This window comes from Oreochromis niloticus, linkage group LG1 (genome assembly GCF_001858045.2).
Source record: "Oreochromis niloticus isolate F11D_XX linkage group LG1, O_niloticus_UMD_NMBU, whole genome shotgun sequence".
NCBI lineage: Eukaryota > Metazoa > Chordata > Actinopteri > Cichliformes > Cichlidae > Oreochromis > Oreochromis niloticus.
In genome coordinates this window covers 565,012-637,100 of record NC_031965.2, presented here as the reverse complement: position 1 = coordinate 637,100, position 72,089 = coordinate 565,012, and the positions used below count along the sequence as shown (strand labels likewise).

The 72,089-nt window shown below is 40.8% G+C and overlaps 2 long non-coding RNA genes across 2 annotated transcripts; both read left to right on the top strand.

The window, feature by feature from the left end:
- The first annotated feature begins 47,023 nt into the window (after positions 1-47,023).
- LOC112846059 (uncharacterized) lies at positions 47,024-47,755 on the top strand. Its single transcript, XR_003218854.1, has 2 exons — positions 47,024-47,133; positions 47,668-47,755. It is a non-coding gene; the product is annotated as an uncharacterized LOC112846059 (long non-coding RNA).
- Positions 47,756-58,380: 10,625 nt separating this feature from the next.
- On the top strand, positions 58,381-59,112 carry LOC112846047 (uncharacterized). The gene is made up of 2 exons (XR_003218839.1): positions 58,381-58,490; positions 59,025-59,112. It is a non-coding gene; the product is annotated as an uncharacterized LOC112846047 (long non-coding RNA).
- The last annotated feature ends 12,977 nt before the right edge of the window (positions 59,113-72,089 follow it).

Genomic DNA, 72,089 nt, shown 5'->3' with positions numbered 1-72,089 from the left:
TTCACTCCTTGCATGTCTTTATTCCATCCATCCTCACTTACCTTGAATTCGACTTTGCATTTATGAGTTTCTTTATGGTTGCTAACTGATGAGGTCACTTTCTGATGCCGCCATGAGTTAGGGGGAAATTCAGTCCCAGGAAAGACTTATTGCAGCTGGCAATTCCACCACAATCTTTACTGTTGTTGCTGTGGTTATGATTCAAATGCAGCTTGTCAACCCAGATATTTATGTAAGGTTGTTACCTGAGGACAAGGCAATATCTTCCTTGCAGAAAGCACATGTCACTAAATCCACATTGCTGTGACATTGTGCTGTATGTGCATTCTAAAAACAAGCAACTTAAGCAAAATAAGTATAAGGCTAATTTTAACGGTACAATACTTAAAAATCCATTTTATATGATACAATTATTGCTGCACTTTTCAGTTTGACATTTCTTAATTGTGAGCTGGTGTCTGTGGACAGAGTATCATTTCTGTGCATATTCTCGGCTTCAGTGTAGAAATAATATTCTGGCTACTAGATAATTATAGTGATTGTACAATCATACCCTGCTGAAGCAAACAAATAACACAACTTTATTTTTATCTTTCCTGCTCCCCTTTCTTCTTCTTCTTTTCCACAAAACAAAAACATTTCTTTGCTCTTGTACTAATCCTACTCTGCCCTTCGCTGGTGTTTCATTCTTTTGTCCTCTGCTATGTACAGCTCCATAATTGCACCTCATGCCAATAAGTGTTACAGTTATTACAGCTAAATGCAAACTGCCTCTGATTGCTTTGCTTTCACCGATAATCAGGCCATTTTTTACAGTATGTACTGATAATTGTGCTAGTGTTCGGTCTCATTCTCTAGAACTTATATTCCTGGAAGGTAGAAACATTATGACAGAACATTAGCAGTGTAACATCAAAATCGACATTGTCTCTATTCAGAAGAAGACACAATGATGGCACATGACTCAAATGACTTTTGAGTCCGTGTGGAACCATCGTTTAGAGAGTTTCATTATGCAGTTGACATTTGGGCAAAATTTATACGCAAAATTGGTTAGGTATCATCGTCTCCACTGCCATCTTCTTTCCTCTCTATTGCTAGCTGGTGTACGTTGAAGGTCTGCTGAGGGGCATGCCCGTTTCCTGCTGCCATATAGACCTGGCTAACACACCTGCTAATAACATGCAGTAGACAAGGACATAAGGCTCATCTACCCAGTCTCTGCTAGACCATTACTGCAGCAGCAGCTATAGCATGCTCAGGCTCCCTTGTCTTTACATCGCAGCCATCTTTGTGCTACTTCTCTCTCAATTTGGAGCACAGCTCTTCACTTCTGGAAAGTAACTGATATGTCAGACTACCTCCGTTTGCTCTGTCTTTAAGAATCCACTCCTTGGGTAACCTACATGGCTGCCAGCTCACTCTCTGTTTTGTTAATAAAACCACTGAACAGTGTTGCTGCTGTTTTGCGGTTGTTCATGTTATTACGTTCAGGAAAGGCTTCAATTTAAAATACACTTTTTCAAAACCTTCCATTCAGTTCAATGTTATTTATATACTGCCAAATCACAACAGCAGTCGCCTCAAGGCTTTTTAATTTTACCATCATATTGAGTAACTAAGGAAAGATAGTAAACAATTAGTGAATATGTTCATTTGAAGCATTTTTATTACCAGGCGCGCTGGAACGAAGGGCAGGGATTCTGGAGGGATCCCGTCCCTGCAAACAGATGTGTGGTTAACACACACACACACACACACACACACACACACACACACTGGGCAAACATGAGAGTCAAACAGAAGAAAACCTGCTACAAAGGTGAGTGGGACCAGAGGACTATACTATGATGCAGGATTTTGGTTTATGTGGGTAACTTTGGGGTTTACAGTTACTATGGCAACTTATCGTAACCATGGCAATTTATCATTTCTTTTGGACAATTTTAAAACAACTGTATTGTTCTATAAGCATTAATAGCTGATCCTCAAACAGAACACCTACACTGTGCTTGATGACCTTATATTAAATTTGTACGTAGACCGAGCTTGAATTCAGTTTTTATATCTAATGTCAGACCCTAACAGTACTGCTGAGAGAATAAAAACTAAAACTGTGTGGAGCTCTGTGCTCTGAGCGTAAGCTCCTCATTTTCACTGAATCAGCTTCTGATGCCGATGCAGCAGCATGTCTTCTTGTTGAATGTCTTTGAATTTGTTGGTTTTTTTACTACTTTTAATAGATTTTAGTGCCTTTTTCCAACAAGGTTTTTAGGGTTATTTAAATTATTCTGTAAATTTTTGGAAAGTGGGCTATGCTACTAGCAGAAGTTGTCTGCACCACATGAAGGCCTGCGCTGCTAGCAGAAGCTCATCTGCATCACACCAGGGCCTGAGCTGCTGGTTGGAGCCTGACTTGCTATTCTAGCTTTGCGCAGCTTCCTGACATATTCTTAATTCAGCATCAACAATTGTTGTGTATTTTGGATAATGGCTTTTTTTGTAACTTTATTTTTCTTGTCTGTTGTGGGGACTTTGAGGCAGTCAATTTTTCCAGGGCTAGCACATCTAACAGTCTCATTTAACACTCAGTCTGCGAGACATGGTCCCCAGGTCCACATGTATTATTGCTCCTGTACATCCTGTTCGATCTCCAGTTCATTTGGAACAGGACATGAATTTATTATCTGATTTACCCAAAGATGAAATATTCTGCTTAGTTTTAACATTTCAATAGTCAAATTCAACAAGTAATGTTACAAAGCAAAGACTGCTGATTGTCTTACTGCTCTTATCTGGCAATGTGCAACCTAGGCACCTGAGCTGCATCGTACTCAGACACCATCTGAATTTAAATCCTCACTTGGGCTGAAGAGTGTTTATCTTAATGTGCGCAGTTTGTTACCCAAGATGGATTTGGTCAGGATTTGGGTTCAATCAACGGATATGGATATTGTTCTAATTTCTGAAACTTGGTTGTCTAAATATATCTGATGATGGCTGGATACAATATCTATTGTACTGTTAGACTTAGGACAGGTGGTGGTGTTGCTGCTTACGTTAAGTCGAAATGTGATGTCACAATAGTTCTATCAGGATCCATTTGCAACAGCTGTTTGTTGCTATCGACCTCCTTCTGCCTCTACAGAGGCTCTGCGTTCTTTAAAGCTTTTCCTGTCCAGACTATAGTGAGCTTGTTTTAGCTGGTGACTTGAACTGGGATTGGCTCAAAACTGTTTCAGATTATTTTCAAATCAAACTTTCAGATTATTTGATCATATCAAGAATATTTGATTTGATATTGTATCAATCTTACCCAGCTGGTCAGTTTACCTACTTATCAGAATCAAGTCAATCAAAGGGACTTTTGAGATTTGGCCAAATGTTGCTCATAAATTTTCATCCTCGGGTGTCTTTTGTAATGACCGCTGTGTTGTTGCTGTTATTAGAAACACTAAGGTGCCCGAGTCACAATGTCGTATATTTTTTAAAAGGACTCTTAAACATTTTAATGAACAATCATTTTATCAGGATTTGTCAAACTATGATTGGAAGAAAATAGGATTGATCCCTAATGCAGAATTAGCGTGGACAGTTTTTATGGATGGTTTTATACAAAATGTGAATAAACATGACAAATTAAAGGAGATTTAGGATATAAGGTCATGAAAATCCCAGGTTTTCCCCAAGAGCTGGCAGATATCATTCATGAGCGTAACCTGGCTTCGGCCAAAGCCCACTGATTGGCTTCTTTTCAGACGACTAAGAAACAAATGTACTTCCTTTATTAAGAAAGCTAAATCAGATTATTATTTGTCTGTCATCACCGAGAACATAAATAATCCACAGAAGTTCTGGAAAATCATTCAGTCTCTTTCAGTGAGTAAAAGCTCCCATGGCCTACCCGCCTATGTTTTTAAGGTTTCTGTTCCTGTTTATGACAGGAATGAGATGATGAAGTGCTTCAACAAACACTTTATATCTTTCAGCTCTTTGTTTGACTCTCTGAATCCAGTCTCCATAAAAACCTTCCAGGGTACACTGGTCAGCCATTTAACTGTGTTCCTTTCTCTGTGGAGGAAGTCTGTAAGGCTCTTAAAGTGTTAGATCATAGAAGATCTTCTGGACCTGACTTACTAGATCCTTACTTTTTGAAACTGGCAGCTGATTTTGTGGCAGAGCCTCTGACAGATCTTTTCAACCTCACTCTGGATATGAATGAAATTCCCTCAGTGTGGAAATCAGCTTTTGTTTGTTGTCTTTGTTTGTTATATGTATCAGTGCTAGCCAAAATCCTGGAAGCTCTTGTGTGTGAGCAACTAAAGGAAACGCAAACTTGCATTTCTATGCTGATGACACAGTCATAGTTAAAACTGAGATTTTATTTTCAAAATAAGTTTTTCTTTTAAAACAAAGAAGCGGTTTGTTGCTGCAACATTTTTCCCTGTGCTGGATTATGGAGATATTTTATATATGAACGCTTCTGCTCAACGTCTTCGAACGGTCGATACTGTGTGTCGTGCTTCTCTCAGCACTAACCGTAAATCTCAGACTCACCACTGTGAGTTATACTCTCAGGTAGGACGGCCTGCTTTGGCCAGTCGGACGAACTCTCATTTATACAGTTTTACATATAAGGCAATAGTCGGATTGCTGCCTTCTTATATATGTTCCCTGCTTGCAATGAAACATGCTGGTTGTTATTCTCTTCGTCTGCATGGTTACTTGTTGCTTTCTGTTTCATTTGCCTGAACTGAATTTGGCAAAAGAGCTTTTTTGTGTGTGTGTCATTGTTGCCTGTGTTTAATTGTGTAATTTTTGTAACTGTTAGATACCTGCTGCGGCCTATCTTGGTCAGCTCTGCCTTGAAAAAAAGGTTTTTAATCTCAGTGGGATCTTCCTGTTAAATAAAAAATTAAACCATGTTCTAAGTGTATTATAAATTCTCTCCTGGGAGAATGTTTTACATGTGCAGCTGGTCAAGCCACACATTACTAAAACCAGTGAAGCTCAAACTGCGCGTCGCATTGTCACAGGAATGTCCAAGTATTAATTTGGTGATTTAGAAAATGTACAAAATGTTTTTATACGTCATTCTAATCTGCTGCTAAGTCTCTTTTACTCTGGTGATATTTGCACCACTAGAACACAGAACACACACATCAAGAACACCTGTTCAATCACTCAAATGAATTTCACTTTGATTTGCGTCAAACTGAAGTGATCTCCACGTGTCCTGTATCAGGCTTTGGGGCGGTAAGCTTTAATGTTCAGATGGACCCAGTTAAAGTTTCAGGGCTGTAATGTGCAGTTGCCACCTAAGAACTCCTCAGTAACACAGAGAGCACACTCAGTGATTATAAAACCAGAATTAATGGATGTAAGATGTTTATTTTACCGCTCTGTGCACTAAATTACCAGATTAAGCATTAACGGTCATCTCTTGTACTTTTTGCAACTCTTTGCATTTTTAAGCACCATTTCATAACGCTTGTGGTTTAGGTGTCATTTAGATCATTTTCTGAGGAAGAAGAGTCATTTGATTCACGAAAAGCCCGTTTTTAGATCGGTGCGATGCTGCCAACACCATCACTTTCATCTGAATATGTAGGGGGTGCTTCAGCTTACTTTAACAAGTTGATTTTTTGTTGAGATCGCTAATGTTTGGGTAAGTGAATCCAAATAAAAGAACGATAACCTGGGTATGTTGAACAAGTTTCTTAGGCCACGTCCACACTAATACGTTTTCGTTTCAAAACGCATCTTTTTCTCTCCGTTTTGGCCTCCCGTCCACACTGAGACGGCGTTTCCGTCAAGGAAAACGCAGCGTTTTGAAAACGCTCTCCAAAGCGGCCTCTTCGAACACATTTTAGTCATGTGATGCAGTCATGTGAGCAATTAAACTAAGATAGCGGAGGGCATTACACAGCAGTTGTTTTGTTTGCTCTCAGGTTTGACAGCCTATTAAAGATTAATATCAGTCTGTACAGGCTCCAGATGGCTTTTCTTCAAATTCTTTAATTCTCACTCGCTTTTGCAACTTTGTACTTTTGTGTTACTCGCAGCAACAACTCCACCTCACTGTTAGTCCATTAAAAAAGGATTTTGAACAACATTTTGCCACGACGTTTCAAAGAGCTGGAAAGTAAATAAACGGCAGACAGAAATGAGGCAGGTTGAATCTTCTTGCGTTTCACGCATGCGCAGGACTGGAACGTAAGCGTTTTCAGCCGTTTCAATGTGGACGCACAACTCTGTGAAAACGACTGAAAACGACAGTGTGGACGCGGAGCGTTTTCAGATGAAAACGCAGTTTTCACATTTATCCGGGCTAGTGTGGACGTAACCTTAGAATAGGACCCAGGAGGACTGGAGGACCATGACAGTGAAAGACTTACGAATGCAAACTTGACATGGAGAAAAAAGATTAACACAGAGACAAGACTGAAGGAACAGAATGAGAACACGAAACGGGGCTGAGGGTCTCGGGAACAGAAGCTCAGAACTAAAGGCATGAAAATCAAGACCAAAGTAACACCAGGCATACGGAAGTGACAAACAAGACGTGTATACACCGAGAAACAGCAAGAAAATTTTAAACAATACAGAATTATCATCTAAAAACACAACGCTATAGAACCAAAACCCCCAAAACTTAAAAGCCTGGGTCCAAGAACCAGAGACCATGATGGTCACAACAAAAGATAAAAATGAGTTATGCCAGCCTGATGGTCTCATAGCAGGTTATCTTAATATAAAGACTGCAGGCTTTGGTATCTTTGGACAGAAGTTTTTACTTAATCTCAAAATACACACACACACACACAGCAAATGTAAAGAGAGAGGCAAACCCAGGCCTGTGGGCTGTAATATGAGAGCTTATAGAGCCTCTGCTTTATTTCTGTTTTCTGGATTGTAATTGGGACTGCAGTTTTACTAAACACACCATGTTGCATTAATATGACTTTAAACTAGTGATGAAGACAAGAATGTAACCAAGAAAGAGTGTCTATAGATACTATAAGCATTTCATTGACATCTGTACAGAGTTCCAAATGTTGGAGGCTTAAACACTGTCTTGTGATTTTTATATTTTGCTATTCGTACAGTATTATGTTTGTTATTTTAAAGCATTTAGAAAAAAAAGCTGATTACTTAAGGATGTCTGTCAACTACCAGAATCCTGCTGTAATTTTCTTATTCCATTAAAGTTGAAATGGGTCATTAGAGGGGGAAAAAAACAATTCAAACCATGCACACCACTCTATTCAAATTCCTTCAAGTACTTCAAAGCTAGAGGCTCAGTGAAGTTTTCATACATGTTCTCTACAGCAGCAGATTACAACTGCCAGGCTGCTGATAATCCCTCTCCCAACTCTTCCTTCAGGCAACAGAAAACTGGGGCTCTGTACCAATGGGAGGATTGATGGCTGCCTGGGGATGTGAGGTCTGGTGTAAGATGACCAGTGCTCAAAACTTCCCCTCTTGGCCTCTTTCACATCCAGAATAATCTATGTTAGCTGGGAACCCTGCAGTCATCCGCAAAAATATTCAGCTATACATGTATAATGGGCTTCTGGTTTCAACTCCAAATACTAGAAGCTATGTTTATATTCAAATAATCTGCTTTCTTATCAATGTTTATGACCAGTGTGGTAATATATTTAATGTAGGAATTAAAACACTTACAGTACAAACTGCATAATAATCCTGATAATAAACCACTTAAAGACTGGTTAACAAAAGCACTCCAGGCTAAAGGAAGATACAAGTTTTAGTGAAATCAGATTCATTTTTTTGTGCTTCATGTTGCATTGAAATAAACTCACATCAGCTTTTTCCCAGAAGTAAATGTTGTGAGCGCCAAAACAGAACCAGACAAAATGGTTTCAAAAATGTTCTCACAAAAATCACTATACATTGATTGATTGATTGATTATACTTTATTCATCCAGAGGGAAATTGGGTTAAGGCTAACCCAATACATCTATAGCTATAAGAAAGCTTTTACCAAAATACAACTAAAAAGACCTTTCAGATACTAAAACTTGATTTGTCCAGCCACCTATCCCATATTGGTGATCAGAGTTGGTTATAGTCAGGGGTGCACATAAGTGGTCCGCAGGTGCGCATTCACTGTCAAAATAAAAGACGCGCAGCAGATAAGAAATTGCAACGTGCGTTTGCGTACATAAGATTTTCTGGAGGAGGACAGACATTTGTTTAGAACTCTTAAAGACGAAGAAGAAGCTCCTTTAAGCAATTACTTTGGTGTTCCTCCACCTCCACAGAAATGTCAGAAGGAGTCTGAACCACAAAAGAAGCGCGTATTCTCAGAAAAGTGGTTGCAGGAGGTGAGCTGGCTTCAAACAAATGATGAACACACAGAGATGTGGAGCAGAATGTGCCGTGGAAATCGACTCTAGCGGACAAAAACAGCGCCTTTTATATGTATGCAAACGCGTGCTGCAACTTTTTATCTGGTGCGCGTCTTTTATTTTGACAGCAAATGCACACCTGCGGACCACTTATGTGCACCCCTCGTTATAGAAACAAGTCTGATCAAAAAACAACAAATTTATTAAGTCTGAAGTAAGCGTGTGATATTCTGCCAGTTTGCTCCCGATCAAAGTCAGCAATGCTAAAGAAGCTAAAAAGGCAGTCTAGGAAAGGGCTGAGGCTCAGGAGAAATCCTAGCCATAAGCGTGATCTAGTATCCCATGTTGTGTTAAGATGCAGACCACTGCACTGCATGTTGCCACTGAGAATTTCAATTCCATTTTATTTAGCACTAAATCACAGCAACAGTAGCCTAAATATTATTAGAGACCCTGCAATTACACAGAGAAACCCCAACAATCATATGACCCCCTATGAACAAGCACTTTGGCGACAGTGGGAAGGAAAAACTCCCTTTTAACGGGAAGAAACCTCCGGCAGAACCAGGCTCAGGGAGGGGCGGGGCCATCTGCTGCGACCGGTTGAAGTTGAGGCGAGTATGTGTGAAAATGAGTGAAACTGCCTCAAACTTTGAGTTTGGCCCTTCATGCATTGCATCAAGTACTCAATATAAGCTCTTCAGTCGACAGAAAAATAGGTTAGTTCTCATTTAGCAACAAACTTCTGGGTATTTCAAATAGTTCAAAACTTTAAGTATCGGATTTCAACAAGAACTATTTACCAGATTGGATCAGAAAGGGAACTACAGTATTATTGCATTTGCACTGTGTAAAATGTAAAAAGAACAAACAGAAAACAGAATGCAATGATTTGTACTTGTCTTAACCAGTGTTTTATTCACAATAAAGCTTTGAAAACATATCAAATGTTCAAACCGTATCATTTTATTTTAAATTTGAGAAATGTTGGGACAAGTCATCAAAAGACACATACAGTTAACCGATAGAGGTTCAGTAACATGACTCACCAATCTACACAAAACTGTGTCTACAACTCAATTCCTCACTTGCTGGAGGTTCAGTTCAATTCAATTCATCATTTTTAAAATTAATATATTAAAATTGTTTTTAAAATAGTGTATGTTCTCACTTTAAACAAATGAAGTTTTCTGTTTTCTATTGTGGATAAAATATGGATTTATGTGATTTGCACATCATTGCATTCTCTTTTTATTTAGATATTACACAACATCCCAATCAGGAATTGTGGTGGAAAAGATCATTTACATGAATTTGTTGGAAAGGTGCTTTGGTTCTGTAGTCAAAATGCAAAGGAACCGGGCCAGGACCATGAAATGCAAGGGCAATTCCTTTCATTTACCCGACAATTAATAAGGAAGTCCCTTATATGGGACTTGGAGATGGATGGGCAGGTAGTCCTGTGATATGGTAAGAAATGCTCCACAGTTGATGACTTTGGTCTTGAAGTACCCGCATGATGCTGCAAAAATTTCAGCTCTTCCTTTTACACAAATACATTAAGAATGTGAAAATGTAAGTAAAAATATAAAAAAAACCCTCCCTGGAATTAGAGATGGCTCATGCCTTCTGATCATCAGGCCCAGTATGTTGTTTTTCCATCATGTTTCATTAAATAGCCACAACAGATTAGCACAAGCTTTTCAAATGACAGCTAATGGCTCTATTTCTCTGACCAACGTCTTTCTGTTCAATACAAGTTTCAATTGCACTTGGATTTTTTTTCCTTGAACTTAGGCGCTAATTAACGTGCACACTATGATTTTACCGTTCCAGTTAACAGTTTGCAAATTTATTTCAACTACTTAATAATATTGTGCTATGCTAAACTAAAGCTGGTGACACTCTTAAGCAGAAAAGCTAAAAATGCTGTCTTTGCATAATAATCAGGATCATTTTTGTAGAAAGTTAGTGAATTGTACAGTAGAATTACATTAATGTTGAAGTGATATGAAATCATTGTGTACCTTGTGAGAAAGAACAATTTTTTATTCACACTATGTCAGAGATGTTGTGATATTTTTTTTTTTGGTCCTTTTTTCCCCCTCAGTGTCTCATCATCCTTTCGTCATCGCAACACTTTTACCACCACTGGTTTTGTCCATGGTGCAAGAGCAGAAAGGTCATGGCCGCGATATCCCACTGAAACTCTGTGTGTGGGAGCTGTGCTCGGCCATATTTTCACTCTGTTGGCCTCTTTTCACACAATAGCAATGCAGCGCAACCCTCACGGCCATAGAAATGTCAGAGCACCTTCTCCACATGTGTGGGTGAACTGAGGAAGAGCATGTGTGAAAAGATGTGTGAAGAAGAGATGCTGAGAGATGGAGTGTTCACTTCCAAAGAAGACAGCAGCAAAGAGGAGGATGCAAAGTGTGAGACACACTAGTACCAGGCAGTTAATGTTATTTCTCCAACATTAATTATTATTTAAACTCCTTAATTACTTAGTCAATGAACTCACCTGAGGACTTTTAAATGTCATTAGTTTGCAAATTAAGTAATAAAAATGCAGCCTTTTGGTGAACCCGCACTTTCTCTCATGTTGCGTCATTATTTCGATCGTTGGACAACACAATGTGGCTCAGTTTCTCCAGGACTCCTTTTTTAGATGCAACCCAGCAGTTAGGTGTATACCCTTCCTCTTGTGTTAGCTTTCTGTTATCATCTCTTATGTTAACGGGTCGGTTTTGACCCGTGAATTAAATCAGCTATAAAATAGACTAAAAACAATAAGTTATCATCCAATTTGTTTCTCCTCTCTTGGTTACCTTGTTAGGCTTCCTTATCCATGAAAATGTTGGTTTTAATACCTTTGGTGTGGGCCTCTGGGTCTTTTTTTGTCACAATACCCCTCGATTTCAATTAAAAAAAATAGTAAAATTAACCTCAAGTGAATCATATTAATAAATAAAAGGTTTTTGTGTTACCTGACTATTACTGAGGGGTATAGGACACATCTCTTAAATAAATCTGTTTTATAGATTTTTTCATTTTAAGATTAATAACTAAAATGACATCTATGGTGTTACGGGTCAATTTCGACCCATAGATATTTACTTAGAGAAAAGACAAAAAATGGGTTTTTTTTCAGCAGTAGACCTTTAACATAAACTGAAAAAAAGAAAAAGTCATCTCCTCCTTTGTTTTGGTTATAGTCGTGGGTAATTGTGGCCTTTTTATCACTTCCTGATGATACAGCTGTGTCTTTGTGAAGTTTCCTTTGTGAAGTTCTTGTCCGAGGTCATATCTGGTAAAAAAAAATTAAAAAAAATAAAATATCACAACTGATATTGTGATCCTGCAGTCCAGTGGTCATATTGAAGACCACACATTTTCACTGGTTCTTCTCAGGGATGCCACTCACAGCTTTGACTGCGAAAATCTGTACATTCCAGGCATAGTTGGTTTTTGCGTCACAGGCTGCCCAGATTTTTCTGCCGTATTTCCCTGGCTTACTGGGTCTGTATTGCCGGAAGGGGCATTTTCCTCGAAAAGTGGACAAGACGTTCATCCACTGTCACCTCTGGCCCTGGGTTGAACATCAGCGGAAGAAGCTGCACCCATCTCTCCCAGACATCCCTGATGGGAGCAAGCTTGTCAGACCTCAGTCTGGTCTCTCTGTTGTCAAACCTGAGGTCTCTTGAATCAAAATGATATCAAATGTGTGAAGTGACATCGTTGCCCAGAAAATATTTCTGCCTGTCGATGCGTCCCATAGGCTATCAGTGGCCTCATTGCAGTATCTGTACACTCCAGCAAGAAGAAGAACACATCCAGGTATTCCTCATCAATATCTTTCCACATGTCGCCATGGACTTTTTTCCTTCAAAGGTTCATCATAGTAATGATGATTCTTTTTAGTGACAATGGCATAAATTGCTCAAAACATCTCTTGATGTCACTGACTTTGGTCAGAGCAAACCTTGTGATTCCAGGGGTCATTTTGATGACATTTGCAGCAGCTGCCCTGCTCATGAGGTACTGAGCTCTAAAAGATCTTACCATTTTTGGACTTGAATCTTTCAGCAGGAGCAGCTTCAGCACCAGCGACCTCCACCTCTGATCAGATGTGTCTGTGTCTTCTGGATGATCGTCCACATTGTCTTCCTCCTTAGAAACCTGCCCATCTGAATCGCTGTGCTGCTCTGTGTCCTCTCCTTCATTTTCACCAACAATATGATCCAGAACTTGGCTCACTGTGAATCTTCTTCTCATTTTTGTATGCTGGAAATTGTAAATGTGCACTCTGGAAGTCAAATGGCCACTCAAATGAGTGAATTCACCTCACATGTCTTGACATGCCGTCTTTATTTTGTTTTGTTTTTGTGCAGGTATACTGGAAAAACACGCAAAATAAGAATCCCCTAAAGCTCATATGATTAGGAGAGGAGCTTGGTGTCAGTGTTTTAGCTGACATTTCACTCATGATTTCAGTTTTGGCTTTAATTATTGTTTTATACTCATAATATTATACCTGGGTTGAAACTGACCCTAACAACACAAAGGTCATAATTTCAACTAGGGCATTTTATAATTTAGTGAAAAGATTTTTTTTTTGTTTTATTTTGTAGAAATAGAGGTTCCTGACAAAGTCAAAAAGCCTTGATACAATAAACAAATGTATGTGATTTTTTTATGCATTTGAAATTTAAAATGGGTCGGTGCCGACCCTAACACAAGAGGAGGGATACGGTAATGTTTTCAAATCTGTTTATTTATTAAATCACAGAGAATAACGAACTGTTTCAATACTCCTCTCAGTGCATTTCTTAACCATTTCAAATGGGTTTGTGATCTTTCAGAATATGTTTCTAGTGAAAACTTTCATATAATTTGTCTTTTCCAGTGTGTAACAGCATATACCTGTACTGATTAATTCTCAGAGCAATGGGAAAGTCCAAGGAACTCAGAGAAGATCTAAGGAGAACTGCAAATTTACCTTACAAGTTGGTAAGGTTTCATGGAGCTTTTTATAAACAACTTCAGATTCCAAGATCATACAAGTACAAGTTATTCATATGTGTCACCACCGTGCTGAGATCTGGAAGCAGACCCAAACAGGGTTAGGATATTCAGGAACAAACCAAGAACCACTGAGGCTAAAGGCATATTCTATAAGTGTATAAGTGTAATAATTGTGATGGATTGGACACCACTGTACTAGGGCTGGGCGATAAGGCCTAAAATCCATATCACGGTATAATTTGAAGCACGTGTGGTAACGATATATATTGCGATATATTCTTTTCTTCTGTATACCGTATTTTCCGCACTATAAGTTGCACTTAAAATCCTTTAATTTTCTCAAAAATCGACAGTGGGCCTTATGTATGAATTCTGTGCTTACTGACCTTGAACTGATTCTATGTGGTACATGGCGCTCAAAAATCTGTCAAAAATGTTTCAGTACGACTTTGCTAAGCTACGAAGCCGCACTGCTTGATGGATTGTTGGAGCATTACAGCTACCGTAGTCAGGAGCCTCGCGGAGTAATCTGGGTCCTAAACTCCGTCCGGTTCAGGTCCCAAAGTCAAACGAACACTGCAGCATCACTGAGAGTTAAAAACTGTCTAAATTCTTGCCGAATGAGTGTGAAACACATCAGGCAGCCTTAATGCAAGTAAATAATACAAATCTTTCTGTCTTTATGTTTGTACGGGGAACATAGCACAAAAAGGAAACACTGTTCTGTTCATATAAACAAGTTTCACCCCATCTGTGTCTGTTCAAGCACACAGCTCAGCAAACACACAGTGACTAACTATGAGTGCAGCAGCAGTGGACATTTCTCCTTTTATTTGCTGACCTTTATGAAAGTTGCCACCAATGAACTCTGAAGTTGTTTCAGAGTGAAAACAGGTTTATATAGTAAAAGAAAAAGTGACATTCTTCTTTCAGCTTAAACTTTAGAAAAAAGACCAAAGAATTAGACAGATTGTAGTAAAAGCTTACTGCAATGAGTGGATGTGTACATGTACAGTTTTCTATAATCATAGTAGGTTTTTCCCTTAGCAAAACAAAAAGCCTGACATAGATAGATATTGTGACTGGTTTCTTTGCTTACAGTTCGAGTTAAATTTAAGGTTGGGCTTATTATCCAATAAGAAAATAGACTTTAGAGGGTTTACAGTTTATCTAATGCCAAGTCTTTAAAATCACACTCTAACTCTAACCCTTGGATTAATCCCTACAGATACTGGGAAATTGCACATACACCATTCTTACAGCCCACGCTGCCCTCATATCTTCTTTTATTATTTCATATACCAAAGACAGGTAAGTGCAGGCTGCTGACCAGGGTTGGTTCCCGTTCTTATGTTCAGTCCAGTGCATCATTCATCACCTGGCCTGGCATCATTGCTGACTGCTCCATTTCCCATAGTCCAATCAAGCTGCAGCAATCTCAACATTTGCAGTTGCGTATAATCTGTCAGTCTAAGAAACTGTGCTTTTGTGTGGTCTGTAACACTTGCTAGCAGCTTTATGTTTTTCTCTGTCTGCCTCCCACATACTGTTCTCTGTACTCGTACTGATACTGATACTCGTAGCTTGGAGCGTTGTTGATTTTGTGTAATGAGCTACTGGTGCTGCTGCCTGGAAACTGGGCCAGGCTTAGTTTTCACTGCTGCTCACTTATACACAAATGTTTTTGTTTTTTTCCGGGTGTGGCGATTGTTGCTGCTGTTGTGCCAGTGTGTGTAGGCAGCATAGCTGGTCGATTAGATGACCACAGAGCTCCGTAGGAATTTCTTGGTTTTAGTTGTTGATTTACTAATAGCGCCAGAAACAGAAACTCTATGAGATCTAAGACATCATCAGTAATGAAACCAGCCCAATCCTAGACAGTCAGAATATGTAACACTTTGTTTTTATGAAATTGTTGTCCCAACTTTTGCCACTCAGTTCATCAGTTGGAGATTAACCTTGTGACCTCTAAATCGATACCCGACCCTGAAGCCTTTAAAATACATCCTTTATTTTAACTCAAATTTTCTGGGCAATTGAAGCAAAAGGGAAAAATTTACATCAAAACAACTATTTACATGTTTGCTTTTCTCCAAAACTTGGATTGGGCTCATCACAAATTATAACTTACACATCAGGTAATAGGTCAAAATTCAAGTCAAAGTCACGTCCACTTTTACTGCTAATCAAAAACATATAACTTACAATAACAGAGGGGAGAAAAACTGACTAGATATAGTTTTTTAATGCAATCTTTGTCTCTCCGGAGAGAAATGACTATCAGTCAGCACAAATGCTGATGAGAGTCGGTTGCTGCCACACTAGTCATTTGTTGCAATTTGCTGCTCTTTGAGGGTTTTTAAATGAGTCTTTGAGAACAAAAATAGCTGCCATTAGCTCCTGACTGTTGGTTGATTGAGAGACATTAGCTGCTGCCTGCGGAACCGCCTGGCAGAGAGAATGAAAACACATAAATCCTTCAGAGGAAGGCTTGTCAAACCCTCATGAAAATCTTTTATCACAAAAACGGGAAGGCTCCAGCAGCACTGTGTTACAGTCGGCAGCGCACGGTTTAAAATTAAATTTGGTGACACGAGTAATATGATACAGCTTTTTCCATTTTGGAGTTTCTGCTTTTCTTTGTTTCCTTTAAAGGTCAGCAATGTCAAGAAAGTTTGGGCAAGAGTGCAAACTTGTGAATTTGAAAGCTTTTACCTTGCCGGCAACAGCTCTGGGAACTTTAATAATATCCAGGAAATTCTAGCAGAACATGTGATTTATGTTTTCACAGCAGGGTCAAAATCATCTCATTTACAAACGCACACAGCAAAATGTTGACTTCATTTACTGCTTCCTGTCATCTAAATGCTCTGTCTTAATGGCCCAATAAACAAATTAGTCAAAACATTATGAGCAAATTATTTTTTTTCTTTTACTTTACTCTCATTTACTGCTCATTTTTTTATTAGTGATACTAAGGAGCAGTAATAACTATTAAAGCCATTATGTCCGCTGAGCTTCCTGAATTAATCTTTTTTTCAAAGTTTCAAAAACTCACTTCCTGTTTCACAAATTGCAACATTGTTGGTTTTGCAGGTGGAAATGTGATTTTAAAATGTTTTTATAAAGCTTTCTTTTTGTTGTTAACCAATTGTTAGTCTGCTTGGATATTGATTATGCTTATTGGCTCCTGGGCACTTGTGCTGCAGTCAGCTGATTTTAGTTTGTGTGCTGGAGGAGAAGTGGCACAGTCTAAAGTGTGGATATGGACATTTTATTTATATTTTATTGCACAAAAGAATGAGAGCATGATGGTAAAGTGCAAACTGCATTCAGGAAAGACCTAACTGTATTATACTGCTAATCCAACTTTGATTCTTTGAAAGCACCTGCAGGACAGCATGCTAGTGCTAAGCTAGCCAAGAACCCAGAGTGATGTTAAATCTGAGTGAATGTGGATCTCAGCCCAGCAGCCAGAGCCTGAACTTTAACAGGTAACAAACTGATGAGCCTCCATTTCTGCCTGTTTATGTGTCTAAAGTAGAATCACGGTGGCTCTTTGTGCTGGTTTTCATCCTTCTTTTGTGTTTTTGGCTTTGTGTTCATAACTAAATACTAAGAAAAAGATTGGCTGTATGACCTCATGAGGACAGGGATTTGTGTTGGTGTGTGTGTAGGTTTATGTTGTTAAATGGTAATTTCAGATCATTTTATGGAGAAATGCAAAAGCAATGTGAAGAGTGGTGTAACATATTACTTTCTTCTGGGGGTAAAGTGTTCTGTGTAATACATGTAGTAATTACTGTTTATGAGTAATGAGCCCAACACTGATCACATCAGAGAGGGGAAATACCTCCAACACGTACAAACATTTGAACCATTTGCATCTAATTAATTTGCACAAACGTAATCTCTTTGATATGCTGCTCAGTGATGGTGGTCAGTCTCAAAGTGCAGCCAGTAAGACGTCAATGAGTATCGACAATGGAATTGAGAAAGCTAAACTCTTATTCATTCCCATCCTTGCATGTGACACTGATACCTCTTAGTGCATTTGGACTGACTATGTTCAGTGCATGGAGGAAGGGCAGCAGCCAATCACTGATGTCCGTTAAGTATGCCACAGACACTTTAAGATCAGTCAAAGCTGTGACACTTTCAATTCTGTTTTTTTCTCTCTCTCTTTAAATTGCAAAACCATTTTTCTACCAGCGCCCACTGCACCCCACTGCACCCCACTGCAGAACACAGCGCATTAAATCCCCTCTCTGGAGGTTGTCAGAAGGCATTTTGGAAAATGTGGGAAATGACTAAGTGAAATGGAAGCACATGATGCAGACAGAGGTAAAATGAATCCATCTTAGTTAATGACATCACTCCATCATAAAAAGGAAATGCAGGAACACTTGGGGAACATCAGCAACGATGCAGCTGACAAAAGTCTGAAAAAACGTCTCTTGACCCAGACTCATAGTAGCGGGACGCCGCTGCAGAGAACTGCATTACAGTGTTGATTTGTCGTGGTGGACCTGTATCGAGACAGTATGTCCACTGAGACGGTAATGCACTGGCTGGTGAATCAATGTTCTTTTATAGCTACTAACAACCTCCAGCAGCTGGAGTCTGTGGGAGACACACTGCTGCCTTTGTTTCTTTTCTCAAAGGACAAAAACAGAGTTAAGAAATGATTCTGTTGGAAATCACAAACAGAAAACAGGATGGTAGTGATTACAGCTGATAATAGTCTCAAACATCTATATATATATATATATACTGTGTATATAGATGTAACCAATAGCTACACACTGCAGTGTTATCCTGGACTATTTATATCATGTTTTATTTCTCCACTTTATTTCCACTGGGATCGGCTTTATACAGAAGATTAAGCAGACGCAGCAAAACAGCTTTTATTTAACAGTCAGCGTATGTGAAGTAAAGGGTCATTGCAGATACAGTGGCTTGCAAAAGTATTCGGCCCCCTTGAACTTTCCCACATTTTGTCACATTACAGCCACAAACATGAATCAATGTTATTGGAATTCCAGGTGAAAGACCAATACAAAGTGGTGCACACGTGAGAAGTGGAACGAAAATCATACATGATTCCAAACATTTTTTACAAATAAATAACTGCAAAGTGGGGTGTGCGTAATTATTCAGCCCCCTGAGTCAATACTTTGTAGAACCACCTTTTGCTGCAATTACAGCTGCCAGTCTTTTAGGGTATGTCTCTACCAGCTTTGCACATCTACAGACTGAAATCCTTGCCCATTCTTCTTTGCAAAACAGCTCCAGCTCAGTCAGATTAGATGGACAGCGTTTGTGAACAGCAGTTTTCAGATCTTGCCACAGATTCTGGATTGGATTTAGATCTGGACTTTGACTGGGCCATTCTAACACATGGATATGTTTTGTTTTAAACCGTTCCATTGTTGCCCTGGCTTTATGTTTAGGGTCGTTGTCCTGCTGGAAGGTGAACCTCCGCCCCAGTCTCAAGTCTTTTGCAGACTCCAAGAGGTTTCCTTCCAAGATTGCCCTGTATTTGGCTCCATCCATCTTCCCATCAACTCTGACCAGCTTCCCTGTCCCTGCTGAAGAGAAGCACCCCCAGAGCATGATGCTGCCACCACCATATTTGACAGTGGGGATGGTGTGTTCAGAGTGATGTGCAGTGTTAGTTTTCCACCACACATAGCGTTTTGCATTTTGGCCAAAAAGTTCCATTTTGGTCTCATCTGACCAGAGCACCTTCTTCCACATGTTTGCTGTGTCCCCCACATGGCTTGTGGCAAACTGCAAACGGGACTTCTTATGGTTTTCTGTTAACAATGGCTTTCTTCTTGCCACTCTTCCATAAAGGCCAACTTTGTGCAGTGCACGACTAATAGTTGTCCTATGGACAGATTCCCCCACCTGAGCTGTAGATCTCTGCAGCTCGTCCAGAGTCACCATGGGCCTCTTGGCTGCATTTCTGATCAGCGCTCTCCTTGTTCGGCCTGTGAGTTTAGGTGGACGGCCTTGTCTTGGTAGGTTTACAGTTGTGCCATACTCCTTCCATTTCTGAATGATGGCTTGAACAGTGCTCCGTGGGATGTTCAAGGCTTGGGAAATCTTTTTGTAGCCTAAGCCTGCTTTAAATTTCTCAATAACTTTATCCCTGACCTGTCTGGTGTTTAAATCCAATTGAGAATCTGTGGCAAGATCTGAAAACTGCTGTTCACAAACGCTGTCCATCTAATCTGACTGAGCTGGAGCTGTTTTGCAAAGAAGAATGGGCAAGGATTTCAGTCTGTAGATGTGCAAAGCTGGTAGAGACATACCCTAAAAGACTGGCAGCTGTAACTGCAGCAAAAGGTGGTTCTACAAAGTATTGACTCAGGGAGCTGAATAATTACACACACCCCACTTTGCAGTTATTTATTTGTAAAAATGTTTGGAATCATGTATGATTTTCGTTCCACTTCTCACGTGTACACCACTTTGTATTGGTCTTTCACCTGGAATTCCAATAACATTGATTCATGTTTGTGGCTGTAATGTGACAAAATGTGGGAAAGTTCAAGGGGGCCGAATACTTTTGCAAGCCACTGTACCTTCTCATAAACCAGGTGATGTCATCATTTCCAGGACAGGTGAGGGTTATTGACAAAAGTGTTTGAGGCCATTTTTCAGTCATCAGATGAACACAGTAATACGTTTTCTGCAAACCATAAAACTACAATTGAAGAACTTGACAGTCATGCTAAAAGGTGTGCACTGACATGTACATTGCTGGATTTTGGTGCACTCTTCTCTTCTTAATGACTAATATTATTTAATGAGTTTGTGCAGCAGATCTTCTTCCTAACTGTATACTGACCACCAGCTGCACTCTGCCTGTAAATCTGCTCTACTTCCTGGCTGAAGTAGTATTATGATCATTACATATGTAGTTACCATTAGAGTAGCCATTCCTGGATCTATAGTGGTCAAGAGAGTTATTTCACCGAGTGTCTACAACCATCTGTAAACTAAAGTTAAAGGTCTGTCATGGTTTGGAACTCAGTTTCCCAATCATGAACGCCAAAAAGATTTTGATAAGAAAGCATTTCTACATGACAGCGATCCCACGTGCTGATGCAGTAAAAGGATAGCAGTATCAGTCATGGCTTGGTCTCCCCTCAACATTACTGAAGCAGCGTGGCAGAGGATGGAACAAAAGGCAGCCTAAGAGAGTTCAGGCGGTGTTGGAGAATAAATGTGGTCATACAAAATATTGACTTGCAAGCTTGTAAGAATTATAAAAATTGTTTCTGCCTAATAAACTGTATTTCCACCGACCCTGAATCCAGCAAAACAGCCCCAGATCATCACACTTCCTCCTCCACTCCTGACAGTTGATCAGTCCATAATACCTTCTTCCAGTCTTCAGTAGTCCAGTGGCGGTGTTTCATGGCCCAGGCAAGCCTCTGTCTTATTCTGACGCCTTAGTGATGGCTTTATTGCTGCATCTTGTCCTGTCAAACCTGCAGCTCGAAGTCTTCTCTTCACAGATGAAACTTCACAGTTGAGACTTGCTCACTACGACCACTATTAAGCTTGAAGCTGTTGTCCTGTGAGCCGCTATCAGACAAGCTGTTAACTCTCAGAAACTTGTCCTCTGGTTCAGTTGTGTCTTTGGGTCTGCAGACCTCTTCCTGTCACAGTTTGTTTCTGAGTCTTTGGATAGTGAAGGAAACTGACAGCTTGACTTTCTTTGCAGTCTCTCTGTAGGACAGACCTACAGCTATGAGTGTTATGATGGTCTGTCTCTCTTCCATTGTTAATTGCCTTGTTCTCAGCACTCTTGTACCAACACTACTTTCTGCAGTACAGTACTGTTCAGCTGATGCTCACGAGGGTCTGGTACCACAGTGTGTTCCAACACTGCTTTTATGCAGACGGAGGAGGAAAAGTTGAACACATGTAGGAATTAGTAGCACCAGCTTTCAAAGCTTGATCAACCTCCATTGCTGCAGAACAGCTTTAAATTGTTAACCCATGTTGTGTTCCCTGAAAAAGGTCTTTTTGTATAATTCATTATTTTTCAGGGTTTTTTTTCTTACTTTTTTTTTTTTTATATATATATATATTCCTCCCAAACCATAGAGACATGAAGGGTGACCCTTGACTTAGCACTGTATAAAAAACTATGATCAACAATGTTGGTAAACCTACTGGTCAAGTGGTTTCTCATACATGGTGAATGGACTGGTTCTCATAGCACTTTTCTCATTTACTCAATATAAAGCAGTTTTCTAAACCTTCCGCATTCACCTGAGCACTGTTTTATCTAATATTTTATCTAATATTCTCTTTATATCTAATATTCTCATTCCTATGGGTGTATCAGACAGCAACCTGGGGTTCAATATCTTGCCCAGGGCATGCAAGCTGGAGTAGCCAAGGACTGAACCGCCAACTTTCCAATTAGTAGATGATGTGCTCCACCTACTGAGCTACAGCCACCCATACATGCTAAAATGAAACTGCTGGTGTACCTTTGCACTTGCCTGTTTTACCAAATTTGTCATGATAGCAGTGCGCGTCCTCTCTCCATGATCTGCATCGCTTCTCTGAAATCTTTCATGGCTCATGTGCAAAAAGACCTAAAGGTCAAGAAACTGTACACTTCACCTATGGAGAAGAAGTGTTACATTGTTTAATTTTGGTTTTACTCAAAAAAGCTAACATTATGAGAAATATTAAACAGCATGCTTGTGGAGAGAGGCACAGCAGTGAAACAGGAAAGAGTCAGCAGGCTCATGTAAAGGAACATTACGTTTCCAAGGCCAGAACATCTTTCTTAGTGTTGTTGGTTTGGATCTATGACCTTCATTTAGCCTGGAATGATTCAGCATTTTAAACAGTCTAAGTATTTTTAATAGCACATTTGTTACCACTTTACGTACAATAAAGAAATGACAAAGCCTCTGTTCTCATGATACTGATGTGCACCCTACATACTGATGTCAGACGCTCCAGTTCTATTTACGTATCATCAACGTATTATGTGAGAAAGTGCACTAAGGCCATTTACATATTCTCCATCAGTACAGATGCACAGCAGGCAATAGCAGAGACTGATTGGTCCTCTGGTACCAGAGAAGCTCAGGAGAGAATAAAACCGATAGGTGGAGAGTGCTTACAGGAAATGGACATCAGTGCAGAAAGAAGATTCATTTCCATGGGGATGTTTTAGATCCACATCTGAGCGGAGAGGCTGTAGCAGTGCAGCTGAGTGCTGCTCTGTCTGAAGCACAGATGGCGAGCTGTAAAGCAGATGAGCTTCTGTTTAACAGCAAAGTTTAACGGTACTTCTTAACTTAACTTTAAAACAGAAAAGTATTCTCTCTCTGGGAGTTTGTTGGAGTCATTTGTTCTCTAGAAATCTTAAATATTGGAACTGTGTAAACTTGCTGTTTATAAAATCACTGCTGGATTTTGGTGCACAAAGAATAAGTGATTACTTTATATTTCCAAATTAATGGAAAAATATTTATGAGTCGCTGAGAAGGTTTTTCTCTATCTCAGTGAAAACCAGGCCAAATGTGGCTTCACGCAGCTGCACACAGGGCATTTTACTGCATCCATATCAATGTCAAACTTTCTGATTCTTGAACATTTTTTCATCTGTCAACACAAGTTTCCAAAGTCCCCGTTGCCATTAGTAACCGTGATTGACAAGTGCCTTAAGCTTGTTTTTTAATTTCAAGACCTTTTTTTTCTTAAGTAAGATAGAAAGTCATGTTTAAAGATAATATCTACAATATTTTTCCTGTGCCCTAAATTAATTTCCAGACTGATCTGGCAGAAAGTCTGAACACCCATGTGAAAAACGCAGAGCTCTGATTGATGGCTGCCCCACGTGGCCTCTAACTTTATGCTGCTTCTCAATTTGAGCTGAAATAAACAGTGAGTTGTCTTCATGCGTGTAGTCATGCTGTGTTTCTGGATCACAAGTGTTATGACCCAGGTCGTGATTTGAATCATCTGTATATTGTGTTTCCCTCCATGCCTTCGATGATGTTCTAACATTATGCTGAGCTCTAGGTGGCTGGTGATTGGATGGAGATGAAGAAAGTCTTTTATGGTCAAAGTCATTATTGACTCTCTGCTGGGGGAATATGTCTGCAATTTTCTTAAACTGTACCTCAGTGAAACCACTGAATAAAGTGCTAACTGTGTGTTGTTGCATTATCACTCAAACATTCATGTATTAATTTGGTGTTTAAAAAAATCATTAAAATGTTTTTATACTTGATTCTAATCTACTGATAAGTCTCTTTAACACCAGAACACATATCTGTCCAAGCAATCGAATTAATTTCACTTTGAAAACAAACTAAAGAAATTTTCACATTTTCTCCATTTTTTCCTAAATGTTTTTCCTTTGTGGGACGCTACGTGGGTGTCACGGTCCCCATGTCTGCCTGGCCGGCCCCACCAGGCTACATATGTTTATTGTTATGCTCTCTTCCTCTCGTCATTCGGCGAGGGCGGAGCTCACTGCGGGTTTCTGCTTTTGGCCCACGCACCTGTTTCCAGTCACGCTGCTGTTGTGCTTATTTGCCATTAAGTAAGGCCGGGACGCAGATCCTCTGCGAGACACGTTAGTTTTCAGACTCTAGCCTTCCTGAATGTTTTTCTTTGTGAGTTTGTGTCCTTGTTGTAACTACCCTGTTCTGTGTACAGTTTCCCCAGTCCTGCGACCAAATCTGCCGTCTGGGACGTGAGTGAGTTGGTGTGTGGAACCGTGAGGTGGAGTACGAGTGTGAGAGAGCCATTCCCTTTCCCAGACTTCTGTTTTGGACCCTTGGAACCCCGGATTTCCCCCTCTTGTATATATATATTGCACCTGGTGACTGTGAAAAAAAAAGAACTGTCTTGAACTGTGAATCCCGGTCTGTGCCTGAGTAAACTCCATTGCCCGTGACAGTGGGACGGTGAACTTTAATGTTTCAGTGGATGGAATTCAAAGTTTCAGAGCTCTAACATGCAACCTCAGACATAAACAGCAGCACCAAGAGCGCACTCAGCCTTAATCTCGTCCTATTCCCCTTATCATTATTGCTTTATATTTTTCTTCTTTAGAGATTTCTATCATCATTTTCTCTGACACTGTCTCTGATTGCAGTAGGTGGCACTCATAGGGATTGGGGATTCGATTAACCTAATGAGTTGAGAACCGACTTTGTTTGACCACTTATCCTGATCATGTCATGTGAAGGCTGTGTGCAGGCAGGAGTGGTGAAATGGAGGACCCAATGTGCAGACTCTAGGAGGCGAAAAGTGCATTCTAAAAAACAGCTTTATTAAACTTACACAGGCAGAGCACACAGCATGGGGTGAAGGTAGATCACAACACAGACCAAAGAAAACACAGGGCTTAAATACACAGAGGGACCAGTCATGGAATCAGAGACAGGAGGGAAACACAGCTGGGGCAAATCAGGGCTGACGAGACAAAGAAAGCAAAACCAGACGCATTAACATGAGACACGGACTTTCAAAGTAAAACAAGAACCACAGACTCACAAGCAGGAACTGCAACAGATGGAACAGAGACTCTGATGCATCGGAGCGCAATTTGGGGTTAGTATCTTGCCCCAGGATATTTGGTATGCAGAGGGGGAAGCCAGGAATCGAACCACCAAACGTCCAATCAGTAGGTGACCTGCTCTACCGCCTGAGCTACAGCCAGTACGGAAGCTACAACTTAAGAACTACATAATCACACACCAAGAAGAACTGGGGAAAATAGAAATGCAACGCTGGAGTTTTTTTTTATGACTGAAGATACTTTTTAATCCTGCGAAAAATGACTTCCTATGTTTTTGTTACTTTCACATGAAGAAAATGCTTCAGAACCAATATTTACTTGTTGGGTTTAACAATTACTTCTTGTTGTCAAGCACAAACAGAGAGGGATTTTATTTGTGCTTATAAGATTACTGCACGCACACAGTACATGCCCACTGCTGCCCTTCAGTACATTTGATCAAGAGCTGCTGACTGGCTGAGTGAGCCCACTGTAAATCCATTTATGTTCTCAATGTGAGTTAAACTGTGTATTAGTTTTGCTGTATGGGGAATAAGCATTGATTTGTGATATTTTTGATATCTGGTGCTCCATCTGACGGCATCATTCTGACTCCCGCTGGCTGCAGTTTCATCTGAGGTGGAAGGAGAGTCAGGGGAGGCGAGCGGCTGCAAACACTCATATCCATGATTACATTGAGTGAAATTGAAAACAGAGGTGAGCTGATACGAGTGATGTGCGAGCGAAATCGTCACTTCTCTCGTTATTCGCGTTTGAGTTTTCATTATGAGACATCACTGAGCCATCTTCCCATCAAGAAATCACCACAGTGTGGCAAGGCGGTCTCAGATCACGGCACGCTGCCTAAACCCCAGCCGAGTCAATATTGCATTTAAAGAGCGAATGAACATATGGTCTGCTGCCAGAGACAAAAGTTTGATTTGACTAGCTACAAAACTTCTTCATCTTGTTTTGAGCGCTTCATCTATTTATCTCAGCGCGTACCATTAGTTTACAAAGCCAGTAACTGTTGACTTAGAGCTTCCACATCTGTCATGCAAAAGTAGAGACTGCTTGATTTAGAATGAAGCTTCTGTGTCCTCAGCTAAGATGATTTTCTACATTTACTTTTATATTTGATTATTTTGCTGCTGCTGTTGTTGTTGTGTGGGTCCAAGACTGTAAACACACACCAAATACACACACAGCTTGGAGCAAACACAAGTCAGAAAACAAGCCGCACAACAGTGTTGTCCTTTGTGTGAGCAGCACTGATTGGCTGGCCTTGGACACAAAGACAGCAATGAAAAGCCAGGTCAGTCTGTCTTTGTCAACGTTTTTTTTCCCTTTTCTGCCTTAAAAAAAGTTCATTAACTCAGTCACGGTTTTATTCTTTACAGAGTACCTGAAACCAGCAGTTCCCCAGGTGATCAAAAGCACAGCTGACCTGTTTCCAGAACATCGGTGACAAAGTGACCAGAATAAAGTCAAATAAATAAAATAAACAAATAAAAGGATCGTAGACTTCGGTTAGTGAAGTCAAGCAGAGCATTTTCCCTTTCACAACTTTTGAGTTTTGAAACTTTGTGGTGACCCAAACAAAGAGCTGAGTGAGAAACTGAGAGGCATGCACAGGCTTCCCAGGTCAGTGACACTGTAAAGCATAGCTTGCATTATTGTGTTTTTGACTATATAATGTTTAGAAAAACATCATATTATATTCATCAAGAGATGAAACTGGTGGTTAGGCCCATTAAAGCAGGCTGTTTTTTTACAGACTAGATGTGTCACCTCTGTTGGAAATTAAAAACACAGTTTAGAGGCACTTCCAGTATTCAGACCTGATAGCTATAGTCTCTTATTTTTAATAATGCTAATCAGACTAAAATTTAGTACAGAACTTTAGATAGATGAGATATTCAGTCAGTGTGACTGAAGCTTTGGAAGCTAAAAGGAGGGAGTGTGGGAAAGTGCTGGAAAACGGTGATGCAAAGGACCAAAATGACAAAACAGGCCTGGGCTTAGTAAAGAAAAAAAAATAAAATAATAGAGATGCAGCTCAGGAGGAAGACATCAATGAGGTGCTTGGGTTACCACTGTTCTGATAGAGGAGACAGGAACCTGTTTATAGCTTTAAAGGCCAGACTCTGTGCACTGTAAAATATCGTAGCCTGCTAGGCTCCTGTACATGGTGCAGGTAAAGGTAGCTTAGCCACCATTAACACTGTGGCAGCAGATTGTCCCAAGCAGCTGGGAAACCAGAGGGGACTGGCTGATGGTGAGCAGGAAGCCCAAACGGTACACCACCAAGTTCATGTCTTTCTCCACTCAGTGGGGAAAACACTGTGGTTATTGGTGACGGCTCTGAGAAACACGTCCTACAGACACCTGCAGCCATTTAAGTAGCTGTAGGTGGCATAAAAGGAACCCAGAAACTGCTGGGTAAGGGTAAACGCAGATATAATAACATTATAATTCACACTGGTGGTAAGGACACTTGTTACGTCAACTGGACGCCACTAAAATTAATATTGAATCCAGCTCCTAGTTTGGATCCCATGATGCAGTGAGTGTTTCCTCTTCACTCACCTGTTTTCACGCTATGTGTGTTTATACGTAAGTCTCATTGGTTATTATTAATATCTGGCTCTTCCACAGTGTGTCTTTCGTCCACTGGCTACCCCTCCCTGAGGCTGGTTCTGCTTGAGGTTTCTTCATGTTAAAATTAGGTTTTATCAACTTAAACAGGAAGAACTATATGTCAGAAATGATATTGTCTAATATAATCAATATTAATATTGATAAAAGAGAATTTATGTCCTGGTTACATTTAAAAGCTTTAAATATTTTCTAAATCTCTACTAGATCAGTTTTTGCTGCTGTCTTATGGCACAGTTTGATGATTGTTCCTCGCCCTCACTGGAAAAAGGAAGTGTTTTCAAGGTCAGCATAGACGGAGGCATCCCTGCTTGAAAATCCAATTCTGCAATCAATTTGAGATTGGTTAACAAGTAAGGAGCAGGTTTCCATCAGCAGCTGTACCATTTTGTCTCCGTAATTAAATTTGCCTGTCTTTTTAACTGCTTCCCTGCCTCCTTGGTGAGCCATTTCTGTCTTGTGCTCACTCTCTCACACATACACAAATGTCTGCCTTCTGTATCCCCCTCACTCTTTTGAATCCCACTGAGAAGTGCACTCAGGCTTGTAAAGCAAATAGCTTCAGTTCCCATCCACAGTAAATATTTTCCAGCTGCCATCGAGGCAGAGGGAGGAATTTAAATATTTATCACCTGTAATAACTGTCACAACCACCCCCAGCACCTGCTGTTCAGGTCACACAGACATACACAAGCAGATATAGAGGAAGCAGTAAAAGTGAAATGCATATTTATCATGCTGCATCTCACCTCGGCCAGTGTTTTAAATAAAATGCTTCATGCACAGTATATGTAAATCCCAAATGGATGTGATAGCAGTGGGCGAGTGCTGTTATCACATCCACTTGGGATTTACATAGAAATTCATTCAGTGTACTTCTAGGATAACAGGAAATTATTCCTTTAGCTAGCATCTTGGTCACCTGGTTTAACTTTGCTAAAGTTAGGAAGTAGTCCAAGGGGCCTGCTACAGTTTGTAGACTTTAAGTACTTGGTGTATAACAAAAATGTCACCGTGTACTTGATTATTTATTAAATGTATGTACAGTTAGGTCCATAAGTAGAAGTTGTAATTGTGCCTCTCCACACTACAACAGCATATTTTGAAGCTTGGATTAAAGAATTTTCAGAGGCTTAAAAAAGTAGTTGGACAATTGACTCAAAGGCTAAACACACCTGTTCCCTCATTACCCCATGACAAATTAAGCAGGTAATAATGTGCAGTTGATTCCAAGTGTTTAACAGTTCTACTGGACCCTTCACATGGACATTGACAGGTTTAGCCAATCAAACTCTGAACTAGATTCAGAATCTCGTTTCACTGCTACGCTGACCCTTGAAAAAGAACCCTGCAGACCCTTTAACCACACGTAACACAGATGATTTTATGAATTGTAAGTTAATTTGAGTTTTTTTGACTTTAAGTCTTTTGATAAAGTGGAGATATTTTTGAAGTTGAGTTCTGTGGTTTAAAGAAAATATCCATAATTTAAACTTAATTTTTTTATCCATTTAAATCTAGGTGGTTAGATTGCACTTTCGATTTCACACGGTTTTAAAGAGTTACAGGGAGTACTCTGACATGTCTTTGCTCTTGGTACAAAATTGTTTGGTGTGCTTCATGTGTACCAAGGACAAATGATTCTTCCAAATAGAACGCAACTCTGGCTCCATAGTTAATTTCTTACATTTATTGAGCTAATTTTCAAATTTCAGCTAAAAATAAAAAGGGTCAAGAGAAAAGGGAGTTTAGAAAGAGACTGTTAACCAAAGAAGTGCAAGACGTGATAAAAAAAAAAAAAAAACTATGGTAGTTGCAAATGCCAATAAAGGAGTATAACAGTATGAGAAGTCACACCCAGTGCAACTTTACAACAACCTCATGTTAACTTCAAGCTCAGGAACATTCAGCCAACTGAAGACATTTTAGGATAAGTGATAAAAACACTGAAACATCTTTAGACTCAATAAAACAAAGAGTTTTAAGGAGTCTGTTAATACTAGCATCACTGTAGTATCAAGAAATGTAGAAAGAGCTGAACTTTGTCGATTTGGGGCAAGTCAACCAATGTGGCATAAGGCTTCATCTACCCAGACGAGAAAGCCGGTAAATGAGCAGATTTGGTCCCAAGAGAAGGCAGGAATATCCACAAAGAGCCTTTGTGGCTCTTCCACAAAGGAGGAAGAGCCACAAACAGTCCTCTGCTTGGACTGTTTGAGTCCAAGCAGAGCCAATGAGCCAACTGGCAAAACCAGCCCGTCCCAAGGTTGCTATACCTCGAAGCACAACTAGATCTTGGTTCAACTCGCGATCATTCAAGAAGCATGAAGAACTACCACCATTGCTTCACTCCTCCAATGTCTGGACTACCAAGTAGGAGAAGGTCTGGTGGTCATCAGCAATAGTAAGCACGTCCTTCCTTGACCTGGCACAAGACCTGAAAGATCACATTGACCGTGATCACAATCCGGTTTTTCCAACAGAGATAATAACAACTAATTTCACCTCATCTTGTGGTCAATTTTGCAGAAGATATTATCAAAGAAATACAGAAGACAGGGTGCCTACATCACAACCCCAGTAAAGCTGTTACATCCTTCTTCAAACACAGAACATCAGAGAAGAAGCAGTCTGATTACTTAAGATTGTACCATCAAGTCCTATAAGCTCTAATGATCTTGTTTTAAATGTGCTTGTAGAATACCTGAGTCCCTGCCTGTCCCCAAACAGAAGTCAGCAAAACACAGGACCTGAACTAACCTCTGCATACATCAGACGCTGTGGAGCTCTTTTAAATCAAAGCTTGGAGTTCATTTTTATGTCTTACTTTTTAATTAGTTGCCTATTCTTTAACCCTTCAGGCGAACTAACAGCAGACTGATTGCATACTGACTCCTTTTTACTGCTGTTTTATTACCACCTTGGTACAATGAAGTAACTTTGAAGAGTACACCTGATTATGAGCAGGCGTTGACCTGGTCCCTGACTTCAAAGCAACCATTTGCAGTGTTCACAGTTCACTTTGCATTCTATGTTTTCTTAAATTGGTAGTGTTAATTGCACACTGTAGTGGCACACCAGAAATGACACTACTACTAAGGACATGCTCATGATTGCTGTTGCTATAAGACAAGGGTTTTTTTTAGAATCTAGAAGAGATACCTTTTAGATGAATTCTTGTGATTTTGAAACTACAAATTTTCCTATAAAAACATTTTATATCTGGTTGTTCCATAAAGGCAAAAACTCTGTAAAAGTAGCAGGTGTTAACAGGTTCCTGTGTTGATTTTCATAAAGGTAAAACTGCATCAGCTTAGCTGAACCTGCAGCCTATGAAAACAGGAAATGAAATCCTGCCTGACTACCTGACAACTAGACCCAGTCATGTAAATAAAAAGAGGCTTGAAATCCTTTGCTCTGCTTTACAAAGACAGCTCTGTTGGTCTCAATATTGTTGCAAAGGAGCATCTTAATTCAATATAAATTTAAGTGTCTATTAATAAGAGCAAGTGACAGTTTTTATTTTTATGTTTTTTGACAACATTGTTCCTGCAATTGTAACAAACTAGCAGATATTAAGAGTATGAACCTGGGACAGACATTCACTGCATGGAAAGAGCTCCAGTACTGAGAGGACACAAAATACACCCGGGTTTGGTCTCTGCTTATAACCTTTTTTTTTTTTATATCTTTTACATTTTTGAAGTGAAAGGGAAGCTTTGAGTCACTCATCCTACAGTTTTTAGGATGAGCAGGGTTCTTCTACAATGCTAATATATTAATATTTCATCCTACCTTCATGTTTGTGTAGGTGTAAATCGTCATTGGTGACAACTCCAGTTGTTCTCCCAAGTCTTGGCAAGTCAGAAGAAAGAAAATAATTACTCTAGGTGACATACATTCAAAGCTATTTACATTTTCCCCAAAATGTAGGTTATGCCTTTCTCCAAATATAATGTTAGTTTTACAACCTATGATGACTTAGACTTTTAAAAAACTTCAAAACGACAAACTTTTTGACTTAGACGTTTAAAAAACAAGAGGTCATATTGGCAGAACTTCTTGAGTATAAACGTTATTAGAAACTTTTGTCATAGAAAGCCCCACAAGGGTACCCTTCATGGGCGCTGCGGGGACAGTTGATTGTTAGCAGCATACTGGATCAGTCTTTCTTTGAAAATGAATAAAGCCCTTAGCACAGCAGGTATATTCGGTAGAGTAGGGTCCCGAGGGGCACGAAATACAGGTATTCGAACATCACTAACAGAGAAGGAGGAGCGCTGTGGTTGGAGTTGGATCTTTCCCAAGGGTCTTAGACCTTCAGAGCAACAGTATCCAGCCTTTTAAAGAAAAAAACCACTCTCTCGCCAGCAGATATAAACAGCTTGGATATTCACTTTGCTGGGAAAAAAAGGTAGCGTGCAGAAAGTGGTGCTAAAAAAAAAATCTGTCACATTTTACATAATAAAGATTTTTTGCTCGACCCTGATCTTTGCCTGACATTGGGAAGATGAGATTTGCAGACGATCAGTGCTCTGGTTATGTTTGTGTGTACCGCAAACATAACCAGACACATACACCAGATTCCTGTCACCTTCCATGTATGTCTCACATGGCTGGGGAGAAATCTGGGGAAGGTCACGAGCCGTTTGATATGCAGGACGAGCGGCCCGCCAGAGCTTCGCTGCCGATGGAAACTGACAGTACACCATCAGCAGAACCATCAATCACATGAGAGCAGAGACTTTGGAAACATCAAGGTCCCCTGGGACGCTTTCACGAGAAAGAAAGGAGGGAGGTTTGCCATTCACAAGAACCTCTGTGAGTTCATTGAGTGAGCAGAAATCGCATCTAAAACACCCGCCTGACTAATTCATGTGTTTTATTACGTTTGTCCCTTCGCATCATTGTCCCAAAACACTGACGCTGATTCCAGTTTCCTTACAGTTAGTTAGTATGCATACTGTGTGACAGCATGTGTACATCAAGATATTCATTGGAGTTATGTGTATCAGGTACAGTCAGTGAGTAGCTGGACAAAAATCCAGATCTCCTTTTTATGCAGCATCAGTGCTCGCCCCCACTTAAAAAAAATTGTTCCAGTGTTGCCCATCCTTCCATAGCTTGTAAACAAAGTACGTATCTCCAGTTAATACCAATTTCTACTGGATTTTTACTGAATATCAAACACAGTGCTCTACAGGCGGACTGACAGATTGCCTTGGAGAGGGTTTCACTACTATGATTTATTATCCAAAGCTGAACAGCAACAAAAGGGGGGAAATCCATCTGACCACTTTTTGCTCTTATTGGTCAGTCTCATGGAAGTGGTGGAAACATCGTTGAAAACTACAATTCTGTTAGGATGATGTCAGGTATCTGAGATGCAACACTGATTGGCCCTGGTTACTCTGCTCCCTCAACAGCCTCATATGTATCATGTCATAGTCTCCTTGGGTCTCTGTAGTTATTGAGCAGCAGCCCTCCTCCTCTGGGTGGAGACTGGTTGCTCCTGCCTGGCCAGCCACCGGTGGGCAATTATTCCAGCAGCATATAAGACCTGCGCACTCAATTAGTCATCGCCCGAGTATCTGCTAACCCATGATGGTTGGTGTTACTATCGCTCAGTCTAGATCTAGTGTGAACATTTACCTGTTCTTCATAGTCGGCTCCTGGAGCGGGTGTTCGCCTCAGTCGTCCCTGCTCACCTGGACCTTGGTCACCTGCTGCTGGTAAATCATTGCCAATTCTTTTGTCACTCACCTGCCTGCCTCCCTGCGCCTTGGCCGCATGCTCACCTGGACTTTGGGCTCCACCCGTCCCCTCTTGCTTCCCTCTACCTGTAAGTTCACCAAGTAAGGTGACTTAGTTTGACTTTGGGAACTTGCTGATTTACCGCTGGACCACTCTGACTGTGTTCTCCTCTCATTTCAGTGCCCCGGTTTCTTCATAGTATCCCCCCGGCTCAGCTTCCACCCCCCACAGTCACAGCTGTACCACTGTATTCTAGAGCTGCCTAGTTTTCTGTTAAATGTCTTAGTTTTGATAGTTTTGATGGCTTAGTTTTGATAGCACGCCAACTAATATAGTGTCATAGTTTAAATTTGGATTTTGTGTTTACCTTGTGGGAAAATAAACTTTTGTTCACTCACTGCCTTGCCCTGCCTTCCATCTCACTTTCCTCTGGCCGCTGGGCCACGACACATCAATTTAATTCAGCTTTATTTATACAGCACCAAATCACAGCAACAGTCGCCTCAAGGCGGTTTATACTGTAAGGTAGACCGTACAATAATACATACAGAGAAAAACCCAACAATCATATGACCCCCTATGAGCAAGCACTTTGGCGACAGTGGGAAGGAAAAACTCCCTTTTAACAGGAAGAAACCTCCGGCAGAACCAGGCTCAGGGAGGGGCGGGATAAATGACATGCATTCCTATCAATGTAAGTGATTTTATTTTTCTTTATTAGGTAAAAAAAATAAAAATATCAACATGTGCAGACTCCATGGGCTGTTGATGGTGTAAGTCAGAGTTCTTAAACTAGGGTTGTTTGGTCATGAAACCTGATGACAGAGACAAAAATCCTGCTTTGGGTTAAGATGCGATAAGGTAAAATAAAATGACTGCTGCCTTTTTACAGGTCTGTTTCCTTTGTTGTAGGCACAAACCACAGCTCGTAGTTAAATATACATTTCAAAGTCATACTGTTTGTAATGAACGAACAGGATGATTAATGTTCAGCTTTGCTCATGAGATGGGCATTTATGGAAGTAGATTCGAGTTATAATGTTTTGTTAGATTGACGAGCGCCTGTCAGAGACTCCCCACAGTAAATAAAGAAGTCATTCTTAGAGTGTTACTGTATGTGTGCATTACTGACGTGCTGCATGTTTAAAATGATCATCATGTCAAACACTCACAGCATCTGCTTATTGAAGTCATCCTTATCTCCTCACAAATCCCCAGAAATGAACCCTAATCTGAGAGATCTGTGGCAGGATTTAGCATTGCTTGTTTAAGTAAGTGTATCCAGGACCACACTGGCTGTTTTAATTATAGAAACCAATTTGACTTAGACACTATCTCTGCTTTATTTCATGCACATCAGAGAGTTAAAACTTTAGGATTTCTTAGTAACTTCTGCTAAAATATTTCTAAACTGTTCTTGAATCTGCACTTTGCATGTCAACATTGTGCCTGCAGGTTTATTTTGCCATGTCAGTGGTTTCTTGAGAGGCTGAGCGGCAGGCTACTGTACCTCCTTGGAGAACACTGCTCAACAGTTGAAGTGCTGTCACGTCATCTCCTGTCGGTCTTTGTTCTTTTGGCCTATAGAACAGCACAATATGAAATCGTTGCAGCTGTGAGAGCTATGAAGTCTGATGCCCCGAGCATCTTTGTGTCTGTGTGAGAGTTCATGTCTTACGCTGCTGTCAGCTTCTTTTAAAGAAAGCAAGAAATCCTCAGAGTGACAGAAAACACAGTGTGACTGATACATCTAAAGATTTATTTACTATAATAGCAACACTGAGCCCATCTCCTCTGTCAGACTTTGTTGGTTAAGGACACGAATACTTGATCTGTGTTTGCTGAAGGTTTAAGCTCTTTAAGACACTGAATGTGCATCGTGTGTGATGGCTTTATGTCTTTAACTCTTATTCTTATCCTGCTTATGACTTTACTCAGACATATTTTCATTATTTATTTCTTGTTTGGCGCTGAACATTTTAGAAATTAGCATAATGTATGGTATGAGACAGTGATGGACCTGTTTAACCAACAGTCATCTTGTCTACAGCGTCATGGGGAACAAGCACTCTAATCGTGCTCATGGATTCATTGACAGCCAGAAAAAAAAAATCGTTTTTACAGTCAAACTTTCAGAATATTATCTGTAATTAGGTCACAGCCTTTTAAGTGTCGCTTCTTTGGCTGTCTTTATTGGCAGGCACACAGTGGGTAAAAACATCCCACATCAATACTCCTTAATCTATCTGTCAATATGACTGCATTCAGACTCATTCTGTGTGACAGGCGAGAAAGAAAATGTTCCCAGGCCTTATCTGGTAAGAGCAGGGTGTTTGTTCAGACAACAGATGAACGTTAAATTTCTCATTATGAGTAACTGAAGCGAGAACCTCACCTTCATTTAAGAAGAACGCAGGTTTACTTTAACTGCTGCTCGACTCAGCGGTATCACTAAACGCACATATCACCAAACAGAGCTCTTTAACAGAGTATTAATCACTTACATCAGAGTCATATAGATCAATAGTAAAAAGAAAAGGAAATGTAGTCAAACTGTGTAATCATTAAGAGGCAGAACACTGTCAAATCAAGCAGCAATATTCCAGCACTGGAAACAAATGAAACACACTGAGAAATTTGCAGCCTGCTACACAAACTAGTTTTTGGTCTGTGTGGTCAGCTCCCCTTCATAACAATCACAGGGTGGGTATTTTTTTAAAGTATCATTTGGATAGAAAATGGGAGTGTGGCCGCTTTGGCTGATTGGTTTATCAACACATGGAGCTGTAACTGGATGCTAGGCTCTAACACAGTTAATACGAGTCACTGAACTTAACCTCTCCACTGTTAGCTTAGCATCCTGTCACTCCAATATGGCTTAAAACAAACAAACAAACAAACAAGCAAAAACACCAAGCCAAACAAGATTTCTGAGGATTCAGAATATCAAAAAGTCCAAAGTAATGAGTGACATCACAATGACATCATCAATCACTTATAAACAGTCTATAAATCCTTTCTAAATGTAGGGAAGGAGCAAGTGGAGCACCACACGCACTTTGGTTGTTTTTTTTTGCACACTTTTTATAATTTATCTCTTCTTTTTATTCATAATTTCTTACATAAACTGTTATTTGCACATTTTTATTGTAAAAGTTAAAATCTGTAAATTTTTGTAGTAATCTGTAAATCTGCAAATCTTACTGTCAATTCTTACCATCATTTAATGGTCAGGTATTGCAAAGCAATAAGCGTTTCACCACATGTCATACTGTGTCTGGTTGTGTGTGTGAAAAAATAAAATTTGAATTTGAATTTGAAGCAACGATAGGAGGAGCTAAAGGGCCCACAGGGCTGATTATTTCACAGTAATTGTACAGATTCAAAAGAAAAAATCATGTTTTAATGTTTCCTTTTGTTTTAGTTTTTTTTTCACATTAATGGTCTGTGTACATGGACCAGACTCTGCTGTGATAAATGTATTATAGACTTGCTGCTGTGCTGGGGATCGCTTTCCTGTTGCATGATTCAGTCTTGACCAAGCTTTAGCAGTCAGACAGACTGCTCACGTTTGACCCTAAAATACTTTGGTAAACAGTTAATTACCAAATTATCACCCAACCACCGTCGTGCTTGACAGAGGTGTTTGACTTTGGACCCATCTGTCCAAAGGATGTTGTTCTACAGGTCTTGTGGTTTGTTCAGATGTAAACCTCTGTAAGCCATGCCGCCATGTTCTTTACAGAGAGAAGAGGCTTTCTCGTGACAAGCATTTCAAACATGCATATTCAGTGTGTTTCTAATTGGGCCTTCACGAACATTTGAACATTCTGACCATGGGATACATTTGCTGGGAAGACTCCATCATTGTGTGAACGCACATACAAGTGCTCCAGAAAACCAAAACTGCCAAAACATCACTGGTCTCATATTGGCTGATGATCAATCAGGTGCATCTGATTATCAGCACATGGCTGATAAGTCACCCCTTTAATTCTTATGGGGGCAATAAGAATGTGCTTAAATTTTCATACTGGGCTGCATAAAGTCCTGCGTAAACATTCTTCTTTACATGACTGTACTTTGGCGTTAGAGTTGTTGTTTTTGTTACATGTTTTTTTTTCTCACGTTTGAAATAATTGATGTGAAATCTGCAATCTCCTTCAGATTGTGCAACTCTGCTTTTTCTCAAATCTGCAAATAACCCAAAATGATCCTTTAAACCCAAATTAGGCCTTCCTCGACACCTCGATCGGAGGTAAAAATCAGCCACATACACATTTTGCACATATCTTTCACTAAGTAAACATGCTGGGTGAAGAAAACATTTGATTTTTGCTCCCCACCCCGACCCACATGAAAGCCCTCCTTTGTCATCCTCCATTCTCACACCTCCGCTGTGGTGAAATGTCACAGCTGTTACACCCTGTGACTCATCATCACTGTGACAGGCTGACATTTGCTTCCTCCGCTGTATCCCTCATCTGCAGCTTCTTATCTCTTAATACAGCGGGCTGTCCCTGCTCTGTTATGCAGTCTGCATTATCAGGGCGCAGACAGGATGAACATGCATGAAGACAGGAAACGTGCAGCAGCAGCTTCACACAAGAGGATGGTACAGAGAAGAGAAATGATCAGGAGGCAGAAACAGATGGTAGACAGTGCAGATGGATAACTACCCAGTCTTGTTTAGACTACAGTAATGAAGCACTCCTGGTGAAAATAAGAAGCTCGGTGTATTTTCCTATGGCAGCTTTCACAGTCGGCGTTATATCTGCAGCACTAACGGTATTAAATAGATAGAGACATCTATATGTACATCAGAGGGCTGATGGGTCATTTTTTCAGCACTCAATTCAATTCAATTCAATTCAATTTTATTTACACAGCGCCAAATCACAACAAAAGTCGCCTCAAGGTGCTTTATATTGTACAGTAGATACAGAGAAAAACCCAACAATCATATGACCCCCTATGAGCAAGCACTTTGGCGACAGTGGGAAGGAAAAACTCCCTTTTAACAGGAAGAAACCTCCGACAGAACCAGGCTCAGGGAGGGGCGGGGCCATCTGCTGCGACCGGTTGGGGTGAAAGAAGAAAAACAGGATAAAGACATGCTGTGGAAGAGAGACAGAGATTAATAACAGATATGATTCGATGCAGAGAGGTCTATTAACACATAGTGAGTGAGAAAGGTGACTGGAAGGGAAAAACTCAATGCGTCATGGGAATCCCCGGCAGCCTACGTCTATTGCAGCATAACTAAGGGAGGATTCAGGGTCACCTGGTCCAGCCCTAAAATGAGCCACTCAATGAGTAGAGCCGTATGGATACAACTGAAAGCAAAGTTAATGGACTCTACCGAGGTTACAGAGAGGAACTAAACACATTTACAATGACACTGACTGCACAACTGTTTGGGTTAATGGTGGTCAGCTATGCCCCACAGATGAAGGTCACCTCTGTGAATGTGAAGCAGCACTTGTTTGAAATCAGTTCTCACACTGACTTTGTGAAAGACAAAAAAACATAAATGCAGTGTGTCTGTGTGACCCCTACGGACTGGATATAGTTGAAAACATTCTCCTTGTACCCAGCAGAAATTAGCATAGGTTTATTAAAATGGTCAACATCAGTAAGTTTAAAAAAAACACTACAGTAAACATCACAGTTACAGCAAAAAGAAACTGTTGTCAGAGTGAGTGTGGCTGCTCATGGTCACCTTACTCTTCATGCACATTCATAAACTACTATAGTATCAGCAAAATAGCTGATTTCAGCTGGCTCAGATAATAACTCCACACAATAATGCTCAGTGAATGGTTAATAACCTGTTGTCCCTGAATAGCATTTATCCAGATGGGCCTGATGTCAAATACGTGCTCTCTAAAAGGGAAGTATCACAGTTACACATTTAAAATGGGAGCTATGGTGCTTGCTACTGCTGTGGGGTCACCTTACACTGAAACCAGAGAGATTCCCAATTGGGATAATAAATGCTAAGAGAATGCTGATGTGGGTGTTGATCAGAACATACCATCCAAGCAATTCGCTCATCCTTATGTAAAGCAATGTGGTGTGTTTTTTTTTAAAGGGAAACAGAATCAGTAAACTCAGCACACCAGTTATGCACTCTCTTCTGTTTACACTATATTTGATCTGTTCCGGGAAATATACGCCATCTCACCAGATGTGTTGTGTTGGTCTACTAAGATCTATCAGCAGATATGCATTCTGACAACTTTTCACAGGCCTTACTAGACACATAGCAGGAGCAATGTCGAGCATGTTTGACTGTGGACACTGGCTGTGTGACACAATCCTGTCTGTTGTGGCGACTGTATCGATACAACATCGGTGTCAAGGCCTCCACAAGATTACCTGAGCAGGATATTCTTCCACACTGTCCAGATTCACGAAGAAAGATCTGGATGTATTTTTTTGGTTTTCTCTCGTTTAGTCACTGGATAATGGATTGGATTTCATATAGCGCTTTTCAAGGCACCCAAAGCGCTTTACAATGCCACTATTCATTCACTCTCACATTCACTCACTGGTGGAGGCAGCTACTGTTGTAGCCACAGCTGCCCTGGGGCAGACTGACAGAGGCGAGGCTGCCATATCGCGCCATCGGCCCCTCTGGCCAACACCAGTAGGCGTTAGGGTAAAGTGTCTTGCCCAAGGGACACAACGACCAGGACAGAGAGCCGAACTGGCGACCTTCCGGTTGCAGATACGCTTCCCAACCCCCTGAGCCACGGTCGCCTCTGGATGGAAGAAAGCCATGTTTGACGTGTGCTTACATTTTAATATCCCTTTAATGGCCTAAACTCTTACTAAGTTTAACCCCCCTTTACAGAACTGAGGTGACCACAAAGAAAAGCTTTTAACAGAAAGCTATGTTGCCACCTCTGCTATTACAAGCGGGCGGAGCTAGAAGTCAGAGACATGGGTCTATTAACCAATAGAAAAAAGGTGAGTGAAGAAGAAAAACTCAATGCATCATGGGAATCCCCGGCAGCCTACGTCTATTGCAGCATAACTAAGGGAGGATTCAGGGTCACCTGGTCCAGCCCTAACTATATGCTTTAGCAAAAAGGAAAGTTTGAAGCCTAATCTTAAAAGTAGAGATAGTGTCTGTCTCCTGAATCCAAACTGGAAGCTGGTTCCACAGAAGAGGGGCCTGAAAACTGAAGGCTCTGCCTCCCATTCTACTTTTAAATACTCTAGGAACAACAAGTAAGCCTGCAGAGCGAGAGCGAAGTGCTCTAATAGGGTGATATGGTACTACAAGGTCATTAAGATAAGATGGGGCCTGATTATTTAAGACCTTGTATGTGAGGAGCAGGATTTTGAATTCTGGATTTAACAGGAAGCCAATGAAGGGAAGCCAAAACAGGAGAAATATGTGCTCTCTTTCTAGTCCCTGTCAGGACTCTTGCTGCAGCATTTTGGATTAGCTGAAGACTTTTCAGGGAGTTTTTAGGACATCCTGATAATAAAGAATTACAGTAGTCCAGCCTGGAAGTAATAAATGCATGAACTAGTTTTTCAGCATCACTCTGAGACAGGATATTTCTAACTTTAGAGATGTTGCACAAATGGAAGAAAGCAGTCTTACATATTTGTTTAATATGTGCGTTGAAGGACATGTCCTGGTCAAAAATGACTCCAAGGTTCCTCACAGCATTACTGGAGGCCAAGGTAATGCCATCCAGAGTAAGAATCTGCTTAGATACCATATTTCTAAGATTTTCAGGGCCGAGTACAATAACCTCAGTTTGATCTGAATTAAGAAGCAGAAAGTTAGCGGCCATCCAGGTCTTTATGTCTTTAAGACATTCCTGCAGTTTAACTAATTGGTGTGTGTTACCTGGCTTCATGGATAGATAGAGCTGCGTGTCATCTGCATAGCAGTGAAAATTTATGCTATGTCTTCTGATGATGCTGCCTAAGGGAAGCATGTATAATGTAAATAGAATTGGTCCTAGCACTGAACCCTGTGGAACTCCATAATTGACCTCAGTGTGTGAAGAGGACTCTCCATTTACATGTACAAACTGGAGTCTGTTAGATAGATATGATACAAACCACTGCAGTGCAGTACCTGTAATACCTACAGCATGTTCTAATCGCTCTAATAGGATATTATGGTCGACAGTATCAAACGCAGCACTGAGGTCTAGCAGGACAAGCACAGAGATGAGTCCACTGTCAGAGGCCATAAGAAGATCATTTGTAACCTTCACTAAAGCTGTTTCTGTGCTGTGATGAGCTCTGAAACCTGACTGAAACTCTTCAAATAAGCCATTCCTCTGCAGATGATCTGTTAGCTGTTTGACAACTACTCTTTCAAGGATGTTTGATATGAAAGGAAGGTTGGAGATTGGCCTATAATTAGCTAAGACTGCTGGGTCTAGAGATGCTTTTTAAGTAAAGGTTTAACTACAGCCAGCTTGAAGGCCTGTGGTACATAGCCGATTATTAGAGATAGGTTGATCATATTTAAGATTGAAGCATTAATTAATGGCAGGACTTCTTTGAGCAGTTTTGTAGGAATGGGGTCTAAAAGACACGTTGATGGTTTGGAGGAAGTAATTATTGAAGTTAACTCAGAAAGATCAATTGGAGAAAAAGAGTCTAACTTAACATCAATGGTACTAAAAGTAGCTGTAGATAATATTACATCTGTGGGATGATTATGGGTAATTTTTTCTCTAATGATAAAAATTTTATTTGTGAAGAAGTTCATGAAGTCATTACTAGTTAACGTTAAAGGGATTGTTGGCTCAGTAGAGCTCTGACAGTTTGTCAGCCTGGCTACAGTGCTGAAGAGAAACCTGGGGTTGTTCTTATTTTCTTCAATCAGTGACGAATAGTAAGATGTTCTGGCTTTGCGGAGGGCTTTCTTATAAAGCAGCAAACTATTTCTCCAGGCTAAATGATGATCCTCTAAATTTGTGACACGCCATTTCCTCTCCAGCTTACGAGTTATCTGCTTTAGGCTACGTGTTTGAGAATTATACCACGGAGTCAGGTACTTCTGATTTGAGGCCTTAGTTTTCACAGGAGCTACAGTATCCAGAGTCGTACGTAGTGAGGAGGCAAAGTTATTAACAGGATAATAGGTTAGCTCTTTGTCAGGTTTTTTATTGCATATTTCTGCTGTTTTTGAGTAATTTTTGTTTGGGTTTTATTATTTTTTATTAGTTCACCAGCTTTACCCTGTTTGTTGTTTTCACCATCACCTTCTGTGATCGTCCCTGTTGTCCACTTACAGCTTACAGTCCTCCTGTGAACCTCTGAAAAAGCACGATTTCTCTCATTTTGTGAAGATGGCTGAAATAACTGCCTGTCTTATTTTAGTTTTGCTTCAGTCAATTATTCAAGAAGTTTTTGCTACATTTTATTTGCACATGAGTAACTTGAGAGCATGTTTTTCCCTCTAATAAGTGCCATATTTAGTGTAGTAGATGTTTCTTTGAGATATGGGAAATGAAAACATTAACTTGATGTAAAGAGGCTTTCAGCTGGGCAGTGATGTAAAGTGAATACAAATGGAGCTTATTTTTAAATAGGAAAATGTGATGGCTTATGTCCTAAATTTATAGGCTCTATTTGTCCCATTTCTTTTTTCTTTTTTTTTATACTTTATTTTTATTTATTTTTCGGAACAGGAACATTAACGTTTACACAGACACGGCAAGGGAAAAAGGTAAACAACTAAACAGAAGTAAAAATAATAACAATAATAATAATATAAATAAGTAAGATAAATAAACAAATAATTTTAAAAAAACAGAGGGAGGGTATTTGTCCCATTTCTGTTAGAATGCATTAGTCTTCAGTCTGATTATACTTTACATGTTTCACAGCAGCAAGCCGATCATTTTACATTTGGGTAATTCGAGCGGGAGACGAAAACTATTGCAAGAGCTGCTGACAGGTGTGTTAGTTTTTGTGATGTTGTGTTGCTGTGTTATATTAATTTCAGTTAACAAATCAAGACTTTATTGATCTGTGTTTTTATTTCCCTGCTCTGTTACTTTCTTGCCCTCCCTGGCGTCTGACGGAGGTCGTCTTTACATTATTAGCCTTTTCTCCCTGCTGGGTTTTTAAGGTTGTTGATTCTGTCCGTCTGTTTCAGGTTGTTTGTCCAGAATCCTTCCTCCTATTCCATGTTTTGTTTTGTCTTCCTACTTTGGAGCTTCACCAGTTGCCTTTGTGGATTTGATTCAGTTCGCAGGTTTTCCTGCCAGTTCAGTGCACGACTTGTTTTACCATAAGGTCAAATAACAGATCCATTGATGTACTACAAAACGTCAGTCCTGTTGTGTCAACTGTTGCATCACTCAAGAAATTTTCTCTGATGTAAGTTCCCTTTTCAAAAAAAGGAGTCTTATTTTTGTAGTCTTGTCAGTTATTTCTGTCCGTCTGTCTCAAGGGGGGCATGTGGATTGCAAATTGCATGAATAACACACACACACACACAAATCACTGCTATGATCTCAGTGATAGAGAAGCTAGAAAGGAAGAGAGGAGACCGTCTTTTATTAGGACATTTTTCAAATGTCAGAGTCCAATATTTGTGTAACTGCTATATTTCTATGATTATGACTATGTCTCAACTTGAATTCTCTGGCAGCTGCTCTATTCCCATGTTGTTGCAGTATATTAATGACTAACCTCGTATTGTGGATGGATTATCTCAGTTGTTCTCCTGACTGAAGTTTGGTCTGTTTACAGCATCCTGCCATGCGATTGCATTTGTCCCTAACCATCGGGAACCCTCATGTTAACTTTTATCGAGTGGAAAAAAGTTAGCGTTCATCCTCCAGTTTGACTGTGTTTATGCTAACATAGCTGTGTCGCTAGCGATCACGTAGCACATCATTATATACCAGCTAGCCCAACTTCAGTAACCCTACAAACGTCACTGCTGTTTAGTTTTCTGTCTTCATTTATGTTGGAAGTGATAGCAGAGCTGTACGTTTGAATGTTTCAGAAATCTCTCAGTCAGAACATGCTATATCATGTTTAGGTGGAAGCTAGCGAGCTAACTTCCTGCTAACTTCCTGCTAACTTCTGACTCCGTTAAATTTAACAAATTCTGTTTTCATGGATGCCTGGATGTTAAACTTAATTGCTACACCTGGTAAAGCAGCAACGCTGATAATTTTATTAAAGATGAAAGAATTTAGACAGTTTGTAACTCTCAGTGATGCCGCACCTGTCCAGCACCATCACACTCAGCACTGGGTCTCCACAAGGATGTGTTCTGAGTCCCCTCCTGTTTACGCTCTACACATCCGACTGCTCCCCTACCCATCTCTCAAACACCATCATAAAGTTCGCGGATGACACCACAGTGGTTGGACTCATCTCAAGGGGGGATGAGTCGGACTACAGAGATGAGGTCAACAAACTGACTGAGTGGTGTTCAGTTAACAACCTCCAACTGAACACCACGAAAACTAAAGGACTTATCTTGGACTTCAGGAAGGGCAGAGCAGACCCGGTCCCACTTTACATTCACGGGAACCGTGTGGAGAGGGTACACTCCATGAGGTTTCTGGGCGTGCAGATCTCTGATGATCTCTCCTGGACTGCAAATACCACGGCGGTGGTAAAAAAGGCCCAGCAGCTTCTCCACTTTCTGAGAGTGCTCAGGAGGAACAACCTGGAGGAGAGGCTGCTGGTGACATTCTACAGAGCCACCATAGAGAGCATCCTAACGTACGGCATAACAACATGGTATGCAGGGTGCTCAGCTGCAGACAGGAAAGCACTGCAGAGGGTCATCAACACAGCCCAGAAGATCACTGGCTGCTCTCTGCCCAGCCTGGAGGTCATTGCAAACTCTCGGTACCTCAGCAGAGCTGGCAATATCATCAAGGACTACTCTCACCCCAGCAATCAACTGTTTGAACTATTACCGTCAGGCCGACGGTACAGGTCACATAAAACCAGGACAAACAGATTCAGGGATAGCTTCTTTCCCAGAGCTATCACCATAGTAAATAAGAACAAAAACAATTGAACCTGCTTAGCTATATCATACTGTCACTGTCATTATATTATGCTGCTATTCATACTGTCATTATATTAATGCTGCTATCCTGTATATATCGTACTTACTATTGTTTGTTTTATTGTACCTTTTATATTTTACATTTATATTTATTATTGTATTTTGCACCAAGGGAGTGGCACTCCAATGTCGTTGTACCCTGTACAATGACAATAAAGGCTATTCTATTCTATTCTGTTCGTTTGACTTTGGGACCTGAAGCAGACGGAGTTTAGGACCCAGATTACTCCATGAGGCTCCAGACTACGGTAGCCGTAATGCTCCGACCATCCATCAAGCGATGCGGCTTCGTAGCTTAGCAAAAAACATTTTGACAGATTTTTGAGCCCGTGTACCACATAAAATCGGTTCGAGTCAGTAAGCACAACCAGAATTCATACATAAGTCGCACTGTCGATTTTTGAGAAAATTAAAGGATTTTAAGTGTGCCTTATAGTGCGGAAAATAAGGTATACCGTTCAAATAATGCTGTTGATACATATATGGTATTAGCCATTTATGGTTAGATTCTCACTTCCACAGCTATTGTGTCACATTATTGTCTCCCCAAAACCACTTTGTTTTGTTTTATGTTTTTTGTTGAGTTTTTTGTGCTTTTGCAGCATTTTTCTATTTGCAGATATTTTTTTTAAGTTGCAGTGCATTTGGCATTTCAGGGACACCAAAGTTTAATGACATGTGGTGAAAAAGTTCACCAGATTAAATGAAATGAGTGTTCACTCAGCGACTGCTGGACTGAAAAACATCATTGTCACAAATGTCCATCCATCCATCCATTCGCTTCCGCTTATCCTTGTCAGGGTCGCGGGGGGCGCTGGAGCCTATCCCAGCTGTCATAGGGCGAGAAGCGGGGTACACCCTGGACAGGTCGCCAGTCTGTCACAGGGCTAACACACAGGGACAGACAACCATTCACGCTCACATTCACACCTAGTGGCAATTTGGATTATCCAATTAACCTATCCCCTCAAACTGCATGTCTTTGGGCGGTGGGAGGAAGCCGGAGTACCCGGAGGGAACCCACGCAAACACGGGGAGAACATGCAAACTCCACACAGAAAGACCCTGGCCTGATGGTGGAATTGAACTCAGGACCTTCTTGCTGTGCGGCAACAGTGCTAACCACCGTGCGACCATGCTGCCCACAAATGTTCATTTAAAAACACAAATGTTCATTTAGATGTTTTTTTTATTATCCTCATTTTTTGGCAGACTCTGGTTGTAAACATCTCAGAGAGAGAAGATACCTGAACAAACACCTTTAACACCTGGAGTATGAATGTTAAAGGAATCCATACTGCCCGCAGAGTTATGTGTTATTAAATTTACAGCAAACACATGTGGCAGGATGAATGTTATTCCTCGGTTCAACCCACTTTCAGCCTGGCGCATTAGGGGGCGCTAGTATAAATAGTGGCCATTTGAGCATTCCTGGATCGCTTACCTGTGATCTCCTTTTTGGTCACCTGACTTCCCTTTGGTGTTGCAGAGATCATTTGCAGGTTACCCTTCTGAAGCCACCATCGCGGCTGGTAGGTGTTTACTCATTGTAGGGTGTGTACATTACCTTACTTGCTGGTAAACGGATATTGTTTGTAGATCGTAGCTGTAGAAGCCTCCTTTGAGCCATTCTGCTCATGTTTTATGACACGGCTTACTCGGTACGTAATTCAATTTTGTCACTATCTCTGCCTTTTTATTGTTCTTTTATAGTAATTACTTATTATGCTTTGCAGGAAGTTTGGGCCTTAGTTTTACACCACGCTATGCTAACTGAAGTGCTGCTGCTCTGCTCTGCTTTGCTTTTACCGTCTGTTCCTGTTGCGAGGTTACTTTTCCTGCTGCTGCCAGCCTTTTAAAGTGGACGTCAGCGTGGACAGCAGCCATATGCATGCCGGTGATGGGAGTCAGCTGGCGTGCATATTGACTGACCGGATGATTAACTTATAGTCGTGCAGACGACAAGTTGGAGCAATACGGCGATTCCGCTTGCTCCAGATTTTAGAGTTTTATCTAGATCGTATGTTGTTTTTCTGCTGTTTAGATTTGTAGTTTGGATTTTTGTTACGCCACTGGTGGGAGGCCCTTTTTCTAGCTGTAGATCACCAGTGTGGTCCTGCAGTTGGGTTATCCCCCAGCGCTGCATATTAGTTTTATTGTAATATATTAAAATTTTCTTTGTTTCTTTTATTCAGATGCGGAGTGCCGACGTGGAGGAGACTAGGGTGCCTTGGTGGTGGGATCCTTTGAGTGTACACACCTGCCTTGTTTAGTTTATTAGTGTGAGTGTGTGATAGTGTGCTGCACTTGTGTCTTGGTGTGTTTTCTTCTTTCTTTCTTTTTTTTTTGAGTTTGTGCGTGGCATCCCTGCCCCTCCACCGTTAAGCCTCGGCTCTGAATACCTTTTTTAAGCATATTTGTACATTGATATTTATGATTGTGCTTTTATATGTTGTTTTAAATAAGTATTAATAAATTGTCAAACTGTTTTATCATTGAACCCCATCTCTGTACTGAGTATAACGAACCTAACTGCCTTTTGGTGATTAGTGTTACTTCCAGTATTCTCTGGGTGAAATTCCCAGGGTGGCGTTGTCTTTTAAACTGTGACGAGTATTTACTTTATTCCCACCTCGTGCTGCCACAAACTTGGCGTTTGTCGACAGGATATACTCTTTAAAAACAGAGACGTGTGTTCCTTTTTTTATTTTTTTATTATCTGGTGTAACGTAAACTGTTTTTTAAATTTATTTTGTACAGGATAAAAGCAAAGCAGCAGCTACTTTGGTGTGGGTTTCCACAGCTGTGTTACAGAGATGGAGGAAGAGTTACAGGAACTCAGGGACTTGATTGCGCAGCTAAAAGCAGACAATGAGAGGCTGCGTCAGGAGAGGGCTGTTGGGTCAGGTACAAGTGCTACACCTTCTACTTCAACTGCATCATCTGTTAACCCCCCAACTGCTAGTGTCCCTGTAGCAGAGAGACTAGTTTTTGTGCCCCGTGACAGAAAATGCCCTATATTTAGAGGAAGATCAGGTATAGGGTTGAATGAATGGTTGGAGGAAATAGAAGCTTGTGCTAGGGCGCGTCATTTGTCTGTGGCTGATAAAGCGTTTTTCCTGTTTGACCACCTGGAAGGGGAAGCGCGTGAGGAGATCAAATATCGCTCTAGTGCAGAGAGGACTGATAATCACTAAGATAATCACTATATTGCAAGCACTATGTAGCATTGCAGGAAGCTTTCTTCTCTAGAAAACAGCAGGAAGGTGAGACACTGCAAGAGTTTTCCCTCGCCCTCTTGGGTCTTATGGAAAAAGTTAAATCGAGTGCCCCTAATGCCATGCCCAATGAAGATGTTTTATTAAGAGATCAATTTGTTGAACAGGTCTTAGACAGTACGTTGCGGCGGGAGTTAAAGCAGCTAGTAAGGTGGCAGCCAACCCTGACATTGCTGGAGATTAGAGGGGAAGCTATTAGGTGGGAACGTGAAGGGTTGCCTCGTGGCGTTAGACATAGGAGCAGTTCTGTCCCTTCTGTCTATGGCATTCAGTATGGGGTCCATAGTGGTCCTTCAGGAATAGCCCAGTCCACCCATCTGTCCGAGATGAGTGAGATGAAGGAATCGTTAAAGTGCCAGCAGGAGCAACTTAATCAGCTCACTCAGAGCATTGCTCGATTGCAGGGCCCCCATCGAATGTCTCGCTCAGGACGGAGCGATTCCATTATATGCCGACGTTGTCAGCAACCTGGACATTTTGCTCGGGAGTGTGATGGGGAACGTGTTCCTCGTTCCCGGCCTCCTTCGCAGGCCCCTCTGCATAATCGCAGGCACTCTCCTTTAAATATGGCTTCGGAAAACTACCACCCCCCCGTATTGCTGAGCCACAGTTCGGGTGGGGTGTCTATTGGCTCAAGGGTTGTTTCTAATGGTCCAGAGGCAGTCTCCAAATTAATTTCATCCTGTCCGCATATAGATGTGGACATGGGCGGCATAAAAGTATCGTTTGGTTGATACGGGGTCCATGGTGTCCACCATTACTGAAAGCTTTTTCCGCCAGCATTTTGAGTCCTGGGGTCAAGAGCGTCTCCAAGCTTGTCATTGGTTGCAGCTTAAAGCGGCTAATGGTTTGTCCATTCCCTACCTTGGCTATATAGAGCTAGGTGTAGAGCTCTGTGGTAAGTTTATTCCACAGTGTGGTGTGTTGATCGTTAAAGATCCTCCAGGTGCAGGACCTTCTACGGTTCCGGGTGTATTAGGGATGAATGTGATTCGGAAGTGTTACCACAAGCTTTTTGGGCAATATGGTGAAGCATTATTTAGTTTGGGCTCTGTCACAGAGGCCCCTAAACCCCTTGTGCATGCACTGCAAAAGTGCCATGATGTTAGTACAAGAACCCCACCGGATTTGTCTGGCCATGTGAGAGGTAAGCGAGCATGTTGCATTCCAGGTGGTGTAATGAAAATAGTGGCCGCCACCTGTTCTGAGCAATATTCAGGTGCCACCGTGTTATTTGAACCCAATGATGTTAATTTGCCTGCTGGACTTCTAGCGTCCCCTGCATTGGTTCGAGTGGTTAGAGGTACTGCATATATACCAATTCAATTTCTTTATCGTCCCACAAGAGGAAATTGGTTTAGCAGCAGGATAAAAATAAACAGAACAATACTATAAAATAATAATAACAATAATAATGATAGAAAGTTCAAGGACAATTATTTGCCATTAAGGAGACGCAGTAGGGATAAAAGAGACCTGGAGTCTTTTAGTCCTCCTCGGAGGTACTCTAAAACGGCGGCCGGAAGGCAACAACTCAAACTCACTGTGAAGTGGATGGTTCACACAATTAATAATAGAATGAGCCTTTCTAAGCACATTTCTATTGTAAATGGCCAAAAGTCCATCTTGCCAGCGCCCTGAAATTTTGCTAGCAGTTTTTACCAGAAGTCCCAACCGATTTTTATTCTTTACCGTCAGGTTACCAAACCAGGCAGCGATACAAAAAGACATCACAGATTCGATAAAACTTCTATAAAACAAGGACAACATCTCAGACGAGACATTAAAAGTAGAGATGGACCGATCCGATATTATGTATCGGTATCGGTCTGATACTGACCTAAATTGCTGGATCGGATATCGGCGAGAAATAAAAAATGTAATCCGATCCATTAAATATCAAAAAAGCACCTCACAAAACTTGCTACACGGCGTAACTCGGCTCATAACCGTAGCACGTTGGAGCAGTGTGCGTCACGTGATAGAGCGGCTGTGTGTATTTGGAGCCTCAACCAGCATTTCATCTCCGAGGAAGTTATCCCAGAGAGAAGTAAAGCAAGTGTGTAAGTTCATCTCTGAATGTTAGTAAAGCATTCCCACGTTAAGCTTAACAACCGATATATGGAGCGACTGCCTCTTCCTGTTGCTACTTCAATCGTGAAACTGCTTAATGATCAGCTGATCGGCTTTTCTGTCGTGAGTCCGTCTCTCTTGTTTGTTTTTGGCCCACTTTGCACCAGAAAGAGGAAACCAGCGGCTGAACAACAGCAGCACGTTTAAGCTTGATAAGCTGTTGTTAGAATGTATTTAATATTACTTTCTACACCAGGATCCTTTTCTACGTAGCTGACGGCTGGTAACTGTGCAGGGGCGGATCTAGCAAAGTGTAGCCAGGGGGGCCGATAGGGCATGAACAGGGAAAAGGGGGCACAAAGACATACTTTTCTTTCTTATTCTCATTTAAAATGTCTCACTTTTAATAAATAATTATCTGAATCTTACACCCAAAGTTTTAATCTGATGTAAAATGTATAGAAGTCCATTACTGTATATAGTAACTGTTAAGTCTAATATACCCTAGTAAGCTATAGTACTTTTTCCTTTGGGAAGGTACCATCTGTGCAGTCTGCAATTCTGTTGAAGAAAGATGTTGAATCTATTTAATTATTCTTGAAAAAATAATTTAATTCTGTGCATTTTTTTTCACCCTGCATCAAATTAAAGTTGATTACGTTGATTAAGCATCATGAGGTGGGGGGTGGGGGGTGGTTCCCTATTTTCTTTTGCTGGCAGTTTGCAACCCTATTAGTTAGGTTGCTTAATATTTCTGCTAAGTACTCTTTAAAATACCAGAATAGGAAGGATGGAGCAGGTTTAAGTTTATTAGATTGATCAGTGTTGCTGAACTATGAAATATTTTGGGTGCAGTGTATTTTTTACATACAGATATAACAGAATAGCTTTAGTGTTGTTGTTTATTTAAACTTGAGTATGAACGTATACAAAATGCAGCAAGATATTAAAAAACAGTTTTATTGATTAAAAAACACACTATATCGGATTCATATCGGTATCGGCAGATATCCAAATTTATGATATCGGTATCGGACATAAAAAAGTGGTATCGTGCCATCTCTAATTAAAAGATCTCATTTTCCTTAAAAAGAACAGTCTTTGTTGAACTTTTTTAGTAGTGGCATCAGCATGAGATTCAAAACACAGTTTATGGTCAAGTACCACACCTAGATATTTATAACTCTCAACTATCCCAATATCGGCAGTTTTATTGATAGTAGGTGATGAGCTATAAGAGGACGTCCTAAAATCAATAATCATGTCTTTAGTTTTTGACACATTAAGTGAAAGGAAGGACTCATCACACCAATTCACAAAATCATCTACAACCTGTCCATGGCCTGACTCATCCCCCACTAGAAGACTGACGATCACTGTGTCGTCAGCAAACTTCAGGATGTGTCTGTTCGTGAAATTGCTACGACACTCATTTGTGTACAGAATGAACAGAAGGGGAGAGAGCCAACAACCCTGGAGTGATCCAGTAGAGGAGAGCACATCAGAAAATACATGATTCACCCTCACACATTGTGACCTATTGGTCAGAAAGTCTGTCACCCAGCCGACCAGACTAGTGTCAAGCTTAAAATGATTGTAAAGCCTGTCAGCAAGTAAGAGGGGTTGAATTGTATTAAATGCAGATGAAAAGTCAGCAAATAATAATCTTGCATGGGTGTGGGGGTCCTCAAGATGCTTATACAAGAGATGCAGGAGTGTGACAACAGCGTCCTCCACACCTCTCCCTGCTCTATAGGCAAACTGGAAGGGGTCAAGATGGTGTTCAACCTGCATTAAAATCTCCTTCTTAATTATCTTCTCAAATGTCTTCATCACTAAAGAAGTCAGAGCCACAGGCCTAAAATCATTCAGTGCCTTAGGAGAACTGCCCTTAGCAACAGGAACAATAATAGCATGTTTCCAAATCTTAGGTACTGTCTGTAGCTCTAAAGAAAGTGAGAAGATATAGTGAAAAATCCCACTCAGCTGATCAGCACAAGTTCTCAGTACCTGTCCACAGATGTTGTCAGGTCCAGGACTCTTGCTTTTGGTGTGTCTAAAGAGATTAGCTACCCCCCTCTCATCGATACAAATTGATGGGGGAGTGATAGTCTTTTCCCTCAGTGTGCTGGTCTGCCTAGAACAGTCATAGTTCTCAAAACGAAGGTAAAAACTGTTAAGACTGTCTGCCAGATGTTTGTCAGAGGTAAACCCCTCTAAGGTAATGCTACTTTTACATTTCGTGTGTAGCCCTGCCATTGTTTTCATGCCAAGCTCTTTTGAGGTTGTTACTGCTGAGTTCTGCCTCAATCTTATTTCTGTACCTCATCTTGGCAATCTTTATTGCAGCCCTCACCTCCTTCCTCGATATTCTCACAGTGGGAATGTCTCCCTCGTTAAAAGCAATTTTCCTTTTAAGAATCAGATCCTTAATATCTTTAGAGAGCCACGGTTTGTTATTAGGGAAAGTCTTAGATTCTCTGACTGGAATCACAGAGTCTTTGCAAAAAGAGATGTAGCTACACACCACATCAGTGAGTTCATCCAAATCAGAAGTGCTCTCTTGAAACAAGGACCAGTCAGTGCAATCAAAACACCCCTGAAGGGCAACACAACTGTCTTTTGTCCAGACATTAGTCCGCTTCACACAGGCCTTCTCCCTCCTAATCACAGATCTGTAAGCAGGGAGGAGGTGAATAACACTGTGATCCGAAGAACCTAGCGCAGGTCCAGCCACAGACTTATATGCCCCCTTAATTGGTCCATAACACAAATCCAGCGTTTTGTTATGCCTTGTAGGACAAGTGACATATTGAAAGAAATTGTTCAGTGATTTCTTAAGATTACAATAGCTAAAATCACCAAGAATAAAATTAGGAGCATCCGGTGAGAGAGTCTGCAGATTGTGTACCACTTTAAAAATGGCGTCAGCAGCAGCTTTAACGTCAGCTTTAGGATGAATGTAAACAACAGTGACAAAAATTTGAGGGAACTCCCTCGGTAAGTAAAAAGGCCTGACAGATACTGAAAGGAGCTCGATGTCAGGAAGACACAACCGCTCCCGCACAGTAAAATTATTACACCAGCCCTGGTTGATATACAAACATACCCCTCCTCCGTGAGATTTGCGTGTTACTCCACAGTTCCGATCCAATCTGACAGGGGTCCCAAAGCCGCTGATTCGCAGTGAAGTGTCACTGTCCATATCGGTCAGCCATGTCTCGGTAAGCGCGATCAGACAAGCCTCACTGTATTCCCGTAGATGAAGCACATTTCCTTGTAATTCATCCGTTTTGTTCCTAAGAGATTGGACATTGGCCAGAATCATAGAAGGCAGAGGAACACGATTCTTCCTCCGAAGTTTTCTTACACGCTGACGCACGCCGCCTTTCTTTCCGCGTTTTCTCAAGCAGCGGGGCTTTCCAAAATTAGTCTTTGACCGGGCAAATAAATCCTCACCAAGAATCACATCTCTCCGAGCAATAGAAGAGTCGTACATAGACAAACAGGACCACCATAATCCAAGTAGTTCTTCGCATGTATAAGTGATTGTCAGTGAGAGTGAATGACTCCAGGTGAATATCGCCAACAACAATAAAACTAAGGTGTAGAAGATCTCCATCTCGGCAAAAAGTTAAAACCACGGTTAAGAACAGAGTTAAAACAAAAAGAGAAAGGAAAAAGAGAAAAGAGAAAGAAAATGCCAATAAACACCTGCTGCAGGTCGCCACAAGAGCAGCGCCCTCTAAACCGTGACTCTCACCATGGTTTGCATGGTTTCCTGCAGGCCTCAACTATCCCAGTTGTTAATGTAGGGACCACGGCGGTTTTGCTTCATCCCAGGACCGTTATGGGGACCCTGGAGGATGTTTACGTGGTCAGTTTGCCTGCTGGTGTGATAGAAATACCCCCAAACGTAGCAACAATGGCCTCTCACACCGCGACTCCTACTGTGCAGGATCAGATGGCAGGAATTGATTTGTCTAAACTGTCAGCAGAGGAACAGGGACAGGTGAGGTCTCTCCTTAAGAAATACAGCTCGGTCTTTTCTGCTCATGACACTGATTTGGGTTGCACTAATTTGATCTCCCATGACATTCCACTCTTAGATGATATCCCCATGCGGCAGCGTTATAGGCGCATCCCCCCTTCAGAGTATGAGGTTGTGAAAGAGCATATTAACCAGTTACTAGGGGCCAAGGTGATTAGAGAGAGTAGCAGCCCCTATGCTTCTCCCATTGTGCTCGTTAAGAAAAAGAATGGCAGCCCGCGCATGTGTGTTGATTATCGGCAATTGAACAACAAGACAAGGAAAGATGCATTCCCCCTGCCGCGCATTGAGGAATCCCTAGATGCGCTGACTGGTGCCCATTGGTTTTCCACCATGGATTTAGCCAGTGGCTACAATCAGGTCCCAGTTACGGAAGAGGATAGGCCCAAGACTGCCTTCTGTACTCCTTTTGGCCTATTTGAGTGGAACCAAATGCCATTTGGGCTCTGTAATGCCCCTAGCACCTTCCAGAGATTAATGCAACGCCTTTTCGGTGATCAACAGTGCCAGTCTCTGCTTCTCTATCTTGATGACATTGTAATCTTCTCATCAACAGTACAGCAACATCTTGAGCGGCTGGATGTGGTGCTAGGTCGGCTTCAGCAGGAGGGTTTGAAAGCAAAGCTTGACAAATGTGCCTTTTTCCAGCGGGAGGTTTGCTACTTGGGCCACGTCATCTCCGATCAGGGTGTCTCCACGGACCCTAGCAAGGTTGAAGTGGTGGCTAACTGGCAGCCTCCTAAGACTGTTTCAGAACTGCGGTCCTTTCTTGGGTTTGCCAGCTATTATCGCCATTTTGTAGAGGGTTTTGCCAAGTTGGCGGCACCTCTGCATAGACTGGTGGCAGAGTGGGGAGGCAGAAAATCAAAGAAGAGGTCAGAGCATGGTGTAATGGAGAACTGGACTGCAGAGTGTGCTCAAAGTTTTGAGGCATTAAAGACTAAACTGACAACAGCACCAGTGCTTGCTTATGCAGATTTCTCTTTGCCTTTTATCTTAGAAGTGGATGCCAGTCATGGCGGCCTAGGGGCGGTGCTCTCCCAGGAGCAGGGAGGTAAAGTGAGGCCAATAGCCTATACCAGTCGGGGTTTGAGGCCTACTGAGCGCAATATGCTAAATTATAGCTCAATGAAGCTGGAGTTTTTGGCACTTAAGTGGGCCATGACTGAGAAGTTTAGAGAGTACTTGTTGGGCCACAAGTGTATTGTTTACACTGACAACAATCCTCTTAGTCATTTGTCTTCTGCTAAACTTGGGGCTACTGAACAGCGCTGGGTAGCTCAGCTCGCTTCATTTGACTTCACCTTAAAGTACAGGTCAGGAAGGAGTAATAAGAATGCAGACGCTTTATCTCGTCAGCATCTGCCCAATCCTCAGGAAATTAAAGCCATGCTCCCTGGTACAGCCTTGCCTGAACCTCTTCAACAAGCCTTGCAGCTGGGACCAGCTGAGGTATCTCAAGCTGCCATTACAGTTTTGCCCCATCTCACTACTCCTGATCTTCATACCCTCCAACAGGTCGACCCAGTGATAAAATAGATCCTGGTGTCCTGGAGACGGAAGCAGCGACCTAGCTTCGAGGAGCGGCAGCAGCTTGCCCCACCTGTTCTGGTGCTGCTACGACAATGGGATCGTCTGATTGAAAGGGATGGAGTTCTGTCTCGTCAGGTTTATCGCCCTGACAGTGCCGAGGTGGTACTTCAGCTTTTGCTGCCTACTGCACTAATTGAGCAGGTGCTGACTCATGTTCATCAGGAGCACGGCCATCAAGGTGTGGAAAGGACCCTAGCGCTTCTCTGCTCACGGTGCTACTGGCCAGGTATGTCTGCTGAGGTAGCTCACTGGTGTCAGACATGTGAACGTTGCCAAGTTGCAAAAGACACCCAACCAGCAGCTCAAAGTTTCATGGGACATTTGTTGGCTTCTCGACCAAATGAAATCATGGCCATTGATTACACCCTGCTTGAACCCTCCCAGAATGGGCTGGAGAACGTCTTGGTAATGACTGATGTTTTTAGCAAGTATACATTGGCTGTCCCCACTCGTGACCAATGTGCTGCTACAGTGGCCCAGGCTCTCGTAACTGAGTGGTTCTCAAAGTTTGGTGTACCTGCGCGTATTCATTCTGATCAGGGTCGTAACTTTGAAAGCTCCCTGATCCAGCAGCTCTGCAAGTTTTATGGTATTGAGAAGTCCCATACTACTCCTTATCATCCGGCTGGAAATGGTCAGTGCGAACGTTTTAATAGGACTTTGCACAATTTGCTGCGGACCCTGCCAGTATCCAGGAAAAGAGACTGGAATGTATGTTTGCCCCAGCTACTCTACTGCTATAACACCACTCCCCACCAGGCTACTGGGGAAACTCCATTCTTATTGATGTTTGGGCAAGAACCCAGTTTGCCAGCGGACTTTCTGTTGGGCAGAGTACCGGACCCCATCAGTGGAGATGTGCACGAGTGGATTCAGGAGCATAAAGCCCGGCTACAGGTTGTACATGAAGGAGCCAAGGAACGACTGCAACTGGCTGCTGACCGCAGAAAGAGGCACCATGATAAAAATGTGAAAGAGGCACCATTGAACGACGGGCAGTTGGTGTTCCAGCGTGATTTGAGTGGAAGAGGGAGATGTAAAATCCAAGATCGATGGAAACCAGCAGTATATAGAATCCTGAAGGCACCTAAAGGAGGTGGGGCAGTATATACCATTGCACCTGCAGATGATCCTAGCAGCGTGAAGCATGTTCATCGTACCTTGTTGAAGGCTGTGGTAATGGCAGCTACACCATCAGAAGGGCCTGCTCCGAGCAGTAGCCCACATGGCCCACAAATATCATTCCCAGAACCAGAACATGACTCATCAAGTGACAGTGACCTGCTATTCCTGAGCGTAGGAGCTCCTCAAGTAAATGTTTCACCATCTTACAGCCCAGTGGCAGTGATTCCAAGTAGCTCTGAGTTGTTGCTCTTACCAGAAGACCGGCTTTCCGCCGTTCCAGCCACTTGTACAGCTACTCCGAGTGCAGCACCAGTTCCATCTTGCTCTCTTCCTGTTCCCACTATGAGCTCTGATACAAGAAATATGGTGGTGCGAAGAACAACACGGTCCACGGCTGGCCAGCATTCAAACATCCATCATCTCCCAAGACCAACAGGGGAGGTGGCACAAGGGGCTGCAAACTCTATTTCTGAGCTTAAGGTACATGCTGTCTCTGCATGTTTTTAGGCCTTGGGATTAACCTGGGTGTCCTTGTAATCCATCGTCGGGGAAACGATGCAAAAAGGAGGGGTAGATTGTGGCAGGATGAATGTTATTCCTCGGTTCAACCCACTTTCAGCCTGGCGCATTAGGGGGCGCTAGTATAAATAGTGGCCATTTGAGCATTCCTGGATCGCTTACCTGTGATCTCCTTTTTGGTCACCTGACTTCCCTTTGGTGTTGCAGAGATCATTTGCAGGTTACCCTTCTGAAGCCACCATCGCGGCTGGTAGGTGTTTACTCATTGTAGGGTGTGTACATTACCTTACTTGCTGGTAAACGGATATTGTTTGTAGATCGTAGCTGTAGAAGCCTCCTTTGAGCCATTCTGCTCATGTTTTATGACACGGCTTACTCGGTACGTAATTCAATTTTGTCACTATCTCTGCCTTTTTATTGTTCTTTTATAGTAATTACTTATTATGCTTTGCAGGAAGTTTGGGCCTTAGTTTTACACCACGCTATGCTAACTGAAGTGCTGCTGCTCTGCTCTGCTTTGCTTTTACCGTCTGTTCCTGTTGCGAGGTTACTTTTCCTGCTGCTGCCAGCCTTTTAAAGTGGACGTCAGCGTGGACAGCGGCCATATGCATGCCGGTGATGGGAGTCAGCTGGCGTGCATATTGACTGACCGGATGATTAACTTATAGTCGTGCAGACGACAAGTTGGAGCAATACGGCGATTCCGCTTGCTCCAGATTTTAGAGTTTTATCTAGATCGTATGTTGTTTTTCTGCTGTTTAGATTTGTAGTTTGGATTTTTGTTACGCCACTGGTGGGAGGCCCTTTTTCTAGCTGTAGATCACCAGTGTGGTCCTGCAGTTGGGTTATCCCCCAGCGCTGCATATTAGTTTTATTGTAATATATTAAAATTTTCTTTGTTTCTTTTATTCAGATGCGGAGTGCCGACGTGGAGGAGACTAGGGTGCCTTGGTGGTGGGATCCTTTGAGTGTACACACCTGCCTTGTTTAGTTTATTAGTGTGAGTGTGTGATAGTGTGCTGCACTTGTGTCTTGGTGTGTTTTCTTCCTCTTTTTTTTTGAGTTTGTGCGTGGCATCCCTGCCCCTCCACCGTTAAGCCTCGGCTCTGAATACCTTTTTTTTAAGCATATTTGTACATTGATATTTATGATTGTGCTTTTATATGTTGTTTTAAATAAGTATTAATAAATTGTCAAACTGTTTTATCATTGAACCCCATCTCTGTACTGAGTATAACGAATCTAACTGCCTTTTGGTGATTAGTGTTACTTCCAGTATTCTCTGGGTGAAATTCCCAGGGTGGCGTTGTCTTTTAAACTGTGACGAGTATTTACTTTATTCCCACCTCGTGCTGCCACACACAGATCCAAACAAATCATGACCATTGAGCAACCTACCCTCAGTAAATGAATCTGAGTATTCCTGGAAATAATAACTGGGCCCAATTAAAGCTGAAATTATAATGTAGTGTATTCACTTCCACACGATTCCTACCAGCTTGTGTTTGAACTACGTGTTGTACAGTAAGCTGTCCTGCAGAAATAACTTTTAATATTTTATAATGGGCACATACCTACAGCAGTTTTAATATTGAAGGATGTAAAATAGTCACTTATTCACATATATTTTCTTATTCCAACTCTCATTTTTCAATGCGGAACCCACAAGAAATATTGATTGTATTTCAATGGACTAGGAATCGATACACAATGGATATAAGACAGATATAAGATCACTTGAAGCAAAAACACTTCAAATGTATATAGTTTTAGCAGCAAGCTTTTTTTGTCCTGCTCCACCTCAGTGCAGTGTTTGATGCTGTAAATCATAGTGTTTTATTACAGACAATAGAGCATGCTGTAGGCATTAAAGGTACTGTGCTACAGTGGTTTATTAAATCAAATCTGTCTAATAGACTGGTTTTCTTCATATACTAATGTTAATTATGGAGTTTCACAGCAATCTATGACCAATTACATGATACATGTTTCCCTTAGGCAGTATCATTAGAAGGCACAGCATACATATGCAGATGATGCCCAGCTTTTTCTACTCATGAAGCCAGATAGTTCACACCAATTAGTTAGACAGCAGGAATGTTTTAGGCATAAATTACTTTGATTTGAAACATGTACGTGTGACAAATATACAAATAAGAAATCAGGAAGGGAGCAAATACTTTTTCGCAGTATTTGTTATGGATGGAGTGATAAATATCACAACAGCACTCCAGTTATGTTGACGTTTGTGGACGTTTTACAACACCGTGGTGGTGTCTGCTATCTTTTATGCTGTGGTCTACTGGACTGGTGTAATGGCAGAGAGGGACAGGGGGAAACTCAACAAACTGGTCAGGAGGGCCAGCTCTGTCCTGGACTGTCCGCTGAAGTCCATCGAGCAGGTTGGGGAGGAGAGGATGTTGTCTAACCTAACATCCATCACGGACATCACCTCCCACCCCCCGCATGAGACTGTACGAGCACTGAGCAGCTCGTTCAGCAGTGGACTTTTACACCCACAGTGTAGGAAGGAGCGCTGCTGCAGGTCATTCTTACCAGCAGCTGTTAGACTCTATAACACAGTTTAACATCCTTTGGTCATCTTACTCAGCTTGTTTGTTTCATTCATTATATTATATTATATTATATTATATTATATTATATTATATCTGGATATTCCATATCTAGATGCTCATTATTGTGATGAAGCTTGCAAAGGAGGAAGATGACGTAGAAGCCAAGCAGCAAATGACTGATTGCGTGGTTTTGGTCTGTCTGAAGTCAGATGGTCCACAGCTCCGTGTTCTTTGGTGGGGCTGTCAGAAACAAACAAAATACCCTCAGAGCATAAAAATGTTATTTCTTCTTCTGGTAGATGTGGATTAAAATTAATGAAACTATTTTACTGCGGGGTGAAATAAGCATGAAATACTGTACAACTATCCAGCTAAGATCATACCTGGAACAACTGTGGAGCATTGTGATCTTAATGTTTCATGTCAATGTGACTGTACTGGGCTAGATGAGAGGCACACAGATACATCAGGGCAAACATTTAGATGTTCTGGTCCATTTAATGCCTCAATGCCACCTTCCAAATCCACAGTGCAGGTCAAGCCCTAACTTGTTTCAGGCTCAAATCACATCTACTGGCTTCAGGACTATAATGGGAAGTAATTTTTAAGCTAGCTGGAAAGCACGGAGTAATGAAATCTTTCTTAGACCAGGTTAACACTTGTAGGAGGACTGCTTGAGCACAGTCAGCTATCAAAGCAGTGACATTTATTGCATTGCATCTTGATAGTATGGAGAATGAAGATAAATAGACCCATTAAGCAGAATATTTGCTAAGTTATGAAGTTTACCCTTCCACCAAGTTTTTCCACATCTGCTTCTCCTTCTGACACCTTTACACGTTGTGGATGAGGGTCAGTTAGAGGAGAGAACAACAGGCCTCACAGCCTTCACAGATGCACAGTAGTCTTTAACCTTTACATCCTCCTGTGTAATACGCTCATACAGAATCCTGTCATTCCTATCAAAATCATACATGATTATACTTTACATTTTCTTCTGATCTAACCCCGTTCAGATTAACTGCTGGATGTCTCACAACTTTTTAGAACTTAACAGACAAAAGATGGAAACATTTGTTGCTGATCCAAAAAGTCAGAAAATTTGTTATATTTATCGTATTTATCATCACTTTCTCTGAAACACAGTAACCAAGTCAGGAACCTTGTCATCATTTTGGAGAGAATGACTTTCTGACACAAAACTAAAGTTAAAATTATTCTCAAGCAGGTTAAACTATCAAAATGCGTTCTCACGTGACAGCTCAGACCCTGGCTGAAGCTGTTGTGCTGGTAGATAACCTGAAGTTTTAACTGGATTTTAGAAGCTTTGAACTTTTCCAATTTAAAGCACATCATTGCTGTGGATCAATACAAGTTCAGTTTTTCACTGGGCATATAATATCGATCCTGGTCAGCTTGTTTTTTTCTGAAATAACTCTGTTATTGTGTGCAGAAAGAAATAATTTATGCTTTCTGAAGAAAACTAGTACATTTAGAAATGCCAAATGCTAAAATCCTTTGCTCTTTAAAAAAATATGACAAAAACTTTAAACTTCATAATGTGTGTGTGTGTGTAGGGGAGGGCTAATAATGACGTCATAATCAATAATAAAACACATATATTTGCTATCAGTACTCTTAAAAGTCTAAGGTAGTTTTCAATAGACTTTAAATGATTTTGAGCAGAACATATTCTATATTAAAAAAACCAGCACAAAAGTGATTTCAGAATAGCTTCTACTCATATTTATAATTTGTTAAAAGGAGAAACAAAGGATTTAGAACAGATGTCACAGATCAGTACAAACCTGGGACATCTTGACCAAAACAGGACGACGGCTTTAAACATGTCACGTGTTACAAAGTGGAGTGGGCCGTCTGACTGGGAAACCATTTTTATCCTGGAGGATTTGAACAGACTGAGGAGTGTTGTGAAAGTGGGCTGCAGAAGCAGACACTAAGATGTAAGAGTATTTGTGTGGCCTGCCAGTTTTTAGGTTATGCTCTTTTCTCTGAGTGCAGACAAATGCAGCACTAAAAGCTCGGGTACTCATTCCTTCCTCCTGAGGTGGCTCAAAGTGGAAAGTTGAGAGTTTGAATTACATCTCTGCTCTCTTGATAAGAGCTCTGCGCTGCCGGGCGCCATCGACGGTTGCCTCCTGAGCTTCACATCTCCGCCTGAAGTGAAAGCTGAAACAACCAGTAATTACATCCCCTGTGCTAGAATGCCACGCCAGGCCACTTAAACAATGACTCAATAACATTTTGCCGCTTTTAACCAACAGAAGAGCCTAAAAGTAGAGGAGGGTATCCAAATATTACTGAAGGTTAGAGACGGAGAGTATTTCATTTTTATTTATCCATTAATGACCGAGGTGAGCGTTCAATGGAGCGGAAAAATAAGGCAGATCGATGCCCATCGACCTGCAGCCCATCCCACCACACTTCCCATTACACTGATGCCTCGGGGCATCCTAATCTGCTCCCTGAGTAAGAGGGTAACTGGAAATAACATTCAAGAAAGGAGGAGTTGGGACGGACTATTGATTAATGCCATAAACGATAAAAATATTGATTGTTGCAAGGTTTCAGATGTTAGTTCACCCTGCTCTGCGTTGTTTTATTTATGGTGGGTTGAGAGGTTCCTTTCTCCGAAGAAATTATATTTATAGACACACTGAGAGTCCAGAAGAAGGTCGGTAATAGATTTCACTGTTGGTGTCACCTGCAGAAGGCTACTGAACAATTAGCTTATTAAAATGTGTGGAAGCGTAGACAACAGGAGGCATGTTTGGTTGTTCCTGTGCATAATGACTGCTATTTTTAGATTGAACTATCATTCACAAAAACTATCAGCTGGATTTTAATTTCTGTGCCAAATATGTCAGGACGTCCTTGATAATCTCACATTTTTACAACATTTTACTTTTACTTTCCCAAATGTAACATGTAGCTACTGTTGATGGGGTCATAGGCAGAGATGGGCAGTAATCCAATTACTTTTTTCAAGTAATGAGTAAAGTAAGGGATTACTATTGCAAAAAAGGTAATTAGATTACTGTTACTTTCCTGTAAGCACTCTGTATTACTGCGTTACTAAACCGTGATTTTGTTTGTGAGAGTGTCTCATGACCGTGACGTCCGAGCGTGCGTCGTCCGTGGTAACAGACGTGTGCAGATCAACAATGGATAACATGGAGTGATGGAGAGAGTCCGACCATGCAGCGTTTAAAGCGTGGAAGTAATCACATTACTTTGAGTTTGATTCCGTAAAAAGTGACACAAACATTAGCGTCCGCTGTTCACTCTGCGTGGGAAGAAAACTTCTTTCTACAGCAAAAAATTAAACTTCAAATCTGAGCGAGCAGCGAGCACGCCGCCACGGGAATGTGACACTCACAGACAAACCCCCGGATCCCCCCACTGACATGACCGCTGTGGGCAAACCTCCACCCGCCCCACTCCTGCTAAACAGCTGACAATAGATTTAAGAGCTGCTGAGTCTTTGAATTTATTTATTTTCTGCTGTGTTTTACTTGCATCTATTTGAAAGAGTATAAACACAAAACATGATTTTATTTTATATGCTGGAATATGCAGAACAGGTTTAAATGTTAAACATTTCTTCAAGTCAAAGACTGCTGATATAATTAAATGTTTGCTTGATGCATAAAGTTAAAAGATTAAAACTAATAAAACAATTTTTTCATTTGATTCAGTTTTATATGATGCAGAAAAAGTAGAATTGGGCTGAAAGGTCTGTTGCTTTATTATGTATTCAGGTTGTTTTTAAAAAGTAACTAAGTAAGTAATTACTTTTGAAAATAAGTAATCAGTAAAGTAACAGGATTACTTTTTTGGAGAAGTAATCAGTAATTAGTTAATAATTACTTTTTTCAAGTAACTTGACCAACACTGGTTATTATGCTCAGCTGTGTTGGATGTTTTGACTGAATTTGGTCTGCGATGGATCAACATACGATCAAAACCATTACTGAGACAAAACCATTAGAGACGGAGACTTTGTTTGGCCTTTTTCTCCAGTTCTCTGTGCTGCAAATGAAAACTGGTATTAATGAAAGTCTTAAACTGACTTCTTCTTTTTATTGCATGATAAATTATAGAGGAGGTAATTATAGGTTTAAATCAGAAGTGTTGACTGAAGTGATGGAGCCCTTCAGGCCTAAAATAACACAAAGAGAAAATCAGTGCTTCATGCTCTTCTTTCAGGTGCTCATTTTGGGGTCGACACACTGGACCATCTGCCCCTATAGCGCCCTCCTCTGTTCTTCTGCATGTCTTCCTTCACTACATCCACAAATCTTCTCTGTGGTCTTCCACTTCCTTCCTCACGATTGGTAGCTCCTCTCTCCAGTATATCCACTATCAGCCCTTCTGCACATGACTAAACCGTCTCAGCCCGAGCTGTTCCTCTGCTGTGCTCATCTGTAAATCTGTCCATCCCGCTCACTCCCAATGAAAATTCGTCCTCCTGTCTTTGTGTTAGCGCTACCACCTCCAAACCATTCATCATAGCATCTTGTAAACCTTCGATTTTACTGTTGCTCCGATCCATCTGTCACAAATCACCCCTGATCCACCTACTCCACCCTGCCTGCACTTCTTTGCCTCTCTTCTCAAAGTGAAGCTCGGCCCAACTTGGAATCAACTTTTAGAGACAACCTGGATCCATGTAGAGAGAATATTTGTTGGAAGAATTCTTTACCATTGTTAGAAAGTGGGAATCTTTTAGAGTACGAAGCTTGTTCATTCATATTACAGCATTGAGCAAAAGAAGAAATGGCTGTAATTCCTAATAAAAAACAAAAACCTGAAACCCTGTGCTTCAATCATATCCTGATTGCTTCATTTTAAACCCTTTGTGCTGTTGTACAAAAGCAAAATTATTAAAATAACGCCGCCGTCCAAATATTTTTTTCCCCACAAATACATCTCTTATGAAACATGACAAACATTAATTCCTTCTGCTGCGATGACGGACGACTCCCCGGGGAGAGTTCGGCCCAGAGCGGCTTCCTGGGAGTCAGGTGGGTGCAGCGACAGCCAAGCAGCCGTCACGACTCATTCACTTGTAAATTGGGGTAAATAACAGAACCAAATGTTCTCATTATTTCTCCTCAGCCCAGGAGCCTCACTACCAGTCAGTGTTTTGGACCATTTTCAACAACCAGAAACCTCTCATTTCACAGAGAAGTGTGTCCCTGCATGCTCCCTTCCCAGGCCTCCCGCTGCTGACAGCAGGAGACGAGAGGAAAACAGCGGACGCGTATGACCCCGCAGCTGTTTAGGTTTCTTCTAGAAACAGCACATTGGAGATGTGTGTAACAGCTCACCAACACTAGTGTGAGTGGGGTCGATACAGTTCCTCATTGTCACAGCTGTTTTGTAGACATGCATTATTTTCATTTAAGCCAGCTGAGGCCTCAGCTGTCCTTACTGATGTGGTCCTTAAACCATCCTTTGGAATTCTGCAGCTGGTTTTACTTTAGTTATATTTAACATTTTCATCAAAGTTGGGGTTTTATATAATTGTGACTACATACATTCATATATTCACTTGGAACCTTCAAAATAACATGCATATATGCTGTCCCCACTAAAAACTGCTGCTGCTTTATATTTCCAGGTATATAGATATCTAAACATTATATTCTTCAGCACTCCATCCTCTGAGAAGCAGATGATTTGTTGCATTTTGCAGGGTTTCCTTGTATTTAATATGTAAAACGGGGAAAAAAAGCAGAAACATCTGTAACACACAAATTCCTGCCAAGACCTAACACATTAAAGTTGTCAAGAAATACCACACCAGAGATGAAGCTATGCTCCAACTGCTGCTGGTGAAAATAATACAAACATCTGAAACTCTCAAAATTAAATAATTTTGAAATCTTTAGTTATACAGACCTGCTTATTTTGAGTATATAGCACCCAATCAGATTAAGAATTCAAAAGCACACCAAGAAAACCGAGGAACTGCATTTCATATTAACTTATGTTACTGAAGTAAATGTAATAAATGTCACCATGAATGTCGAGAGGCAGAAATCAAAGATTTTGTCACATTTCTGTGTTCAGAACACACAGCAACAGTAACGCTGGTTAAGTGTGAACAGCAGCACTGACTGGTACAGTCGTGGTGACCTGTTCAAACATACACACAAACACTGGAAACAAAAATCAAACACAAGAGAACTGAAAAAAATGACAAAATGGAGGATTTGAAGTGAAACATAACAATCTCATGAGTATTTGCACCGGCTAGTTTAGAACTGCATTTACAAAAATCAAGTACAATTTATTCTCTGAAACCAATTTGCACAGCCACCTTTTATGGAGCACAGCATCGACCAGTACGGTGTGAGGAACAAAGAAAAAAAGGAAGAGCTGCGAGAAATCTCCACAGAGACCAACTAAAGCAACATAAATGTGCCTTCAGAGTTCTGGGTCAGAAAACTGACAGCTTTTGCTGCTGTCAAATTTAGACATGAGCTGCTGAGCTGGGAAAACATACTCAGATAATTTAACGCTTTCATTTTAAAATTTTACACTCCTCGTCCACTCAGGACATCTATTATGCAAAGAGCAAGCACTCAGGAGAGGAAGCAAAAGAGGAGACAGAGGTAGAAGGAAATGTATGACCAGAGCATATTAACATTTAACACTATTGTGTTGGCTGTTAAGGCTGTGACTTGTTAACAATCAAGCATTTCACTGATAATAATAACTACAATTCTTTACATTCTTATAGTGTAATATAAATACAAACGTAACATTTAGTGTGTTTCCATGAATAATTACTCCTCAAAGTTTTGATAATTTGGAAACAATTTACATTTTAAATTTCAGTTTGTCAAAGTGGCCGAGTGTGTTTCATGCTTTTCCTTGCTGGGATGAAGGCTTGACGGCTTCTTGTCTTGCAACAGTCTGTTCCCAAACGCCCCGGCTCTTCTACCCATTTGGCCTGAGAAAATGTTAAGTGGGCCATCGCCTTCATATGCAAGCGACATTAGTGAGGCAAAAGGAATGAACCATACGGGGAAAAGTGAGACAGCAGAAGAGAAGAAGCATACTGGGACGGGAAACAAACCAGCCCGACAGACGGCCCAACGTCTACCCGCTCTCAGTACATCAGGCACACTCCAAAGGTTGTGTTTGCCTAATTGAATTAGCGCCTGTGGCCTTGCTGATGTGCAGCTTCAACAAAGGCTTAATGGGAGTCAGAGCTTTGATTGGAGCTCTTGTGGTTTGACATTCATTTCCTGGCAAACAACATTATCAGGAAAACCAGTGTCCAGGCTAAAATTAGCACTGACAAAACCATAATTGGATTCCTTGTACAGTTAATTGAAATGGGCTAAAAGTGTGTGAGCCAAAGTTTGTTTTTGGTTTTCATTTTTATGCCACAGTGGAAAGTCTGTTGATTTTAATACACTTTTCACAATAAATGTTGTAACTCTGTGTTGCTTATAATAACTTCAAGTAGGGGTAGGGTTTGGGTTTTGTTCTGCAAGATGAAGATTAATCTATGTATCAGCAGAGGTGGCAACAATACAGACTTTCTGTACTGAAGTAGAAGTACAGATAACTGTGTTAAAAATACTGTGGTACAAGTTGAAGTACTGATTCAAAAAATACAGGCTCTGAAACGTAGACAAGTAAGAAAGTAAAAAGTAGATCTTTTGAGGATGCTGTTTATCTGCAAACTGTGCTAACTGAATCCTCTGCTTTATTAAAGCAATACAATTCAGTTAGTATTCTGCATAAATTACATGGTTTTGCCTCTTTAATCTCTTTGTATACAATAACCCCTGGTGTCTGATTCACCCACAGGATTGCTTTTCATGTGCTACTGTTTCATGTTTGAAGGTTCACCGTGGTGTGAAATAACTCCCCTCAAATGTCTTAAACCAAACAAGCCTGTTTTAAAATGTAAAGAGTGGAAAGTATAGATCTGTTTGTTAAAAGTTAGGGAGCTAAAAAGCTGTTCTTCATGTAAAAACCTGAAAATTCAAAGTATTTGTACTTAAGTAACTTTGTTACTTTGCACTTCTGTGGAACACAAATAGATAAGTTTTTAAGAAAATTTAATGCTGAAAAATAATGTATGAGATAAAAGTCCCAGTGGACTGCTAAATGATTATTTTCAGCTGTTTTTTTTTAATGATGTGTTGTTTGTTTATTTAATCAGATGAGGCTGTAAATATACAAATGTGTATATCCAAAACATGGATATCAGCTCAGAGAAACAGCATTGGTTGTGAGAATAGCAGCGCCGTTTGTCTGCTGATATCTTTTGATTGAGAGTGACAGACAATTAAAATAAAGTTGCCTTGAAAAAGTGTCTCTCAAACCTTTTCTGATGTGCCCCACTTCAAAAACCCAAAAGCATTCATGCCACACACACCAGGATTATTTATTAGCTGTTTATTTTTATATTTAGCAATGCTAACAAAACATCACTAACATTAAACAATAAAACACAGGAATCAGAATGAATTATAGTCAAATAAAGTTTAGTACAATAGCATTATTCAACTTAGTTTGATTTATTTTTTAAATCTGGTCGTCCACACCCCACCTGGAGTGGCTCTCCCACAGTTTGTGGACCATTTGTTTAAAAAAAGGTGTTACTCCCCTCGAGTCTTAATAAAGCTCAACTTGTTCTTTGCATTTAAACTGACATTTATTTCGGACAGGAGGATTCTTCGACATGCCTTAACATGTAATGATGTCCAATCACAGCCGATACAATGCCGTCAGAACTAAAAAGAAATACAAACTTAAATGAATATTCTTAATAAAGTCCTTAAGCATTATATATGACGAAACATTCTAACAAAAGGATCAATAAAATACACATTACACTTCACACTGCGGTGATTGCACTGAAATATCACGCAACACTAGCGTATTTAGATACAACGATAATAAACAAAATAAAACATTTACCTCATTGGCCTCACTCAAAGGGAATAAAACTTTCATCTTTACGTCGTGGGGTAGTCCAAAAAGGCACTCTTTTATTTATCTTTCTGTAGACGTGCAAACCTCGTCTCTTAATTAGCTTGCTGAGTGTGTCAGCCAACAAAAATACCCTCTTAGCAACAACAGACAGAACTATAAAAAAGGTTCCTATCTAATTGCACAGTTAGCACAAATAACACATTTAAACATGTAAATCTAATCAACAAACATGAATTACTATTTATTTATTATTTCTTAATATTTCAACTACTAATTGTTTCAACATTAAATCCAATAAAATGAACTTAAATGCGAGAGTTGCCTATGACGGCAGCTACAGAAGGAGTAAGGGACACCATTTATATGTATGTGGTGTTGACTGAAGAATCACCAAGTAGAAATAAAATAGAATCAATGGTGGAAGAAATGAAGGAAGAGTAAAGGAGCTACGGTGCACCGATACACCGAACAACAGAGCAGAAGCAGAGAAAATAAACAGCCAGGGTGGATCAGGCAATGGAAACTGTAGGAGCAGCTGGAAAATGTGGACTCTAACAACTTGAGTTTCAAATTCAATATATGAATCTGAAAGCAGTTAAAGAGGAAAGAAGCAGCAGCATCTGTAGTCAAAAAAGTAGTCAGACTCCTTCTTGTGTTTTTATCTCTGACATTTCTTCAAATGGCTGTCATCAAAGTCCCCCGGGCCTTTAATGAGGCGTTAATGCCGCTCTGTGTTTCCTGCATTTCGATTTGGATGGAGGTAAAAACGCCAAACACGGCGAGTCACGCTCGAGCCTGCAGTGCACTGTGGCTAATTAGGCAGTCCAGACTAATTAATCATCCCAATTCCTTCTTTTAAAGGCAGAAGCAGAGCAGATTAGCAGCTGTGTGCTTCTATTACGTGTTACAGTCAAACCTACTAAAGGTTTTCAGAAGAAAAAAAGCAAAAAAATGACATTTTTAGATGGCTGTGCTGATCACACCAAACATCTAACAGCATCCCTCTGTTCCCAAACGACTGATCACCATTTGAGAGAAGTGACTGACTTTTTGATTGACAGCACAGATCTTGAAAACGGGATAGGCTTCAGCCCCTTGAACAAACCAACTCATTACTGTGGGCTAAAATGAAAAAGAGTCCAGAAATGTATTAAAGAAACAGAAACACTTGCATTCATTAAAACAGCATCAAATATCAGTATGGGCAGAAATCTGTGCCATCAGAAACTGAATTTGAATAAGTTAAATTTGAATTGCTCAGATTGAATCTGAATTGTAACTTGAATAAATGCTTCTAAAAACTGAATATGAATTAGCCTAATTTGAAATTCAATTTATTGGTTTGAAAATGATCATCACTAAATTGACATTTAATTTTATATATTGAAAATGAATTCATTTGCTTTGAAACTGCATTTTATCCTTTAAAAATTCAGCTCTCGAATAATTTCAGTTTCACTCTCACCATTCAATTTCAGTTCCAAAATTCAGTTTTTTGGAACTTATATCCGGTTCCGGTTCAAGAGTAAACGAGCGCAGATTAATAGAACTACGTTTTACTAGCGGACCGAAAGTGTTACTGACGGGAATCTACAGCGTCTGGAGCTGAATTAAGACTTCAGAAGTCATTCGTCATGTCGAATGACCAGCGGATAAACTCTCAGGTTGGTAATAAATGTATTACATGTATAAGAACAAGCGTCATGTTAACAAATGATAGTCGTACAGTAACTTTTATGCTTATTGTAGCTGTTAGCTAAAAACGCTAATTTAGCCTAGTTTGCCCTGGATTCAGCTTTGACAAACAAATATGATCGACTGTTTCTAGTAGAATTCCAAAGTTGTCATCTTGTACCCTGTCAGAGCCCTGTATGCTTGCAGAGACCCCTACAGTAGGGAAACATGCAAAACAGTGTCCAAACCTTTGTATTTGAGCTTTATTTATGTCTTACACAGCATCCCAACTCTTTAGCGAACTTAATAACTTTAGCTAAAGTGAATAGTTAGTCTAATTCATTAGTGCAGCATTACTGGATCACCTCTGTTTGAAGTGATATAATATGATATACAACTATCACTGAAACAGCAAACTTTGTAAATAAACAACACTTCTCATTCTCCAAACGTTTGGCCACAGCTGTAGATTACACTATCAGTGCTTGTTCACTCTTGACAATAATTACATTTCTAAATTCTCTTTGTGCATTTACAGGTAAACAATATCTAATATTTTATCTAAATGACTGCTTTGTCTTTGAAAAGGTGAAGAGCCTGAGGCCGGTGACAGTCCAGTTCTACTCCAAGTACATCCTTACGGTGGCTCACAGGACAAGGCTACATTCCTGTCCTGCCAGAAGAGAAGAGAAACTTCAGAGTCTTCATGCAGTTCAACCACACCTGTCATATTCCGTATG